The sequence below is a fragment of the Macrobrachium nipponense genome, chromosome 22, assembly GCF_015104395.2.
Source record: "Macrobrachium nipponense isolate FS-2020 chromosome 22, ASM1510439v2, whole genome shotgun sequence".
Lineage (NCBI taxonomy): Eukaryota > Metazoa > Arthropoda > Malacostraca > Decapoda > Palaemonidae > Macrobrachium > Macrobrachium nipponense.
Window position 1 is genome coordinate 53,032,459 of NC_087213.1, and position 64,175 is coordinate 53,096,633.

Genomic DNA, 64,175 nt, shown 5'->3' on the forward strand with positions numbered 1-64,175 from the left:
TGGATTACAAGATTTTTGTGTCAATGAACATGACCTTAGGTTTTAAAAACGAAAATTTACAATGGGTAAAAACTTCACGAAATCTATTAGTCATAGACCAGTATAAACGCTAGGTATCTTGTTTGAAATAACAAAAACATAACTGAAGAACTGTTTGAAGGTTTCCTCAAATACTTATGTGAGAACTCAGGGCGAAACTATTACTAGAATGTGACCTCATTAGATGTTATGATTGAACTATCTATTCATATTGAACTTAAATAGATGAAATTAGGACGACAAACCTTGAAAAGGGATTCACTTGATGTATCTGCTCTGACCACGAGAGTGAAACCTTCTTTTATGGCAGCTGGCAGGTCAACAAGGCCGTTAATTGGCTTATGAAAAGATGGTGTGATTAGGTATGCAATCAGTATTCCGGAATATAAAGATGTAAAAAGATAAAAAGGAAATTATAAAAAAATATGTAAATAGGCATCTATATAGACATGTACAATCCATCGGTTACTACCAATATATATATCCTATATATATATATATATATATATATATATATATATAGATTATTATATTATATATATATATGTAATATATATATATATATATATATATATATATATATATATATATATATATGTAATATCTATATATATATAATATATATATATAAATATATATATATATATATATATATATATTATATATATATATATTATATATATATATATTGTAATGGCTCTCTTTACCGTCACCAAAATAGACTATTCAATTTTCTCTTTAAGTATCCATATACCACTGATATGAAGTCCACAATAGGGTAGAATCATACACAACTCAATTTTCAATGTGCAAGGGTGAATTCAATGGGGGAGTAAACAAATACAACAAAAAACCATAAATTTAATACATAAATAAAAAGATAGAAGTTACAACCAAACCTCTTGAGTATAGGAAATAAATGAACTATCATAACACATTATAATAGCAACTCAAACCACGTATACAAAATTAAGATAGTAATACAACACACTCAAACCAAAATAAGGGGGCCCAGAAAGGAGGAGGTAATCGTGAAGGCAGAATATCCTGACGATTTACACTCTAATTTTCATATTAACCAAAACATGTTACTAACTACCTTCGTTAACAGCAATCCTTATTATTCTCCTCTAATAACTTAAAAATCCTCCACGTCTGGAGGAGCCGCCGCACCCGAGGTGATTAACTAACTCGGGACCCAGTCGACCACCCACAACAGAATCACAGCAGTAATCAATCAAATTCAAAAAGGCATTAAAACCTTACCATGGGATAACGAGATCCCCCTGCCCTTATAACTGAACCAGAGGTGGTGAGGTGAATTTCAGAAGACCTCCAGATAGGTCATCTGGAGAGATCTTCCAGTTTGAAGAAAGTGGCTATCCAAAATAAATCCTCAGGTTCTAAAGATGAGGAAAATTCACCAGCAGAGGCTGCAACCACCAAGAAGCAAGAGACGACAGTACTCTATCCATCTCTGAAGTAAGGAAAAAATCTTCTGCAAGTGAAGTGACAAGGCCTAGAGAAGGACTGCCTGTTCTCCTCAGAGAAGCTAAGAAGTCACTCCCCTTATCCACAGGGGAGGGACCACAAACACAACCTCCTTAAAGATAAACATGAACGTTAATAACAAGCAAACAATTGCACTACTCGAGAGGAGGTCAAACAACAAGTGAAACTTTCAAAACTAGGTTTAACAAATTATATCAAAACAAGATTTAATTTATTTAATAATAATACTTAATGAAAAAGGATCATTATTTATTTAAATACACACACACACTATATATATATATATATATATATTATATATATCTATATATATATCTATATATATATCTATATATATATCTATATATATAATCTATATATATATCTATATATATATCTATATATATATCTATATATATAGATATAGATATAATATATATATATATATATATATATATATATATATATATATATATATATATATATATATATATATCACACATATCCACAGGTGAAAAATAATAGACAGGGTGTAGGTCCTGACCGTTTCGGCTTTATTTTCAAGCCATTGACAAAGGACTGATACATAGTATTAGAATTCACAAGTATATAAACTACAGAGACAGTACTGACGAACATGCACACAACCATTTGAGACTGCAGATCCACCCACAGAACAGGTGTCAAGGTAGGAGTGGCTTTCAAAAATCATTTGGCTAAAATTTACAATAAATTCTCAAGGGATTAGGGTACCTAACAGATAACCAGTCCACACCTGACAGGTGTCAGGGAGGCGGGGTTGGACATCTCATTACTACTATTGCCCCCTTACTGTGTTTACAAATATAATAATCCTAGTTCCGTACATTTCTAATGCCTAACCTTAAAATTTCTTTAAACAGTTTACAAATTTTTTTTCTTTTGAATATTAAAGGATCAAGTTTATACATTCCTTGACTGATGTTCATATTATTAATGTAACTTTCTTTCATAAAACTAGATTCAATGATATTCCTTTCCATTGCATTATTAGAACACACAAGCTTTTTTGCCCCTTCCCAGTTAATAGCATGATTGTTCTCACTAACATGTACAAAAATACCACTATTTCCCTGTGCATATCTCACACATTGTTTATGTTTGTTCTATTCTTTTTTCTAGTGCTTTTCCCCGTTTGACCAATATAAAAGTTGTCACAAGACTTGCACGGAATTTTATATACACATCCTTTAACATTGTCAGGGGAGTTCTTAATAAGTACCTGTTTCATTGTTTTAGTAATATTCAATCAATTACCTTCATTTTGCAACAAACGGGAAGTCTCTAGTATAATATTTCGATTTATGGTGAATTTTTGAAAAGAGCTTTTTTTTATGTCTGTGCGTTACGAATTCATGCATCATTTTGTGATATTTTCTCTGTGTTGCCTTAATCGTTTTACAATGTGTTATATACCAAAATGATCGCAATTTAGTGTACAATACAACGAAAAAAAATTAACTCGTTAGCTTTAACCGTTTTGCTCACAGCGCAATTTGTATACAATTATATATGAAATTTTTTTCGTGCTGTCATATATCCCAATATTTATTTATGATATTTTTTTTCATTTCTGATTGTTGCACACTAAACTTCAAGCAATGTCAAAAAAAGGAGCCAAAAATTAACTTTTAATCTTGAAAACTAAGCTTGCTGTGATTTTTGAAAAAAAAAAAAAAATCCGCTTCGGCGCTCACTCGCGAACGCCGCCGGCATACGGGAGAAGACTTTTAAAATACCGCTTCGGCGTTTAAGGGTTAAGTAGTTCTACATTCGTGTAGACTTTAATTTTTCTCTCTAGTAAGGGCTTTTCCATATTCCTTGAGAATGGGCCACAATTAAGGCCTGAGAGTACTTAAGTTTTAGTAAAATACTATATTAATACTCACAAGTAAACAATTTATACTCAGTAATCTTGTGGGTTTCCTTTTTCAATGTAAGGAATTTTAAGAGAATGGAAATTTGACAAACAAAATGGACATATAGCTTCAATCAATCTGTATTGCTTGAGTCCTATAACAAAGGCTAATACAAAATTATGGTTGTGAAAAACACTGAACATGACAATTGTGTATAACTACATAGTATTTAGATAGGTGCTTATGAAACCAGCTGATTTTAATAAAGAAAACTCATAATTATATAATTAGAAAAAGCTTGGTGTTTTACTATTTAGCAATGATTTTGACCAAAGATCAGCTCATATGAGGGGAGAAATTTAGCCATTTAAGTTAAATGTAAAGAAATAAAATCAAAACCTGACTAACATTGAAAGCAAAAGCAATTCAATCCAGCTCTTATTTCTATGTATCTACCCTTTTAAGGTGCATCTGGTTGCAAGGTCAAATTGCTAATTGTATACATCTAAATATCCAGTATTAAAAGTGAAATACCTTACAAAGCACTTAATTACATTACACGGGGTAATTCCATTGTAATTCCATTGTCAAGTGGGTCTTTAACAACCGATGAATTCTCTAACTACCACCATAGTTGTCATGAACTTGTGTGAATACCTCACTATTCTGCGAATGATCATCGTGGAGTTTACTTTTATAAAAATGAAAATACAATTGATGATTTCTTCTTGATGTCAAATTTGTTAGGTCACATGTGGAGGGAAATTTTAAATATTGAACGAGATATTTGAAACAGTTAGTTTGACTTCAATAACTTTTTTCACACCCTCACTAATATCGATGTGTCGCCGTCCACGAAGACAACGAAGACAGCAATATTGGTGAAGGTGTGAAATTGACACTAAATGATCATTACTGTTATTATACGATTTTTCTATATATTTAACAACTTAATTCACTGGTAATGTAAATTATAATTCTTATATCATTAATATCATTAACACATTGTCTACAGTAGTGATTAGAAAATATGAGCATTGGCATCCAATATCTCTACCATTCACATCCGTCGTTACAAGACAAACAGGCTTCATTGCTGTTACCAGACCATTTCCATGTAACATAAGGGGATGGGGTAAAGGAACACTTTAAGGCAACTGTATGTAGTACGTATAATAAGCTCACAATGGTCCAGTTAGAGAGCTACTAAAGAGGAATGAAGTGGTCTTCGGACAGCTTATAAACTTTCTGAAAAACATATCAATGTTCTTATAGGTATGCAACGAATGAAAGTTAAACTTGCCGTGCAACTGCTGTCCAAAAGTACTTATAAATCTTTTGATCACTTCGACAACCAAGTATATTTGAAGAGAAGGGCTGGAAAATTACAAGCCATTTCATTCGGCTTGTTGACAGATAGTTTGATCCGTTTTATTCTCGACTGCCAACAGATAGAAAATCAAGAAATGCTTACGTGACTAAACCTGTAAATGCAAGACAATCTTTCAAGACATGAATAGAACCGCTAACGAAATGAAAGTGAAGAAAAGTACAATGCTCTATCCTTTGTCTAACTTGCTGAAAATGGCAAAATAAAAACTTGGCATGACGTATACTCTAAATTACAGACTAAATCAGGCTGGGTTGGGGCAATTTTTTGGTTGCAAAAGTCAAATGGGAGCGTACGGTCAGCAGTCAGCACCCATCACCAGTTGCATTTTGACATCGTCTCAGAGCCCACTATTAAGGAAAAGACAGCACACTTGTAAGCTCAAAGAGCAACGATTAAAACTGCAACAGGGAAAATGTAACATTCGCCTCATTTTCCCACGTCCCTGACAAGCAAGACGCATCATTCTTAGACGAAGGAAATTCCATTCAGAAAGGACCCAGTGTATCAGCAATTTTATTTTGCTTACCAGTATTTAATAAGGATGATCAAAGTGGTGACTTCAAAGACCAGTTAGTTGAAGAACAAACATGGGAAGATGCCATATGTAGGCGGGTTCGTTGCTCGCAAGTTTCCACAACTGGAACATAGGAGCAAAAGTAACAAAGGAAGATGACACAAAGATTGTTTGTATGGTGTTTTTACGTTGCATGGAACCATTGGTTATTCAGCAACGGGACCAACGGCTTTATACGCGACTTCCGAACCACGTCGAGAGTGAACTTCTATCACCAGAAATTCACATCTCTTACTCCTCAATGGAATGGCCGAGAATCGAATCCGCGACCACTATGGTGAGAAGCAAACACCAAACCAACCACGCCACTGAGGCGCTTGACACAAAGATTGGTGCCATAAGCTTTAGTGAAGGGAAACTAATGAAACCTAGTGTTTTTCTATCATTTGAAATGTATGGATAGGATGTTTGATTCTCGCCATGGGAGGAACATGTTTTAACAGCCTTAAAAGGAGCGATAATTAAATTAGCGGATATACTTATCAGTCACATCCAAATAACTTCAGAAGTCGAAACATTTTGTTCCATGCCATACAATTTTTAGAATTCGAAATTTGAACAAACACTAGTGGTTCCAGAAAAGCGGTGCATATATTGAAAAAGTTAGCACTATAGCTATGTGCAAAATATGATTTTATGGAGATCTGTTTGTGTAATTTAGACATATATTTATATTATTGTTTAGAATGTTCTTTAGAACTCTCATGATTATTGATTATATTAAGATATAGTTTTCATTCTGACTATTAATTTCCTTCGGAATCAATAGTATTTAATAACTGATAAAAATTAGAAAGCAAAGGTAAGTTTTCTCTAGTTTCAATGTTATTTGGCGAAAATGTTCTAATGATCTCTATGATTATTCTTCTTAACATAGAATGAAGAACCTACACCTGACTATTAATTTAATTATCAAATAGCTTAGAGTATTTAAAAAAAAAAATAAAGTAAAAGCATATTGTTATAGTTTAAGGGGCCTGACAGCGGTTATTGTGACGTCACGCACCTAGCCGTTTAATCCTGCACCAGAGTTCAAGCTGCGCATGACATTCTCTAGAACTTGGTTCAACTAGACAGTCTCACTCGGCACATCGAGCACTGGCTCATTCAAGACTTTTCATTTTTTCTGTATTGCATTTGATTGTTTTCATATCTTATCATTACGTTCAATTTATTGTGATATCACATTTTATTTTTTGTGTGAATTGGTACTGCTTTTACATGCATATTATAGTAAAGATTATACTACCTCTTCTCTCCTCAACAATATCTCTACACACGATAAAATCATTCATTCATTCCTAAAAAATATAAACGCTACCACCCTCTACCTCAAGTTAGCTGTGTATCACCGCAATGACTTATGATTTTGTTAATCATTGGTGATAAATTTTACTATGAATAGCTTTGCTATTTCATTTACTATTTTAATATTGTTCAACTAGACAGTCTCACTCGGCGCACTGGACACTGGCTCAATCAACTTTTTTTTTGTATTGCATTTGATTGTTTTCATACTTTATCATTACCTTAAATTTTTTTATAAATTCCCTTTTTTTATAAATTCCCTTATGTGAATTGTTATTGCTTTACATACAGTAATATTTTAATTCTTCTTCTCTCCTCAACATATCCAACCTCCCTCGTCTAGTTTCAAGTCAGTTGGGCATGACTTCACCGCGGTTATGTACGATTTTATACATCTTTTACGTTGAATGTTATATTGAAAGCTAAATTTTATATTATATGGTCTATACTTTTAATGTACTTTGTCGAATATTATCATTAAACTATATATTGTAAATGTAAAAATAAATTTTAACTTTTAAGACCCAGTGGCCATCAAATACAAGTATAAACAAGATAATCAGTCAGTTCGAAGTAAAAGCATTTGTTCGACAAAATTCTCTCGAAAATTTTGTTCTAAAATCTAAGTTCGACATATGAAACGTTCGACAAACTAGGCACCACTGTAGACTTTTAATCAGGGGAAATATAACTTCACAAATGGGTCACTGTTGAATTACTAAATGACCTTTCACCTTATAAGTATGCTGACCTCACTGTACATATCAGATGCTGTAAGTATTTTTCGTATTTAAGGATAAAGGGTATATCCCATTTTGATCTTATAATTTTCATAACCACAAAATGTCAAAAGGAACCCATCTTATACTTATTACTCTGATTTCCAAGAAAGAACTAGTCCCTACTCAGTTCAATAGTGTTTAAACTAATCAGATACCCAGGTCAAAACTTCCATAGCCTCTCAAAATACTAGAAGGAAATTCAAATTATACAAGAGCTTTAAACACATTCATGTATTGCGGAATTCATAAAATTACATCTGTATGGACCAAAAACAATACTGTATTCTTAAAACTATTTTAAATATAAATAAAATCTAACCTCTTCATTTATAATTTTATCTGTAAAACAGCAAATTGCATAAAGTTTAACTATAAAACTGCAAATTGCTTCCATGTAAAACTTAAAATCCAAGACAAAATAAGTATTCGATGGCAGCGACCATGGATTACTCCAGGCTGGGCAGTTGCATTACGCAGGTATGGGAATTACCAACTCTGATTCATCTCTAATTTCTGATGCACTTTCACTAGATTCGTCTCCAATTTCCGGGGCACTTTTACTGAAAAGAAAATATATCCGAGTTTGTGGATGCATTACAAAATTACATATTTTGGAACTTGGAAATTAATTTAAAATACAATAAAATATAGAATTCAGGCCAGAGACCACGCGCACTGATGTATGAAGTCATTCTGAACCAGAAAAAAAACCTTGCAGTTGCATTACAAGGAAGAGAATGTGAACGAAGGTACTGTGAAAGGAACTAAGGAGTTGCATGGGCCAAACGGACACTGCAAAGAATCTTGATTAATGCCTACAATGCACCACATGAGGTGCACTTGACCAGCACTACCCTCTTTAAGGGAGGGAAAAGGGATTTTGACGTAGGAAAAATCTATTTCTGGGCGAGGAAGCCGTGTCGCCCAGTGAAATATGTCTGCTTTAGCACTATTTCTAGTAAAATATTGCTATAATACCAGAGAACTGCTAAATTGGACATGTCAGAAGCCTCTGACTCGCTCACCTATATAAAAGGTGTCGGTATAAAACTGGGGCGAGTGTTAAACACTACCACAGCAACCCCTCCAATTAGCCTTTTCCTCATCAAAAGACCCTAAATACGGGGAGCCGACCCATAGGTCACACCTAGCTACCCCGTTGAAGGCGGCTGTGACGTCATACTTTTCGATAGCCATTCCGTGTTCGCACGTTCGAATATTACTATTTGTTCTTTTATTTTTATTCTGGTTACGGATCGTCATCTACCTTTTCACACCAAGTTTAAGTACTGGTTCCGCCCTTTTTCAATATTTAGGGAGTGAATTTGCCTATCGTTTTGCCTTTATTTAGGATTTTATTAGGCTCACTTTTAAATAGGGGGCGGGCGGCAAGTCGCCTTTACGGCTTACCCTTGAATTGTACCGATTTACGCTTGAATTGTACCGACTTCGAGTAGTCTTCCTCTCTGCTTGTAACATGTGATATTTCAGTACATGTATGTATGTATATATTATATATATATATGTATGTATATATTTATTTATTTATTCTTGGGTGGCAGTTTTTAGTCGATCCGATTTCCATTTATGTCTTGTTATTTTCATTATTTTCACGTTTTTCACGGGGGTCTTCTTTCGAGCAAGTTTCTTTGTTTCGTGCTTCGCCGTTTATCCACCGTCCTAGTTTCATTCAAGAATTTTCCCTTTTTCTTTTCGTCAGCTTGCCGTTTCTTATCGTTTTGTCAGTAAGCAAGTAGTTTTTCCCCTTTTGCGCCCACTGTTATCGAGTGGCCTTCATTGCGGTTTTATATTTTACGACAGTTTATTTTCATTTCCCCCGTGTTAAAGCATGATTTTCTTTTAGCTTTAAGTTTGGTGCAAGGTCAGAGCATGCCTGACGGGTCCACGTTCCCTTCGTTCCACCCTGGTGATTTTTGGAGGGTAGTGAACTTCGCTCCGTTTGTCAGCGGGATGTTGACTGTAGAAGGTTGTGGTACACAGACTCGAGGATTTTGAGTTATTTCCCGAAAGGTTATGGCCACCATTTATAGCTTATGTTAGGCTTATGGAGGCAGCTTCGATTAGAAAGGACAAGGTCTCCAAGGGGACTGTTATCCTATCTAGCAATCAGGCTCATCAAGTATAGATATGGAGCCTAGAAGTGGATCTGCTCAAATACTAAGGTAACAACATGACGGGAACTCCTTACCTTTTACATCAAAGGTAGCAGGATTTACCCTTCAGGCAGTGACTCGGGAAGAGCCCCAGCTTAGCGAGACAGATTCCACATCATTGCTACCCCCAAGGTAGAGAGAGTTTGTGGGAAGTTTGCTGGCTACATTCTCGGCAGGCAAGCTTAAGCCAAACTGTGCAATCAACTTGTTTAGTGAGCGCCTCTGTCAGACGCACTGATCCAAGCCGGATTTGATGCTAGGACACGTCTTGCAAGGTCTCTTAACTCTCTAGTGATGACGGAGGCGGCGGTTCTGGAGTATGCTCATGAACCGCTGTATAAGGTCATTGCGGAGTAGTTACTTTTAAGCATGCAATGTGCCTCGTACGGCTTTGCGGTTACTAAGAGAAATGGCAACTCTCAAATTAGGTACCTAAAGACAGCTCAAATGTACAAAAATTGAATTAGGTTTTATTCAGCTTGGATGTTTACCTAAACTGATAAATAAAGTTTTAAACAGCTCTTAATCTGCACCAGATTTTTACATTGAGCAAAACTACAACAAATCCACATTATTACAGTATTACAGGTTCGTTGGATTGAAAATACTTCACTGCCATTACTAAATTAATGAAATACTATAGCAAATAATTTTAGTTCATTATAATTTAACAGTTATAGTGGCATATCAAATTCTGCAGCACTTATTAAATCAACTTAACTTAAAAGTACTGCAGAACTTGTTAGATCAACTTATAAGCACTGCCCACTTATGAAATAAACTTATAAGTATGGCACTACTAATGAAATCAACTTTAAGTATGGCACCACTTATGAAATCAACTTATAAGTATGCCACCACTTATGAAATCAACTTATAAGTACTGGAGCATTATCAAATCAACTTATAAGTACCAAGAGTTCTTTTAATGAAATATGAAATGGTCAATACTCAGGTTATTCATGATTAGTCAACTTCAGAAAACCTTTAGTCAATTAAACTAAAATAACATCACTACCTCATACATTTCAGGACAGTGCTATTCAAGTCCAGTCGCCAGAGACTAAGTTACTGTAACCCTGACATAGTACTTACGGGCACTGCCACTCAAGGCAACATTTCCCTGGGGGCAACACCAAAGAGCAACCAGCAGACGGCCTTTGGCCAATTTCACACCGGTAGGGATTTGACACTATGCCCTCCGCAGTACAGGTGTGCTTCAGACAATCTTGTATCCAAGTTGATCCAATTTTGCACGTTCTTTGGAAATGGAAAGGTTTTAGTTGTGTTGGCACTAACAGCACTGTCAAGGTACCTCTAGAAAGACCACTGACCCTAGCCCATCTTCATCATCTTCAAAATTCCTAGAACTTTGATTTTTGAATTCTAAAAATATTATAGCTGCTGTATACAGCAAGGGTATATGATTAATTTTAGTTTCCGAATAACACACACCAAAATTTAGCTGCTTTATACAAGCATAGATAAGAGTAACTGATTTCTGAATTCTACAAAAAATTCATAGTTGCTTTATACAAGCATGGATAGATTATACATGGGGATAACTATTACTCTTAAGCATCATAAATTCCTTAAAAGGCTTGCTCCATTTTTTAATCAACTTCCAAGTCACTTTTACTTCATAAACTTTAAGGAGCTTTTCTTGAAGATCTCTACCTTAACTATGAACTATGTGAAAAAAAAAAAAAAAAAAACCTACTGTACAATCAATTTTTTCAAACATTTTTCAGAAACATCAGTTCCTATTTATATTGCCTGCCAATTTTCTCAAGAGAAAATCATTTAAGAGATTTATCTGATACTGTATGATACATTAGAAAATTAGTCTGATTACAGAAAAGATGCTATAGTACCCAGCGCTGTAGCATCTTTTCTGTAATCAGACTAATTTTCTAATGTATCGTACAGTATCTATAGTACTGAGCACTTTATACCAGCCCGAGAAGAGTCTACCTAAGACTCTGAGGTCTGGAAAAACTAAGCCCTATTGATAACAACAACCACCCAGTGCTGTAAACCCACAAATTCCTTACCCAGTATTGCTTTCAGCTGTGGCGGCTGTAGAAGTGACTGCACTAGTGACTTCAGGGCATGTATAAGTAGGGCAGCACTCAAGCGGAGGAATCTCATTGGCTGCACAGTTACCACTTGGAGGGCCTGCGCAGAGGACCACTAAACAGTTGGGGCTGAAATAAGAAACTATTTATTGAGCATATAAATCTCCCACTGCAAGAGAAAGCCTCAAATAAGGATTTCCCAATTACATTAACCTATCCTGAATTGCAGTTTCCTTAACATACAATAAACTACACCCTAAGACATGAGGATTAAGGTACTGTAACTTGAGATCAGTAATCAGTGAGGATGATGCTAAAGTCAGTCATTCTCAAATACTCCACCTGCACATGCCCAAATTTCTTCAAAGCATACCTGCACATGCCCGAACTTCACTCAAACTTCCCACAAAATTTAATGTTTCCAAAGTGATCTGCCAGAAATGTAAAGACCACTGGAGAGAGAGAGAGAGAGAGAGAGAGAGAGAGAGAGAGAGAGAGAGAGAGAGAGAGAGAGAGAGAGAGAGAGAGAGAGAGAGAGAGAGAGAGAGAGAGCGCTATCAGCAGAAAGTCCTGAAGAGTATCTACCACAGGTTAAGTGGTACCCGCAATTTACAAACTCATAAATCAGCATTATTTTCCATATCCCAATCACTCTCTCTCCAATTGCCACAAAACATCTACTGTACTTTGTAACAATTAAATATCCACCAAGTCAAGTATATTAAAATTTCATAGTACTGATCATCTCCTTAGGCACGAAGATACGGTAATTCAGTTGTATTCCACATAGGAAAATAAAAATGGAATATGTCTGAAAATGCCCAACAGTTTCATCCTCCAATGGATGAAACCGTTGGGCATTTTCAGACATGCCATTTTCATTTTCCTATGTGGAATACAACTGAATTACAATTCATTTCAAATGATTAAATCAATTGTAGTACTTACCCACAAATCCACTCAGGACAACACTTCCCTGGAACTATGCCAACGATACAGTTAGAATGAGGTGGATTCCCAAGAGCACGGACTGACGAACAGACAATCGGGGCTTCAATGATGTTCCCTTCCTCCACACATTGGAAGGAGGTGCAACCCTTTTCCCACTTGCTTCCTACTGCACGCAAGGTTCCATTGCCATCCTTGCAGCTTTCGTGAAAAGAGAGATCCCTTTATCAAGCAATTCTAGTTATGATACAAATTGCACTTCTGATTTTTAATAGTAATTCCTCAAAATTTAGTTTTATAGAGTAAGGTTATCATTATGTACTTCAGGTTATGTTGTACAAATATGCCTATAAAATTACTAAGGTTAGGTTGTACAAATATGCCTATAAAATTACTAAAAATAGACTTTCCCCCCCCCCCCCCCCCCCCCCCCCCCGAGTTGTTAGGTTACATATTATGTAGCATTAACCCAGTGGGAATGCGCTGCTTAAATTGGTAAAAATCTCAAGTCAAAATCAGGGTTTTCAGTGGTAATTCAACTATTATACCTACTCCCTGGTCTATTATATTCAATAATATTAAATCAACCATTCCATGTGTAAAGTATAGCTTTAAAAGGGAAGGAAGGGGCAAATTTTCAACAAAAGTTCAAGCCTTGCAAGAAAGCTAGCTAAAATGCAAAATAGTCTCTCCAACTCAATGCACCTTCCATACACTCAGTATTTCAAGAAAATACAGCTGATCAAACAACTTCCGAGACACCACTTCAAAAACACCTTGCCCTTACCCTGTACGATTTGTAGGACACGTGTAATCTGGACAACACTGCAGAGCAGGAAGGTCATTTGCAACACAGTCTTTACTAGGAGGGCCTGCGCAGAACAGAAGGGCACAATCTGGGCTAGAATAGGTGGAAAATAATTTGTGTAATTAAAGTTTTACTGTCGACTACAGAGGGTTCCAGATACTGTTGAATTATCAGATTCAACAGAACAGACCAATTAAAGAGACCAGGTACTCTTGAAACAAATTTTTCAATATTCTGCATTGTAATGCTTGGAAATTAATTAAAAATCCACAATGGAACTTAATTTTGCGCTTGTTATATTCAAGCTAAGTATGAGTAATAATTCCAAATAGTACCTGCAACCACTATTAGAACACATTTTAAATATTTGCTATTAAAATCAGTTTTAAAAATTAAAATATTTTATAATTGTACTACACACTTAAAACACATTCGAAATGAAATAGGACACTAACCCACAAATCCAAGCAGGACAACATCTCTTCGGAGGAATACCAATGATGCAGTTGGAATGTTTTGGTTTGCCAAGATCACCGATTGAAGGGCAAGTGACCGACACCTCTATGATCTTCCCTTCTTCTACACACTTGAATGAAGTGCAACCCTTCTCCCACGTGCTTCCAACTGCTCTTCTGTTCCCATCTGCATCCACACACCTTTTAGGAAGAAAGAATATAGTTACTTTAACAAGCAAGAGCTTTTCTCCAATTACATATTCCTCTTGAGGTACCCCCAGCCTAAATCATTTAACAGGGGATGAGAAGTAATTTGGAAACTAGAAAAAAAAATTTCCCCACGAAATTCACAACTTCAAAAGACAACTACCCTTATGTTACTTTTGATTACCAAACCTTGTATGTATAGCAATCCTTTTCACGATTGTAAAAATAGGTTAATTTACCTTTCCTCATCCTTTCTTACTGATGGCAAAACTGGAAAATCCTATGGATATTATATTAGGTTACTGGGGAAGAGTAAGACATCCAAAAAGCTCAAGGAGAAACCATTACCCTTTAATGTTTCCAGGACAAGTATACGTAGCGCAACACTGCAGAGGTGGAATGGGATTTGCAATACAGTCTGGTTGAGGAGGACCAGCACAGCGCACAAGAGCACAGTTAGTACTGAAATAAAATGCAGGTTATTACAGCTTATCCAACAGGCATTTCATTAACTCTCATGCTCAAGGCACTTTAAAACTGATACAGAAATATTCTTAATATGCCACACGACTTAAACGCTCAAGTGAATATTGAAAAAAAATTTTAAAAAAGAATTTATACTTAGTGGTCACAAACTTTACAAATACAAGATGAAAAAATAGGTGTACGGTATCATTCACTTTCCACAAACAAGGCATTGCAGCAAATTATTAAGTGTTCCTACAGAACAACATCCATTACAAAATCTGCACAATTTTGTTATAATTAGCTTTTAATCTGAAAACTGCTCTTCAGTTATATTTTACACAAATGAATACTTAGCTAGTATCTAAAACGTCAAATAGTAGGCTTCACCATTGTTCTTAAAACAGATTTTGTGTGGTTAATCTCGTGAACCTTAAGATAAGCATGCCAAAGTGGCAACCAAATTGGCTATTAGGCATTATATGACTAATTTCAAGACCAATGAACAAGATAAATCCACAAGCAAACCGTTAAAACCAAAAGTAAGCATACTTACCCACACACCCACTCAGGGCAGCACTTCCCAGGAACGACATTAACAATGCAGTTGTTATGCGGGGGATTGCCAAGGGGATGACCGGTGCAGTTCACAGGAGCTTCCGTGATTTTTCCATCTGTGCACCTGAAGGATGTACAGCCTCTCTCCCACGTACTGCCATTTTCACGGCTAATACCATTTGCATCTACACAGCTTTCGATGACAAACATTAAAATTTGGTGAATAAAACATTTCAGTAAAATTAAAAGTGAACTTTTTAAAAATCTTTCTTGCCACTTTTTTTTTCAAGATTCATTATGAAATTCCACTTTATTTTAACAGATTGGTACAGCTAATCAAGTAACTCAAGTGTGCTTCCCCAAAAAAATGTGGAACAGTAATGATTGTCAGCAGAGTAGACCAGCTAAAGCAAGAATGCTTTCTTATAACTGTCCTGTACCAAGAGCAAGGACATATACTGAACAAGGATGATTGGTTCTTACCTCTGACTTCACATTCTCTAAATGTACCAGCATCACATGGTTCCTCCTCCTAATATTGCACTAACAACAAGGGTATTATCTGGCCACCCAGTGCCTCACCCCATGTTAGATTTTCATGGTGGATCAACAACACCAATGTAATTTTGAAATGAGAAGTTACTTTTCAATGGAAAGAAAATTCTGAAGAATGGTTCTGTGAACCATAATGACTTTCAGATCACCCACACAAATGTCCTCTGGTTCTGTGAACCATGATAACTTTTAGAACGCCCGCACAAATGTCCTCTTAACCTTATGCATTATTTTGCTTTTGTACAATACATTCAATATGTATCAGAGAACAAACTAACAATCAGAAATTTTTCTTTAACACTATTAAATCCTTGAAAGCAATGACTTTCGTGTACTACTACTACTAATACTACACAAATAGCTTAAAATTACTTACCCACAACTCACGACAGGACAACACTGACCCTCTTTAAAGACAAGCTTACAAGTTCCATTTAGTGGGGGTGGGCGTGCACAGTCTTTCACAATGGTAGTGATGCCATTTGTAGTACAGGTGTTGATTATGCAAGGTGTACCCCAGGTTTCATTAATTGCTCGACGAATTCCTTTATCATCGACACACCTAAAGACATTCCTATGAAGATTAACTGGCAGATCAACTAGTAGCTTTCTATATCCATAAGTCACTTATCAATTGGCAACTTCACCCCTAAATATCAATTATAACTGCACCCATTAAGGCACTTTTATCAACAGGCAACTGCACCCATCAAGGCACTTTTATCAACAGGCAACTGCACCCATCAAGGCACTTTTATCAACAGGCAACTGCACCCATCAAGGCACTTTTATCAACAGGCAACTGCACCCATCAAGGCACTTTTATCAACAGGCAACTGCACCCATTAAGGCCCTTTTATCAACTGGCAACTGCACCCATTAAGGCACTTTTATCAACAGGCAACTGCACCCATTAAGTCACTTTTATCAACTGGCAACTGCACCCATTAAGTCACTTATCAATTGGCAACTTCAATCATGTCCAACATTAATAAAATTCTTAGCGAGTTCTAGTTTACAGTTGTACCCGGCATGACACCTACAATATGATATCAGTCCACCTAAACCACAAGTACAACAGCACCATTTACCTGTTCATCCATCATTTTGTCAGTACCCATTCAACCACCATTCTTGAGGCTATTTATACAGATGAAAATATGCTTTTTCTTAGGCAATCTAATTACTATTTCAATATCTATTTGACTTTTGTTACCTAAATAAAGAACATACTTCATCTGTTAAAAAATTTATATAAAAAAAACCATACCTCCCATATAGTATTATACAGTAAAGCTTAAAAAAAACTTTCGAAACTTTTCTAAGAGGACTTGGAACATTTCATCATCTATAATTATTCTCAGGGATGAGGAGTGTCCAATAACTTAATACATGCTATTCTGGTAAGGCATTTTAGTATTTCCAAAGTATGTTTTCATACTGCCTCTACCGAGGACTAGCTACTCATAGAGCCCTTTTTAATTATACTTTATTATCAATACACCTGCAAGGAGCAAAATCTGTTAATGGTTGCAGTACTAATCTTCCATTGTAAAGGATTTATATGGCTATTCATTACGTAATTTAGTTTATGAATTTGCATTCTGTTTAGTAGCAGACTAACATGCACCACTAAACACCCACAGCAAGACCACTTAAACTCAAGTCTTTTCTTATAAAGTTTGCCCATTGGTGTATGAAGCAACCAAAGCTTAAAACTTTGATCATGCTACCCAGATTCTGCAGAGTTATCAACATACTTTCACACAACACAATGTCCGAGTGTAGCAGTATATAATGTACTACACAATTGCCATGAGGGATGTTCAAAAACATGCAGCTGCAATTGTAAACTAAATAGTTAGAGGTGCAGCAAATCTAAGTGCGTTAAGTGCTGGCTAACATTTAAAAACAAACAATTACTGTTGAAAACTTTTACTTGACTAACCCTGTCTCCTTTAGCTTCAAAATGTGTACGAATTTTGTAAAATATTTTGAAAAATTATATTGTGAAAAATAGCAGAACTCCCATGAATACAGTACTTTACTGTAAATACATTCTGACATTTCAAGACTAACCAAGACCAGTAACTACAATACATTAATATAATGCTCGAACTCAAGACTATTTTAGTTCCTTCCAAAAATTGCCCGATACGTACTTTTAAACAAGAGAACAAAGATCTGAATTATTTACATCTAGACCTTTTCAACCTTCAGGGACCAGGAAAATCAATTTTTCATTTTTTGTGGTTACCACATTATGTAACCAAGGTATTGACAGACATTCTGCAAATTGGTCAGTCTGATAACTACAGTACTCTCTATCATAGAATGGAACATACAGCACATGGACAAGATAGAAAACTCACCCACATCTTACTACTGGGCAACACTTCCCCTCTGGTGTGAACAGCTCACATGAACTATTCAGGAGAGGCAACGGAGCACAGTCCTCAATTCTAGTGATTACTCCCTGGGCAGTGCACGTGTGTACAATACATGGACCTCCCCACTCTTCATGCAGCTTCCTTCCTACTCCTTTGCTATCAATGCAGCTAGAAATTAAGTTAAAACAGAGGATACAAAACAGCATGGTGCCTGATCCAAAGGGAAGATCAGGTGTTCACTCCGAGGGTTACTAGCCAATTGCCCAACAATGTTCTCACTGCTCATTGACAAGAAATCAAGTTCATTCTAAGTTCCAGCAACCTTTTAGCATATGATCCCCATCAATTTAACGTATAAAATTATTACATTACTTTTTATAATGAAATCCTCGATTCTTCTGGTGAGTGAAGTAAAAATTTTACTTCAAAACTTGAAACTTGCCCAAGATTGATTAGATGATATAGCAGGTAAAACCATCAAAATCTTATTCAACTTACCCACAACTGACAACAGGGCAACATTTCCCACTAGGTGTGAAAAGCTCGCAAGAACCATTCAACACCGGTGGACGTGCACAGTCTATAATGCTGGTCAGTATTCCTCGAGGTGAACAGCTGTGAAAAATGCACGGGCCTCCCCACTCCTCATTAATTTCTCGACGCTTCCCGTCATTGTCGACACAGCTGCATAGCAAAATGTCCAAATTTTTAACTGAAGTCTACTCAAGTCTACCAAAGGTATTTCACAGAAGCAATCCGCGGTGGCCTAGACTATGGCAATTGAAGTTTTCCTATGTTATTTTACCCACTGAACAAAAATTTAAAGTAATATTTATTCGGACGACTGTAATTAACCCCCAAGGGCCAGTACTAAACACGGCGACTCTACCGCCGACCGAAATTGGCGGAAGAACACCAAAACCAACATGGCAGCGATACCAAAACAACAACAAACAAAGTAGGGAGCGACTACATATCGGCGACGATCAATTTATGTGTGCTGTCAGTAAGGCCGTGGCGGAACGGCACTTTGCACCTTATCTGCATATTTTAAGATTCTTGGCAAGCACGGCATGTACTGGTAAGAGGTAATGTTGAGCTGCGCGCGCTAGCCACAGGGGTAACAGTAAGGCTACTTACTGTGGCGGATCACACCTAAAGGCGTTCCTGTTGTAGCCGATCCGACAAATAGCTCCACAACACTCGCAGTTTTTTTGTTTTAGAATTAAATTATGTCTGAGCATATTCAATTAAAACTTCTTTACCACCACTAGACAAATAATGATAAAATTCACCGTAACCCACATTGCACTGCAAACAATCGGTAGGAAATCGAAGGTCTCTGTCAAAATTAATGCCAGAAGGGCCAGCCACTGCCTCTGCCATAGCTACAGGAAGACAGAATGCCGGTTTTTGCTTCATTATTCAAGTATTCAGTCAAACAAGGATACCAGTGGACACTGGACAGGTAACTTTATTACTCCGCTGAAATGCTAGTGAAACTTAGTTTTCGACTAAAGTCATTCGTAATTGGTTATGAAACCCATGACGTCATAACGATGTCACACCTCTCAGCCAATAATGAGTAACTGGAACTGCTTTTGTTTGCGTAAGAAAGTAAGTTAGAGGGCTCATTAAAAGTAAACATTACCGTAGAGGAAACACCTCTCCCGACTTAGGAAAAATTCGAGGTAAATACTTATCAAGCTCATTTAATTCCACCCCGTTCAATCTCTCATATAATGACTATACTTTTTATATTGCTTTTCACATGCTCTTTCCATGTAGGTAATTATTTTAATATCCAGTGCAGAGTGCTTCTGAAGTATTACCTTTAGTACTGGCCCCTGGGGGTTAATTACAGTCGTCCGAATAAATATTACTTAAAATTCTTGTTCAGTAGGTAAATCTGCATAGAAAAACCGCAACTGCCATAGTCTGGGCCGCCGCGGATAGGTACCCTAGATCTACCCTACTAAATTCCAAGACAGTGGTCTCCCCGTATTCGCAGACTCCCGGGAATAGTTATAACCCGCAAATACTTGGAACCCCCATAAAAATGCTTAAAACCCATTTTGTTAGATAATATTAAAGAAAAATGCTCTAACAATTTTTATTCCAATTTTTTTAATAGTTTTATCACAAAAAGGGCATTTTATGATTAAATTTATTTAAAAAAAAACTGGAATTTGTGTATTTCTCATAGAAAAATACCACGAATAGGCTAATTTTCCGTGAATAATGCGGGGAAATTTTCTCCCAGAGAGAAATTCGCGAATGCGCGAGTCCGCGAATCCGGAGAACGCGAATACAGGGGGTCCACTGTAGTATATACTTTCATCAACTTAGCAACATTTCTTTAAGTACACCTAAGCTACCAATATACTTACAATTGGTCTGAACACTTCCATGTGGGGCAGCAGGGACCTGGAATTTCCTCACAGGACGGATTTGGTTGCGGCTCACAAGCTACTGGAGCCGGCTTGCAGTCAACCACTTGTCCAGCAGTACATTCACAGTGAGAGCACCTTGTTGGCATCCATGTCTCGCCTGCTGAACGCACTATCCCAGACTCATCAACGCAGCTTGTGTCATAACAGTCCTCACATGGCATTCCTTCAGTGTACAAGGATTTACGATAAATGGTTAAGAATAAAGCTTCTGACAACAAAGATTTAGGCTAAATGGTTTAGAATAAAGCCTCTGACAAGGATTTAGGCTAAATGATTTAGGTAAAGCCTGACAACAAAGATTTAGGTTTAAATGTTTTAGAATAAAGCCTCTGACAGTTTATTTAGGCCTAACACGATTTAGTAATAAAGCCTCTGACAACAAAGATTTAGGTTAAATGGTTTAGAATAAAGCCTCTGACAACAAAGATTTAGGCTTAAACTGGTTTCGAATAAAGCCCTGACAACAAGATTTAGGTTGAAATGGTTAGAATTAAAGCCTCTGACACAAGATTTTAGGTTAAAATGGTTTTTAGAATAAAGCCTCTTACACAAGATTTAGGTTAAATTGGTTTAGAATAAAGCCTCTGACAACAAAGGATTTAGGCTAAACGGTTTTTAGCTAAGCCTCTGACAACAAAGATTTCGGCTAAACTGTTTAGAATAAGCCTCTGACAACAAGATTTAAGGCTAAACGGTTTATAATCAAGCTCTGACAACAAGGATTTAGGCTAAACGGTGTAGAATAAAGCCTCTGCAACAAGGATTTAAGGCTAAAACGGTTTAGAATAAAGCCTCTTGACAACAAGGATGTAGGCCTAAACGTGTTTAGATAAGCTCTGAACAAGGATTTTAGGCCCCCCCTTTTAAATGGTTTAGATAAAGCCTCTGGACAAGGATTTTAGGTTAAAGGGTTTAGAATAAAGCCTCTGACACAAAGAATTTAGCCTAAATGGTTTAGAATTAAAAGCCTCTGACAACAAAGATTTGGCTAAACGGTTTCGAATTTAAAGGCTCTGCAAACAAAGATTTTTAGGGCTAACGGTTTAAGAATAAAGCCTCTGGCACCAAAGATTTAGGCCTAAACGGTTTAGAATTTAAAGGCCTCTGAAACAACAAAGAATTTTAGGGCTAAATGGTTAGAAGAAAAGCCTCTGACAACAAAGATTTAGGCCTAAAATGGTTTAGAAATAAAGCCCTCTGGACAAACAAGATTTAAGGATAACTGGTTAAGGCCTAAACGGTTTTAGAATAAAAAGCCTCGACAACAAAGATTTAGGGCTAAATGGTTTAGAATAAGCCCGTCGGACACAAAGATTTTAGGCTAAACGGTTTTTAAGAATAAGCCGCTGACAACAAAGATTTAGGCTAAATGGTTTAGAATAAAGCCTCTGACAACAAGATTTAGGCTAAAGGTTAGAATAAAGCCTCTGACAACAAAGATTTAGGATAAATGGTTTAGGCTAAACGGTTTAGAATAAAGCCTCGGACAACAAAGATTTAGGCTAAATGGTTTAGAATAAAGCTCTGACAACAAAGATTAGGTGCTAAACGGTTTTAGAATAACCGAAATTTCAAAAGGCCTCTGACAACAAAGATTTAGGCTAAATGGTTTAGAATAAAGCCTCTGACAACAAGGATTTAGGCTAAATGTTTTAGAATAAAGCCTCTGCCAACAAGGATTTAGGCTAAACGGTTTAGAATAAAGCCTCTGCCAACAAGGATTTAGGCTAAACTGTTTAGAATAAAGCCTCTGACAACAATGATTTAGGCTAAATGGTTTAGAATAAAGCCTCTGACAACAATGATTTAGGCTAAAAGTTTTAGAATAAAGCTTTTGACAACAATGATTTAAGCTAAAAGTTTTAGAATAAAGCTGACAAGATTTAGGCTAAATGGTTTAGAATAAAACATCTGACAACAGTCTTTTGACTGTGTCTAACTGCACAGTACAGTATCCTTGTCAAATTTACCAGTTTCTCAAAGATTACCATGGGAAGCAAGCCTCATATACACAGTTCACTAGAGTATTCAGGAAACTGGACCAATCAAAATCATACAGACATTCCAAACGACAGACTACTCTAAAGCTAGCTAGCTGACATAGAAGTTAAATTGTGCTTTTATAATTTCAAAGAGGCTTACTGCATACAAAACAGCATAGACAAGATAATTCACAAAAGATGATAGGCAGGCAGGTATTTCTTAGTGCACTTTGAAGTACCTTGCCATAGCTCCCATTGTGGAGATTAGGATGAGTGAACTGAAGTGTATTTGCTATACTTGACAACCACTTACTTATTTTGACAGTTCATTATTCAAACAGTTTTACCAATAAACCCATTATACTTTCCAGTCTATTTCATAACCTTTCTTATAAATGGCATCACTGCAAATTTCTTCAAGAGTTTGACATGGAGAATTCAAATAAAAAAGAATATAATCTTATCAGCCAAAATATTTACTGATGTGGTTTGATGAAAGCGAATACAGATTTTAGATCAATGGCCAAGCACTGGGACCTCTGAGGTGATTCAGTGCTGTAACTGAAATTGACAATAAAAAGTTTTTGGTGGTTAACAAGAGGATAAAACCTCTCACACTACGAACCAATTGCTAGGAGAGGGTGGAACGTTAGAAGAGAATATGAAAGGGGGTACAGTGAAAGGAGTAAAGAGGATGAAAGTTAGGACACTGCAAAAAAGCTCAAGGAATGCCTACAGTGCAGTAATGAGGTTTACCGATGGCACCACCTACCTATGGAAGGCTATTTCAAGTAGCATTTGAGAAGCAAGGCACAAGCCCAATGAAATTATGAAAAATCTAAGGGGACAGGGGCTAACGGGTACCAACAGAGGCCTTTTGTTCAGTACACAGTGGAAAACTCTTCTACCTCACCTTTACAGTCTTTGGGTGTCGTCCGTACGTGAACTATCACAGCAGCTGGTGGATTTCTACTTTCATCAACAGCGCAAACAAGATTCACGCAGGATTCTTCAATGCCAAATACAACACTCCCAGGTTTGTGTTTAGTTGCATTGAAACAGCATACTGCAGAAATTAGAAAAATATAAAAATGTTAAACTTAGCTTTATAGCATTTAAATATACAGCTTACTTTTGTAAATAACTTACCCGTTATTTCTTCCACTGAACCTCATATATTCCTCCAAGTCATTCCTACAAACATAAGCTGTATTCAGCACAATGCCACTAATTTAGGTCAAAATAGGTCATAAATGCCACAAAATATTACCAGCTTCAACAGAAAATGTAATGCAGGGAGGAGAGTTACTACCCAAAATACTAAAAACAAAAATACTTCCAAGGTTCGACAGAAGACAGAACATAGAATATAGGCCAAAGGCCCAGCACTGGGACATATGAGATCATTCAGTGTTGAAACAGAATATCGTTATAGTTATTATTGTTCCAATTATTATTATTCAAAAGATGAACCATACCTACTTGGAGGTAGCCCACAGGGGCCCTGGACTTGAAATTCAAGCTTCCAAAGAATATGGTGTGCATTTGATAGTAGCAGCAGCAAGAAGGTTTGAAAGTTTTAAAGGAGGAAAACCTCAGTTTTACTACGAAACAATTGTTACAGAGATGGAAAGTCAGATGGAAGAAGGAATATGAACCGAGATACAGCAAAAGGAATGAAAGGGTTTGGAACCAAGGGATGCTGCAAAGACCCTAATTAAGTTATGTATAGAGTGCACTAAGAGAGGCACACTGATGGCACTAGCCCCCCTAGAGTGGATAGGATACTATGTTGGGTTAGGTTAGGTTGGTTGGTTTGTTTGTATGGTGTTTTTACGTTGCATGGAACCAGTGGTTATTCAGCAACGGGACCAACGGCTTTACATGACTTCCGACCCACGTCGAGAGTACATTCATTATGTTGTGTTAGGGCACAGCACTCAAAATTTGTGACTATTCCTTTAGAGTGTTAAAAAAAAATAAACTGATCATTGATATATATACAATGTTTTTCAAGACTACCCACCTCATGGTTTATGCACTTTCAACCATTTTCGTTAAAGCAATTAAATTCTTTTTTAGGATGCCAATGTACACTGAGGGGTCATATAATCTGGCCTAGGCTACCCCTTAACTCTAGTATACCTCCACTTATGAATACAACCTGACCTAACCCATTTTTACCCAACCTAACCTATAGCGCCATGACCTTGCCTGGGATAGTAGGCTGGGGGAGGGGGAGATTTCCATTCTATCCTCCTATCTTTTGGTCCACTTGCCAAAAAAAAATATATATTTTCCGCTGGGGTCCATTTGGCACAGCTATACATTTCAGTATGGTTTGATTTATGACAATTAAAACTGCCGCCACTAGTACATCTAAGATACAGAACCATACATACATAGGTGTACCTAGGTACCCTTCACACACATACTATTTAAGGGGGCTGGCCGGAACCCCTATATATGGTGGTATAGGGCGAAAAATGCAGTCATGAAAAAATTCATGGAGCTTCATATGGCAATTGAGAATACGTATACGAAATATTTCGTCAAAATTCCTCTTACTTTCGTAGTTACAGGGTAATTAGTAAACATAACTCAATAAGCCTAAAACATTCATCCGTACAAGAAAATGCAATTTTTCTTCTGTTATCGTAAATTTTAATAATTATTGGCAAAGAAATTGTGAGAAATGGCATCTGTAGAGATTCTGTGACTCGCAGAAGCGAGTTACTGCGAGTATCTGGTTCAATCATGAATCAGTTGGACCATAGACTTCAAGTAGATTACACGTTCGAGTTTCACCTAGTGACATTCGCTTGCATTTACGTATGTTTATTTATGTTTCGGCAAGAAGTTCATCATGCCAATGAGGAAGACAAGGAAAACATCTCGCTAACATACAGACGAAGAAAAATCGCTCAAGTATTATTACAGAATATCATAATATACGCGTAGTTAGTGAAGAGAGAGGGGAGGGTCGCCTAGTAACGCCCCTTCTTGCCTGACAGCACACGTCACACTGTGCCCAAGGCTACGATCTTTGAGCAAAGAGATCTTCATTTATGATAAATAACAGTTTTGGTTTTTTAATACCCAAAATGGAATATGGAATTCATAATAATCATGATTTATTAAATTGTCTTTGTAAAAAGAGTACACCTTCGAGTTTCACCTCTGACATTCTCTTGCATTTACGTTTGTTTATCTTTGTTTCGGCAAGAATGTCATCATGCCAAAGAGGAAAATACAAGGAAAACATCTCGCGCTAACATACAGAAGAAAATTCGCTGTAATAAGCCGAGTTAGTGAAGGGGAGAGAGGGGGTTACGTAGGAAGGAGTGCCCCATCTTGCCTCAAGCAGTGCCCCAGGCTACAATATATGAGCAAAGGGATCATTATTTAGGATTAAATTATGATAAATAAAATAGTTTTGGTTTATTAATACACAAAAAAGAAATATACATTCATAATAATCATTATTTATTAACTTTGTCTTTATAGAAATACGAAGGAAAACTTTGAATGCTCGTATCTCAAAACTATACTTATTGACCTTCAAAATCTATCTTCTCACTTAGTTTTAAAGCTATAACATTGGAATTTGGTATATAACTCAGAAAGACATTATAGTTATAACATTGGAATTTGGTATATAACTCAGAAAGACATTATAGAACAATCAAAGAGCCCTTTTTTCCAATTTTTGTTTAGTCTTTTTTTTTATAAATTTTTTTCTCGTGATTTATAGGGTTTATTTTTTTACCATATTGAAAAATTCATACCTAGCAAAAAAATGACTTAGAAAAAAAAAACTCCATTTGATTGGAGGTCTACATCAGGTCTATATATGGTAGTAATCCCAGGTCTTAATATTAAATATCAAGGAAGGAGATAGAATTTGAAAAATGGTTATTTTCGGGATAAATTGCCCTGGCGTCACAAAACCAAAGGTCAGAGGCGAAAATCATATGCGGTTTGGAGATGTCCCAAGTCACCTTATTAAGTGGTATGAATGTCAAAGTCCTGTCGTTAAAAAACGGCATTAGCCAGCCGGCCCCCTTAAGGATATATAAAAAAACATTGTTTTGCACTAATATTGATGATCATCAATACACTAAAACAGGCTAGATACCTAAATTTTTAAAATCTGGTCAATGTACCTGGCGAGGAATTAAAAATGGTAGATCCAAGCCGTTGTACCGCGGCGAACTAGACTATGCCAGGCAACTTTTTCCTATACGTACAGTTTTACCTCCTGAACAAGAATTTAAAGTAACATTTTTTCGGCTGGCTGTAATTAAGCTGTAATTTGCCTTTGAACTCTAATCATACTGTAAGGGGGACGGATGGGAATGCAGGGTCCTGGTTGGGGTAAAACACTTGGGCGAATTATGCCGTTCAACTATATCCTACGGTAAGGGGGACCGATGGGAATGCGGGGTTTTGGGTGGGGTGAAACACTTTGGGGAAGGTTTTGCTGTGTTATTGTGTCATTTCCTCTTATGACATTTGAAACCCGAAATAAAAGCTGAAATAAAGCGATAAATAAACCGATAATGGAGCCGTTAGATACCCCAAATCCACCGATTACTACTGCTATTACGACGCAGAATCCTACTACGACGCAGAATCCTACTACGCACGCGCCAATCGTAGGGCGCATGCGCCGTGATATAAGTGAGCTTTTGTTTCGCACACAAACTTCCTAGAGATAAATGATGGGGGTTTAGGTGGGGGGTACATGTACTTAACCAATCATGTTGCATTATTAACCCTACATTGCAGCTGGAGGTTTTGGGGGATTCATGCATTGTTACATATATTCCCTTTCCTCATTTGTTTTGTAATTGTGTAATATTTCAAGCTTCTATTTCAGTTCTATATATCATAGTATTGTATAATATGTGCACTGACTTTTTCTCTCTTCATAAAGTTGCCCTATATATCTTACAATATTACGTGGTAGATCTAGGGTACCTATCCGCGGCAGCCCAGACTATGGCAGTTGCGGTTTTTCTATGCAGTTTTACCTATTGAACAAGAATTTTAAGTAATATTTATTCGGAGGACTGTAATTAACCCCCAGGGGCCAGTACTAAACACTGCGAAATACATTGGACGCCCCAATCCCTAGTGGATGTCGTATCCGTGGTCAAGTTTCTTGCAGGGTAATTCTAAAGAGTTCCGCACGGACTGCAAGGAATGTAACCGCGGCTATGAGATCCACTAGGGATTGGGGCATCCAATGTATTTCGCCGTGTTTAGTACTGGCCCCTGGCGGTTAATTACAGTCGTCCAAATAAATATTACTTTGAATTCTTGTTCATTAGGTAAAATAATATAGGAAAATGTCAATTGCCAGTCTAGGCTACCGTGGATTGCTTCTGTAGAAATACCTATTACGTTACAATTGACGGCATGCCCCTGAAAGTCTCCTGAGGGGTGGGACTAGGAGGTTTTAGGACATTTCAAGACCTTTCTGTCAATGACGTGAAAATTGATGGCATTACACTTACATTTTAGACATTCCAAAATTCACATGCATTTTTTCTCCCTTCTTTTTTCTATATTCACCTTTACTTGCCTTTCTGATCCATAAATTCTTGGATAACATTTTACTTTTTATATTTACTTTCATATTATATCATCTTTCTCAAGTGGGGTATGGGTCGGTCCCCCGATCTTGGTCATACATTTTACTAGGTTAGGTAAGAAACCTAACCTATATGTTATACTTCTAAGACTGTTTTTATGTAAGGGGGAGTAGGGGGGGGTGTAGGGGGGGCGGAGGTCCCCCCGGTCAGGTAACATGTTCTATCCGGCCCCCCCCAGTAAGGTAACATGTTCTACTAGGTTAGGTTGGTTAGGTTGGTATCCTAACTTATGTTACACTTCTTAGATTCTTCTTACGTGGGGGGGGTACGGGGGGGGAGGAGCACCCCGGTCAGGTAACATGTTCTACTAGGTTAGGTTGGTTAGGTTAGTATCCTAACCTATATGTTACACTTCTAAGACAGTCTTTATGTAAGGGCGGGTACGGGGGCCCCCGGTCAGGTACTATGTTCTACTAGGTTAGGTTAGGTTAGTATCTTAACCTAAATGTTACACTTCTAAGACTGTCTTTGTGTAAGGGGGGTCAGGTAGCATTTTCTACTAGGTTAGGTTAGGTTGGTAAGGTTAGTATCCTAACCTATATGTTACACTTCTAAGACTGCCTTAATGTAAGGGGGGGTAAGGGCCCCCGTCAGGTAACATGTTCTACTAGATTAGGTAGGTTGGTTAGGTTAGTATCCTAACCTATATGTTACACTTCTAAGACTGTCATTGTGTAAGGGGGGGGTATGGCCAGTCAGGTAACATGTTCTATTAGGTTAGGTAGTTTAGGTTGGTTACACACTTCTAAGACTGCCTTTATGTAAGGGGGGTACAGGGGTGGGGGCAGAGCCCCCCTGGTCAGGTAAAATGTTTTACTAGGTTAAGTTAGGTTAGTATCCTAACCTAGTATATAATATATACTACTATATACACGCATTCATTTTTTTCTTAAACTTATTTACCCTGCCCCCATCCTCCCTACCCTGTTTCGCGCAACCCGACAACCCCTCCACAAATTTTCTCCTGAAAATGCTTGCCAGGCCGTGTACTATTTCATTTCAGTAATCAACCGACCACGATGGCCGAATCATTCTCTGGCCCATCCCACTCCTCCAGGCCTCTACTCTAACCAGTACTTGTGTTAACAATTTCCTTAGTTATAAGGACTTTTCAGTCAATTACTCAGGGCAGTATGAAAGGTGTGAAATGTACAGTCAAAATCACGACGTTTTAAGAAAACAGGCCTTTTGCCCTTGTGTCGAATGCTCGACTTACATAGGAAGATGTTTATGTTACATTTAAGGTAAAGTTCTTAATCTTTATGTACATTAGTTATATCAATGGTTTTGGTGTTCCTAAGGTTTAGTGCTCTTGATGTTGATGATAATTATTGGGAATTGTTATTTCACATCATATGCTAGCGTGGCTTTACCAACTCGTACCTGTGCCTTCCTCTCCCTGTAAACACCAACCCCCCCTCCCCTGTAAAGGACCTAAGGCTCCCTTTTGGTTACCAACTTACCACGTATCCCACAGGACAGGACCCACACCCACTACTAGCATTCAAATATGGCGGTTTAAGTTTCTTGGCCCAGAACCAAAACTTCGAAGATTGTTCAGTCGAAGTAGACTATGGCAGTAGACGTTTTCCGATGTTATTTTGCTTACTTTACAAGATTTTAAGGTAATATTTTGCCGGTCGACTGTAACTAATCTGTTTTTACCTTTGAACTGTACATTGGTACATCGCACCCCTTGTACAGTGATGCTCAAATCTCATGCGACATGACTCCATAGGATTTCGTTCAAAATTCACTAACTGGCAACCTAGCATGCTCCATATTTATCTATTATTTCAATGCGGAAACGCGATTATTGCATACAATATGGACATAATATGTTTCATAAGAGTGAAATCTGTCATATATTTCAAAACTGTAAGAAAATGTCACGTATATCAAATTTCAGAAAAAACTCTTTCGAAACATTTTCAAAACTTTCGTTCACACATTGCTGAAGCATTTGACCAAAATGAAGTCGTCATCAAGCATCAGTTCAAATAAATAAAAGAAACATGAAAAAAAATTGTCATAACATTAATAATACTTCCAAAGCCAACATAAAATTTGAAATAGTCATATTTGATTGCTTTTACACGTCAATGCTGAAAAAATTTAAATATGTATATACAAAAGTAGAATGCACCCACCGATATCAACGTGTGAGGGGAGTATATGTGACGTATTTATCATTAGTGTCTGTGCAACAACAACCACCCAGTGTAACATAAGTAGGTCTACACTGAGTAACGACAATGAAATTATCTTGAAAACACTTACTTTATGTGTGTTAGAGGACTATTTGGATTTTCATACATAATTAATTGTTATCATTCTTAAATATTTAAAAAAATTGTGGCATACTAGCAAATATTCGCCTATGCAATTATTCGTTTTTCAAAGCCGAGATATTGTTCCTAGGCCTAGGTGTTAGATTTCTTTAGTTTACAATTGACAGTCACATCTCTCTATTAACAATTTCTGGCCGGAAAGCAAATGAGGTTATCAACCCATTCTTGTTCTTCAAGTTACCTAATGAAAGAATAGATTATACACCAAAAGCAAGTAGGACTTTTAAGAAAACAATATTTTAAACCAGTTGAAAAACAAGTGTTCCATACGCCTTGATATTAATACTTATATTTCGATTACTAGTCATCTTCTCCATATAATCAAAATCATCATCTTTTATTCCTCAAAAAACAGGTAATCTCTACAAATAGAAACATCAGTAACATTACATCTCATAAGGCTTAGATTATTCTTTTAGGCCTATAAATCATTTTACAACATATAGGCAGCTTAAACGTAGCCTAAAACTTCAACATTCAAAGAAAACTGGTTGTAATTCATATTCCTATTGTATTCGTCAGATTCCTACTTTGAAAATTTTATGACTGTTGAGCTTAGGTCTACTGTCATAATGCAGCAGACGTAGTTATGTTGATCGGTCCGAAGAGCATGTTAAGTGTGCTTTCGTTGATGGTACCGCTAACCTTATCACACCGCACTTTGAACTTAGCAGCGTAAAAAAAGAAAATCAGTTCAAATCACACAGATTACGAATTATACCATTGCATAAAATTGATCATATTTATATAGCCATAAGGAAAATAGGGCTAGCTGTGAATTCACAAACTTTTCGACATGTATTACATTAGAAAAAAAAAGTATAACACTACTTGGCAACATCACGTTGAGTCTGAGAATCTGGACGATACAAAAAGAATCATGTCGCATGAGATTTGAGCACCACTGTGCCTTCATGTTGTTTCAAAGGTAAATTAAGCTTTAATTACCGTCGGCCGAATAAATTAAATTCTTGTTCAGCAGGTAAAATAACATTGGGAAACGTCAACTGCCATGGTCTACTGTACCGCGGAATGCGGGCTTACAATTATACCTTAAAAATTATTGGAAGTAGCCTATGTTAGCCTATTAAACTTTTCATCTGGCATACCTAAATAAGAGATCCTTTGCATAACAAAAAATAAAAATATATGTATATTCTAATATAATCTAGACAAGATACTGCATGTCAATAGAGAAAATTTATCAAAATTTCGAATTAGGAGGTTACTATTGGTCTTTAAAATTATAACAACAATAATATAATAATATGCTGGAAATAAACCCTCTTTTAAACAAGTTTTATTAAAAGTAATTGCTGCCTCAACTGCGTTATTAATAATAATAGGTAATAATAATAGGTAACTTACCCGGGTCATCTAATGGAATCAACTGTGCCAAGGCAATTAACTTTGGTAAAAATAAACACAAGAAAACAAAACTGCTCAAGTTTGCAGAAGACATCTTGAGGATCACATGTAATAGCTGTTCACAACTTCACACCAGACAGAAATTAACTTCCAAAGTTCCAATGAACTATGGGACAAAAACACTTTCTCCAGTTCGGAACGCCAAGTGAGACACTGCAAAGCACGTTTTCCCTAATACAAGGAAGGGAAATCCTCGATCACCAGCGCTCGGATTTAGCAGAAATTATAACTAAATCAGATATATTTTCTCATTCTTCAATATAAGCCTTATTTCCGACGGAAAAAAGAAAAATAGTAATAATCGCGATGTTCGGAGCTTCGAACTGTTCCAGTTCGTGAGCTCGGACGGAAACACGTTCACGAGGATACTGGAAAAAGGGAGTGAAATATTTTATATATAAATACCACAGACATTGGCGTCATTGGAAGCCCATTTCTTAACTTCCTTCCGGTCAGTTACCTTGAATTCATTACAAAAGCAAGCAGAAAATATCTTTCTAAAGTAGATAAAATCTTTCATCTTTACACATAAGATACTGAAGACTTTTCGACATGAAGAGATGTACGATAAAAAATACGTGAGAACGAGGCGTCTTGGTTAAATAAACTTGTTTGATATTGCTTACAGTGAGCCGCAATTTCATTTAGGTCTCCAAGGTTGAACCAAGATGAGGTATGATTCAATAATCACGAGATCATTCATACTAGGAAAACAATCAAGAAATAGTTTGTTTGTTTTTTGTTTTTTCTTTTCTTTTCTTTTCTTTTAATGAGGCTTCAGGTTTGAAAAAGTAACACTTTAGACTAGTCACACAGATCAGATTCGCTCCCAGGAGAGTTCGTCTTGTAGACTTTCAGGTCTAAGGAATGAAAGACAGAATAGACTACGCTTCCAAGATATTTATTTCAGCCTAGAACGATAAGAATTAAAAAAAAAAAAAAAAAAAAAAAAGTCATTTTTGTATTCGTTTGTTTCATCGATTCGTGACGTTATAAACCTAGGTCTACTACTATAGGAGATTCACACCAACCGTGCATTTGATGTCTAAGCCAGTCCCTTACGACGCTCCTGATTGGCTGTTGATAAGCCAATGACAGGGCTGGAAGTTCTCTCTCTCGAGAGAGAGAGAGAGTTCACATGGGTAGGATCTATGTTCCACCTCTCCTGAAGGATACGTCTTTCAGGAGAGGGGGAACATACATCCTGCCTATGTGAACTCTCGAGAGAGACTGAGAGTTTCCAGCCCTGTGACTGGCTTATCAACAGCCAATCAGGAGCATCATAAGGGACTGGCCTAGACATCAAATGCACGGTTGATGTGAATCTACTATAGCCTTTGTAAACAACCGAACGTCTTATACCTGTCAATGACTTCCGAGACATTGACTTATTAGTCCACCCTAATGGTCATACGCCGGCCTGATCTTCATTTCCGTTTTCTTGAGGGAATAATAGTTACCATGCCAAGAACTCCATTCAATACCGTCGGCGTAGGACTCGTGTTGTCCGGAGAGATAAAGGCCATTCAAATTGCAGTGATGACATGCGTTGTACCACCAAGCGCCTGAGTACCTGTATATCAGTCAACAAGATATTTTGGTTTGTATGTACACTCGGCAAGGAAAGTTAAGATACAGTTTTTTTAAATCTTCGGACATATATTGTTCAATAATGCCACACCTGGCAACTCTTGAAAGGGGGCGGAGCTTAAAAAATATAGCGTTTGTTTGCTTTCTAGATTTCCATCAACTTTACACCATAAAGATTCTGTTAGGTCCTATAATCATTTATACTTGGATGTAGAAACAGGCTCTATATTATTCGTTAATGTTGGTTTGGTAACGTCAGTTCAGGGTAGAATATCGATCATCCTTTTTTAAAACCTACTGTGAAGCCTTATTTATAAGTAATGTTTGACACTAAACTGACGTAAAATTCATACGTAATTAAAGATGGATCTTAAACAAGGAGAGAAAGGGTTTTAAAATTTGGGCAGTACTTGTGGAAATCGTAAGGAACATTACAGTAAAGAATGAAATATTATGACGATAGAGAGAGCGCGCAAGCATAGGCCTATCGATAGAGATACTAAAATTCAATATTTTTACTTTGAGAGATTAAGTGATGATCTTTTTTTCAAATGTTTCAAAAGTGAGAGAGAGAGAGAGAAACTTGGACGAGAGGAAGAGAGAGAGAGAGAGAGAGAGCGCGCAAGCATAGGCCTATCTATAGAGATACTTAATTCATTATATTTACTTTGAGAGATTGAGTGATAATATTTTTTCAAATGTGTTTTAAAAGTGGGGGGAGAGAGAGAGAGAGAGGAGCAAGATCTGCTCATGTGAAAGCTTAGGCCTATTTATAACTACTAAATTTCATTATATTTTTGGGGGGAAGATTGAGTGGTAATTCATATATTTTTAAAGTATGTTTTAGAAGTGGAGAGAGAGAGAGAGAGAGAGAGAGAATTATAGTACTGGTGACGGACTTATGACGGGGGAAAGGCAGAAGAAAATATAATGAATTAAGTATCTCTATCGATAGGCCCATGCTTGCGCGATATGATATGACTGCCAAGATCGTGCTGCACTATGCTAGATAAAATTTGCAGGATCATAATATTCAAGTTAATTCTCTAAGAAATTCATACCCTAATCTTGATTACATTCGACAGTTGCCGTAGCATTCAAAAATTGTAAAAAGACGTAGAAAATTTTTGGCACAGGGTGCGGTCATTCTTGCTCTCTTGATATAGTCTTAACTTTTGAAAATCGGGTTTCATCCACAAATCATTCACGAAAAAAGCTGTGTTAAGTAAAAATATTTATTACCACAAATAACTCAATATGTATTGCACAGGCAATTAAAGTTTTATATCGTGGGAGATCTTTCAGCCTCGTGGCAAAGAAATGCAGTCGTGTAGGGCTGTAGGCTGCTACGAACTGCTTTGTAATGGGAGCATATAGCCAGAAAATCTTTGAGCTGACATGCTACTTTAACCTTGATTTAGATTTATGTTTAAAGGCAGTAGCTTTGTAAACAGCAATTAGCATTCGATCCATGTCAACGTCAAAGTAATCAAAGTGTGAAATCCGTTACGTTAGCCAGTATTCAGTGACGCGCTTTCCCGCTTGAAGTTCTAGGGCTCCTCCTCACATCATAGAAAACGCTCTTGTGGATGCAACTAGATTTGTTCAACCTACCTTAGCCGTCGCAACATTGAGTGCCATTGATGTCAGCTAACTTTAATCGCTTTGGAATGCAAACATAAGTTTGTAGAAACTAAAATAATTGCATTCACCACTTACGATGATGCAATATATCCCCGTTCATGAAGCAAAACGAGTAAATATTGTCGTCGTGATACACAGTACTAAAATCAGAAATTCACATTCTATCTACCAGATCTCTATGAACGAATCCATCTGAGAAATTCCAATTACTTCGAACATATATCGTGTTTTTAAGTATCTGAACGGTTTTGTTTTGCAGTTTTAGCTTATATGATATAATTTGCAGTATATTTTCATATTCTAGAGTAAATTTAGCGATATTATGTCTCTTCAGTAAAAACAAATGGGAAATTGGATGAACGAAAGCTAATGAAAACTGTATCTTCAGTTTTCTTGTCGAGTGTACATATATATATATATATATATATATATATATAGTATATATATATATATATATATATGTATAACAGAATCACGAAAGTTAGGAACGTGATAAATCCATAAATAAAGATAAATGCCACGAAGGAAAAATAAACGAAGGAGTCTGCGAGATCTTTCGGCTGAAAAGCCCTTTACTGAAGCAGCTGCTTCAGTAAAGGGCTTTTCAGCCGAAAGATCTCGCAGACTCCTTCGTTTATTTTTCCTTCGTGGCATTTATCTTTATATATATATATATATATATATATATATATATATATATATATATATATATATATGAAGATAAAAGGCCCATAGATCACTATTTTAACGTTGCAACCATATATTTCGAGCACTTCCTTCTGTGCTCCTGATCACTGGTAAAATATGGACATCGGATGTCTTAAAATATGTAGGTGTGGCAGTAAGTCTCTGTTGGTGACCCAGGAAGGGTTGAAATTCAACTATTCCCTGGTGATTTTTGGCCTCATTAACTTTTGTCTGACGACTCGCCCGGTGGTCGGATGTTCTTGGACACCTTTTTTGAATTTCATAGTCGGAACAGAATGGGAAAAGGACGGGATATTGCCGTTGCTAGACGTAATAATCATAAGAGAGCAGAATATATATGCGTTTACAGTATACAAGAATCCCACTTACGCTGTTTCACATATTCATTTCCTAAATTACTACGATGTATCCATAAAGATCATGGTCGGGTGCAACCTATTCCTCAAATGGGCACTACGTAGATAAAAATTCAACAGATCCGCCAGCACCTAATGCAACTGCTTTACCCACCATACATTATCGAGAAGGCTATAAATAAAGCGAATACAATATACTATAGAGGTCCCACTCACAATAGGCAAACAGACTTCAGCAATAAAATAAAAATTCCATGTGATGAAAACATCTTAAAAGCCACAGAACACCTCAGGTCTAATAATCCTTTTATTTTCCATTATCCCAAATTCATCGTTAACGTGTACCTAAATAAAAGAGGAGAAGAAGCCAGCGTTTACAAGATACTGTGTAGCAATTGTAATGAGATGAGATTTACGTTGGGGAAACTGGTAGATCCATCTCGCAAGATTAGCAGAACACAAAAGATCAGTGTGATATGCATCAGAGAACTCGGGGATTTTCCTACATATTAGGGACAAAGGCCAATTAACTGGAGTGGGGTAGAGCTGATTTTCAAAAGTAGCTGTCCGTACAAAAGGAAAATACTGGAATCTGCTATCATCAATCAAACCAACAATATGAACCTGTCTGGAGCACATTGGAAATCGGATGACATCGACGAACTAATCCTTAGGCCGCTCCTCAGGCAGGTGTCCAAGAACATTCGACCGCCGGACGAGTCGCCAGCCGGAGTTAATGAGGCCAAAAATCACCAGGAAATAGTTGAATTTCCACCCTTCCTGGGGACTCACCAACAGAGACTTACTGCCACACTGCTCGAAATATATGGTTGTAACGTTAAAATAATGTTTTAGGGGCCTCCTTTTATCTTCATATTATACTGATGTACTAAAGTAAAAAGACATTCATATATATATATATATATATATATAATATTATATATGTGTGTGTGTGTGTGTGTGTGTGTGTGTATGTGTATGTGTGTGTGTGTGTGTGTGTGTGTGTGTGTGTGTGTGGGGGGGGAATTATGTTCACATTTTTTTTAATGACAGATACAAATTCAAACCAGTGACCACTTCTTTATCCTGTATCTTACCTCTCAGCACAATCATCCTTGGTACTATTATCAAGATCTCTGTCTTTGGTCGAGAAGTAATGCCCGTTATGATACGCGAAAGAGTCCCCGGCATCGCCCGAGTACCCGTTGACCTCCATCAGGTAATCCGAGTTCCTGTCGTATACGTAGAAGAAGTTGTAGAGGGCGTGACGTTCTTCGCCCTCGAAGTCGTGCAAGTTGAACAAGAGCTCGTTATAGGCTTGGTCCGTCAGCGCGTGGATGTGGTCCAGGCCCAGCCAGAATTCCCCGCTGAGGTTCCCAAAGCCCAGGGCGTACTCCATCCAAGTGAGGTAGAAGTCCTTCCTTGGTTGGATGTCGTCCCTTCTCTGGATGACAGTCCAACCACCTCCCATGGTGTCCATGTCGCATAATACCTGCGTGGAGAGAGTGAGTGGCGTGCGCTGTTAAAATCTTGTCATTTAAGGTAAGAATAAAGGGACAACTCCTAGTTTATTTGTGGCTTTTATAAAAGTAACAGAAGAAAAAGATATCAAATAGGAGTATATTGGCTCCAATAAAAGAAGCCACATCTCCTCCTACTAAAATACAGAAGAAGCAATAACATGTTAACGATGGGAGGGTAAAGAAGGTGGCCGTGTGAATATATGTTTTCAATACAATTTATAGGCTAAACAGTTCAGAAAATTGTGTATACAATGCAGTACAGGTAAAATACCGAGTAAAATAACGAGAGAATAAGAAATCTGCAGTGTTTTGTCAAACATTGATTTTAATTGTTCGAGGGGCTGGTACTAAATTACGACGTCCCTCAGATCTCCCGCCATGTTTAGTACTCCGGGGATTTAAGTAAACACTTGGACAAAAGACGGCGAATTTCGGTAATTTTCACAGATTATCTCACCTACACTGCATTATATGCATTCTTTTCTATATTGCTGAACCAAATTAATCAACTATACAACAAAATACCGCCCGAAGTGAAGATCATATAAGAAGAAAGCAAATTCAAAAAGCTAAAAACCCTCCCATTCTGCAGGAGTATACGATACTGATGAGAAAATACTAAAAGACAACTAACGTAAAATAATATATGAAGCAACTTATTTAGAAAACGTATAAGGGTCCGCCAGAGAGGTAATAATCCATGTGGAGGACTGTAGCTACATAAACCGTCCCCCCCAACCCACCCACCCCCAAAAATTAGACTAAAAACGTCATATTCATGAGGCCGCCTCTTTTTACATTTACCAAGGTGAGTCCCAAACCTGCACGGGATGCTCAGGGAAGCTGTCGTAAGGGTGGATCGTGTAGACACCACTGAGGGTGACTCCCTGATGCAGAAGTTCGAGGCAATTCCGGGCAAAGACCTCTTCAGACGAAGAGACACCTTGCCCTTGGCTAGGGACGGAGGAGGAGAGAGCCGGGTGTCGTACCACCAGCAGGAGCACAAGGCCCGCTAGAAATGTCGCTGACGACAGGGCCATCCTGAAATGAGAGAGTTTCGCTGGAATTAACACATCTAAAGAACTTGGGTGAAATCTGCGAGTGGAATTACAAAGCACTATTCAGATTTGAAAATAAATCGCCAATGGATGTAACGGTCATTTCTTATTCAAATCCTAAGTTCCAGGATACGATCTTCATACACTAGTTTTCAGTACTAATGATAAAAAAAAATAAACTATTTTTTACGCTTTAAATTTTGCACATCAGTTAAGCGTTTTTTAAGAATTATTTACATGACAGAGATTCCTGCCATTTGCAGGAAACCTAAGCAACACAGACCCCCCCTCCCCTCCAAAAAGTAGAGGGAAATCTCCTTACAATGTGTGTGTATATATATTATATATATAGATATATATATATATACATGCATATATATAAAGAGAGAGAGAGAGACCAGAACCATAACACAAGAGTGGATGGTCGAGCTGGCTGACATCAATGCAAATATAGGTGATGGAAAAGGAGTAGCTGGCGGGTTTGAGAATATGTGGTCTGAGAAGGACATAGCTGCTTGGAATTCATAACTGAGGTGATCTGCTAATTTGGAGAGGATGGATGACAAAAGATAGGACCTGGAAAGGATATAGAGATATACCTACTGATATATCTAAGACTGGTAAAAATGTTCTGTTACAACGGCAGAATTCCATTTAATAGATGGATATCGTGTGTGTTGTATGCGTGTACGACTTATCTACAAACAAAATGAAAATTATTCTCCTCTATCATATAGCAAGAAACGTCCATTTAAAGAACGAAAATGTGTAATGAGTGTAACAACCTTGGAACCTCAGGACGAGTAGTGGTAATTTAACAGTTCTCAGTAATATGACCCAACAAACTCTACCAATGGCCGCTGTTTACTGTATAATTATATACCTTGCATCGAAACGGTGACTAAAAAATTATCAAATAATGATTCTCGTTATTTCTTCTTCTTTATCTTCTGAGTATTTTTTATAATGGGTGGAAGATATCGTGCAACGCAGTTATACGATATTTCCATGAAAAAATAAAAAAATAAACATCCTCTTCTTTTTAGTAAATAGGTTGCATGAAATAACGAGTGCATGCGTATGTATACTTAGCCGTTCCAACGGCTAATTTTCAATGGCGTTCAGACTACGTTGTCTTTGTCTTCAGTAACCAAACAGACATATTTATTTGAGAAACTCGACGCATTCTGGATATTATAAACTTCGTTAGGATTTGACAATTCACGTTTATATCTTCCTCTTCTTGTTATCCAAGCGTCATGAATCTACTTGGTAGGCGATCTATACACTGTTTATCGCTAGAATATAATTAATGGTACTTTATTCCAATTACTACATTTTCCCTGTGTTATTAATATATGTTATTATGTTCATGTTTTCACGACCAGCATAGCCAATCATGCGCCGAAGTCTTATTCCAGAAGGCCAATGATATGTTGTATATGTTATAGACTTCTTTGAACGATACTGGTAGCTCTCTTAATTACAAAGATAAGTAGGCTTATCCTGTTTGAGCCTCTGGGTTCATCGCCGTCACACTGTAGCATTTAGCCTATCGATATAAGACTCGTCAGGTGTTGAATTGCAGTTTTATTGGCAGATAAAAAAAACTCATTTTTATTTGCATCGGCAGTAGACATCCATGCACGTATATGCACATATGAACAAACTGGCATTTGGCGTTTATTATCTTTGGAAGGTTTACTTAGGGGAAACTCATTTAGAATCCGGTCCCTAGTTTTTCTTTACATTATTCAATATTTTGTGATGATAGTTACAAGTTCTCTCTATTAATTTACAGACTATCGTACGTGTTTTACGTAGACACGAAGATAGTACTTTAGGCCTAAGGATAAAAATTGCTCTATACAGTACGATGATAACCTGTTGGAGACGGCATTTTCTACTGACAGACTCGTAAACAAAGTTGACTTTTTTTTCTCTCTTTTTTTTTATTCTTAAAGGTACAAAGTATGAAAAAAACTTCTCAAAATTTTATAAACCAGAATAATGTATGTTAAGATTGCAAGGTTACCCAGCAAACTCTCAATATTTTGTGCATCCACCGTGATAAGATAAAGACTTGGAATGCTGGGAAAACCTGCCTGCGTTGCAACTTGTTTCTTAAGACTTCTGTGTGGGGGGGAGGGGGGCCGTGTTCACACGACGCATGCAGACTTCTCCCAGCCTTCAAAGCTGTATCATAAACCAACCTGGGACCATGGTTGCCGTTTTGAGGAATTTCGTCTATTAGTGTGGCTTTCTGGTGACATCTGGCAACCCTCCGTGGCTTTTCCGACCACAGGCCACGGCACTGAAGAAAAAAATTCTTCACTTTGCCTCTTTATGTTTTATTATGAAAATAAAGATATAAAACATATCCTGCTTATTTATACAAATGAAAATCCTTTATTTTTCTTTGTCAAAAAATACTTTATATTTAGCTAGTGACGTGTAGTTTTCTAACATCACGGGAAATAATTATACATCGGAAAATATGCATTCTAACCATTAAATCGTAAATAAAGTAAAAAAATAAGATGAACTGCCTATGGTAACACTGCTGAAAGCCAATGTTGTGAAGAAAAAACGGCATCACTGCGGCTGGGACATGACCATGCCTGTGAGGCTAAGGCCCCACCGAATCCGTCGCGGCGCGTCGCGTGCGTCCAACACGGCTATCCATCTACAAGCGTCTCCGTCTTCTGCGCGTGTGGCCCAACCAGACAAACAAGTGACAGTTATAATGCTGAGGTCACACATTCACGTATCACGACGGCGTATGCCCACATATGTGGATCGTGGGCATCATCGCGGTGAAATGACCTGGAATAGCTGGTAAACAGGACATGGGCTAACGGACGTAAAGCCAGCACCGTAAATTGCGCCGCAAATGTATGCGCAAAGAAACCAAGGTCGGACGTCTACTTGGAACTTACGCCGATAGTGTAATGTTCTATGTACGGCAACTTCACGTCGTGACCACACCCACCATTGTGGGGCTGTAGGGTACAAAATGGCCGGCCTGTAAACAGAGCAGACTGTAAAGTGATGGAACATGTATGAGAGAATGTAAAAATATTGCATTCTGAAAATCTAGGTTGTAAATTCACTTTAGTAGAATTCTGCATGTACTGTAAAATATTGTATATTTTCAACAAATAAAAAAAAATTTAAGTCAGACATTATAATATACATACCATTGGCAGTCGCAACATCTTGGGCTTCTTCTGACAGACGATGTGGGCCTTGAGGAAGTAGAATATGTTCTATATCCACTTCTCCCTGTCCGTCAATCGTCTTCCGTGTTGCTGTCATCACTCTGTATCTCATCCAACTTCGACTCCTGTAGGTGGAAGATGACATTTCCTCGACCTGAGTGTCTGCAGGAGTGGCTGTAGGAGTCTTCTCCGGGCCGAAAGAAGGTCCTGCAAGAAGATGTGACGTTGATGGTCCCTTCCTTGGTCGTTTTAGGAGGTTCAGCATCTTGAAGGGCGTTGTGGAGAGTACTTGGAGGAAACTGCTGGTCTAGGGAGACGGAAACAACAGCTGACCTGAGGGCGCCAACCTGACCTTTTATACCACGTTACAGCGTTGCGATGTCGTACAGGGTTGTAAATGTGCGAATCGGTTTCCCCGTAGGGTACAGCGCAATTAGGAGGCCCACGTGCTTTGCGGCGGAAAGAAAACAACGACGGCAAACAATGCAGGTGACCCTAGCGCCTACCCTGCAGTAGTCACCGTGGGTCCCACGTGTGCAATGCCTGGAGCTACGTCAGGTGACATTTGGCGTGACCACCCACGACTTGTTTTGAACATTTCAAAACTGGAGCGGGCTACGGCGCCCTAGTGGGCGGAGCTTAGCGCCCAGACAACCCGTCACTGTACATCTACGATTTTACGTATGTTTTACGTTACATTTATGGTTTACTGACGTAATCTGTTGCCAACTACCAATTTCCGCTCATGCGTGGGCATGTGTGCGTTGATACGTGAATGATTGACCTTAGCATAAGACGGACAATTCAAACTTCAGCAGTACTTGCCGTTATGAAGGGAGCGCGCGAGGTTTTCCTCTGACTCGGTGCTGTCAACCAAATTAGAGGCGTTGAACAGTAGGAAAATCTGGACTTATGACATAACTTTAGATGACGAAAGAATGGAGAATATGCAAAACTCTTTCATAAGTTACGATAGCGTCCAGACAATTTTTTTTTTTAATATTGTCGGATACCGCCAAAAACCTTTGACTTAATTCACGAGGGCATCATATCTCGAATATCAAAATTTGATACCAATTACCGAAGATCCGTATCAACGTAAGAAACTTGTAGTAACTCTGAGGGAAGGATTACTGATTTCGAAATTAAAGTTGCACTTTATTTTATTTAATACAAAAATTAAGATACGTAGAATTGTGTGTGAACTGAACACTTTGATACAGGAACTTCTGATATTTACATAAATGTATCCATTAGAATATAATAAAAAAAATGCAGGTTGCTGTAGATCTACCACAATTTCTTCCTTCATGTGGACCCCAGCTCAGAGACACACGTCCACGTGCGGCTAAAAACAAAATATTTTGTTCCTTGCATGTCCAGTCCGGTAACGCATCTGACGCCACGCACGCTCATGCGCCGTGTGGGGCCACTCATGTTTGAACTGTGACAGTTGATCGAAATGCACAAAACGCGTAGCCGTGTTGGACCCATGCAACACGCCGCGATGGATTCGGTGGGGCCTTATGCTAAGGTCACACATTCATGTATCAATGCACGCACGCCCATGCATGAGCAGAAATTGTTAGTTGGCAACAGCTTACGTCAGTAAACCGTAAATGTACCGCAAAACATACATAAAATCGTAGACGTACGGTGACGGGTCGTCCGGGCTCTAAGCTCCGCCCACTAGGGTGCCGTAGCCCGCTCCAGTTTTGAAACGTTCAAAACAAGTCGTGGGTGGTCACGCCAAATGTCACCTGACATAGCTCCAGGCATTGCACGTGGGACCCACGGTGACTACTGCAGGGTAAGCGCTAGGGTCACCTGCATTGTTTGCCGTCGTTATTTTCTTTCCGCCGCGAAGGACGTGGGCCTCCTAATTGCGCTGTAGCCTACGGGGAAACCGATTCGCACATTTACAACCCTGTACGACATCGCAACGCTGCAGCGTGGTATAAAAGGTCAGGTCGGCGTTCAATGCAACAACAACAACCCTCAGGTCAGCTGTTGTTTCCATCTCCCGAGACCAGCAGTTTCCTCCAAGTACTCTCCACAACGCCCTTCAAGATGCCGAACCTCCTAAAACGACCAAGGAAGGGACCATCAACGTCACATCTTCTTGCAGGACCTTCTTTCGGCCCGGAGAAGACTCCTACAGCCACTCCTGCAGACACTCAGGTCGAGGAAATGTCATCTTCCACCTACAGGAGTCGGAGTTGGACGAGATACAGAGTGATGACAGCGACACTGGAGACGACTGACGGACAGGGAGAAGTGGATATTGAACATATTCTACTTCCTCAAGGCCCACATCGTCCGTCAGAAGAAGCCCAAGATGTTGCGACTGCCAATGGTATGTATATTATAATGTCTGACTTAAATTCTTTTTATTTGTTGAAAATATACAATATTTTACAGTACATGCAGAATTCTACCAAAGTGAATTTACAACCTGGATTTTCAGAATGCAATATTTTTACATTCTCTCATACATGTTCCATCACTTTACAGTCTGCTCTGTTTACAGGCCGGCCATTTTGTACCCTACAGCCCCACAACAGTGGGCGTGGTCACGACGTGAAGGTGACATACATAGAACATTACACTATCGGCGGAAGTTCCAGGTAGACGTCTGACCTTGGTTTCTTTGCACATACATTTGCGGCGCAATTTACGGTGCTGGCTTTACGTCCATTAGCCCGTGTCCTGTTTACTAGCTGTTTAAGGTCATTTCGCCGCGATGATGCCCACGATCCACATACGTGGGCAGATGCCGTTGTGATACGTGAATGTGTGACCCCAGCATTAGCCTGAGAGCAGTAACAGATGGATGGACATAATATGGAGATGGTTGAGTTTACTGGCTAACTGCACATTTGATTTGCGTAATTCTGGTCTATTTATTGTTATACAATTTTGAGAAGTTATTGTACTTGGTTGAATTAGTTTTCACTAAAACTTAGTACACATCATTAACTGTCCACTTTCCTCAAGTTTCGGTGGAAATAAACGAATCTTTTCTTCCTTAATTTCGTAACCTCAATGCCTCTTATAAAGCCAGTTATTTTTACCTTGTTCGATATTGGCTTGCATAGGTCAGCATTAGATGATCCATTGCAAGGATTAGTCCCTTTCTTTCAAACTGTATGACATTCTTCTAATAGAATAGATGATAGAATATTAAGGTCAAGCGCTGGGATCTACGAGGTCATTCAGTAAAATGGACTGAAAGGTGTAACAGGAGGATAACCTAGTTGCACAATGAATCAATTATTAGGAGAGGGTGAAAAGTAAGATGGAAGAGAATATGAACAGAGGTACAGTAAAAGGAACAAAAGGGGTTACTGCTAGGGGGCCAGAGGCACACTTGCAAAGAACCTTAATACCTACAGTGCACTGCATATGGTCCACTGACAGCACTACCCAAAGGGGAGTTTCAACTTTTGCAGTCCTAATTAGAGAGCTAAGGTTGTGCTGCTGAGTGAGATCATGAAAGAAACTGTACCTACCTAAGGACTTATCTGGAGCACCCACCTCAAAACTCAGCAAGTTTAACCTAGCTTAACTCTTTCTGAGTGAATATGATGGAAATAGTTCAATCCCAATGCGAAGTGGCCGTTTATTTATGTTGCATGAGTGATTGTGCGATTGTGCATTGATTTCTTATAACAATAATAATAACAACAATGGAATGGAATTTGTATTTCATATGAAAACAAAAGCAAGGCACTGTATTGCAGTCAAGAGACATTAACAATGATTCTTACAAGTTCTCAGAATACACTTTACATACTTATACTGATCACAAAATTCAGAATACACTTTGCATACGATACTAATCACAAATACTCAGAATAGGTACACTTTATGTACAGTACCGATCACAAATACATACGTACTCAGAATACTGGACACTTTACGCACAATGACCACAAATATTCATATTACACTTTTCACTTTCTGCACAATACTGATCATGGCATTCTGTATACTTACACAGAGTTAGGATTGTGCATGACTTTTTTTTTAATTCTCAAAAATCCTATTGTTATAAAGAATACTATGTCCTTCAAGTCAAGTTGTTTGCTCACAGTATTGCACATTATGTATATTATCTTACCACATGTAAGACTCAATTTATAATAATTTCTTCAAACAAAAAACTTGTAGAACTATCCACTTACATAAGTAACCTTAGTAATAATATCACAAAATAGATTCACACCAACAAGTGCAACCTATATTACAGTACTCAGTGCTATTTTTGTGCATATACAGGATACTAACAGAATCCTACTGGAATATATACCTGGATTTCTGACATCCTATCTGCAAATGTTGCAGAACTCAATCAGTGATGTCCTGAGATACAGGATGTCTACTCCCACACAAGAGCCATCAATTCCACTGTGGTTATAAGGTTTTCTAGACCACTGCACCTTCGTCACTTCATTGTTCTTCCTTGTGTGTGGTTAAGGGAGTGGTTCTTGGCCATAAAAAGGCCAGTTTTAAATGAAAAATTCTATTTTTACTCTTCCTACAAGAGACTAGGTCATGTAGAGGTCTTGGTCTTGTTTCATGTGTCTCATACACTTGTTAGGAGAGAGGATTGACTGACTTACCTTTGAGGGAGTGCTGTCCATCCTTATTTATTCTTCTTCAGTGGTCTGGATATGCTACTTAGTAATGCTATCGATAATACTCTTGCTGCTGTTTAATTCTGCAATTCCATAAAACCTGAACTTAAGAGCCCTTCCATACAAGCTGCACAACTCTTTCGCAAGCACCTGACATGGCTTACCATTGTACTATATAATCACTGAAAATCATACATGATAATGCTTCACATGCAAACACGTTTCAACGGATCTCCACTCCCAATCTTTCTTCTAATATTAACCCAATGTTTGCATGGATCTGTTTTGCTTTGCAGTCAGACAGAGGCTGAAAGAAACTTTTGTATCTCATCCTGTATGTAAAGCTCCTTCGCCCATTTCTTGGATGCACATAAGTACCTAATAACTTATAATCGACGAGCAAGTCTTGCGCAACATTGACAATAATGGTACCAACAGAATCAAGATCAAGAGTGACTCTGCAGTCTCCTGGACCTGTTGATGGCACCTCAGTTTCTCCACTGGATGGCTGATCTTTACTTGTTTCTTCCTTACATTGCCAAAAGCTAAGGTCATAAACATACTCTATGGGAAAAAAACTGCTTTGTGAATAAGTAATGCAATGGCAATCAGCAATAACATCATGTCCATAGGCCCAAAATTCATTTCTTTCAATGTCCAAACCAAATTCTGCTAACTGCTCAAGTCTATAGCATACATGGACAATTCATCCATACATTCTGAGTGTGATGACTCTGAGGGGTTAGAATCAGCAACAGGCAAAGAATACGAACCACAAATTATATCTTCCCAAACAAGGGTTTTACTGTACGAATGAAAAGATTTACTAAGGTTTCTTATTTCTAATGTAATGTTTTCCGAAAATATAGTTTCAAAATCAAAATATTTATTCTTATACATAATTAATAAATAAGTGCCTATTGAGAATGGTGACTTTTATAAAATGTGTAGAGTGTACATATATATGAGTTTACCAGCCTGTGTTAACAAGAATCTACTGTAATGTTGTAATACATTCCTAAATTCTGTGTTTTCATTCACTAATAAATAATCCTTAAATTGTGTCAACACAGTTCTAGATAATTGTTTGTGAATAAGAGAACAAAGCTGACCAGGAACTGTGTTCAAATCTGAACAAACTTTTCTTTGTATCCGAGCACATATAAATTACGGTTGATTCATGCACCGTCCGTCATAAAGCATTACATTTTCTGTAGAGTTTTACTTGTAGACTTTAGGTCTAAAGAATGTCACACAGATCAGATTTCGCTCCCAGGAGGTTTCGTCTTGTAGACTTACACGTCTAAAGAATGAAAGACTGAATAGACTACGCTTCCAAGATATTTATTTCAGCCTAGAACGACAAGAATTTAAACAAAAAAGAACCTTTTTTCATTCGTTTGATGTCTAAGCCAGTCCCTTACGATGCTCCTGATTGGCTGCTGATAAGCCAATGACAGGGCTGGAAGCTCTCTCTCGAGAGTGTTCACATGGGTAGGATCTATGTTCCACCTCTCCTGAGTCCACCCTCATGGTCATACGCCGGCCTGATCTTCATTTCCGTTTTCTTGAGGGAATAATTGTACCCATGCCAAGAACTCCATTCAATACCGTCGGCGAAGGACTCGTGTTGTCCGGAGAGATAAAGGCCATTCAAATTGCAGTGATGACATGTGTCGTACCACCAAGCGCCTGAGTACCTGTATATCAGTCAACAAGATATTTTGGTTTGTATATATATATATATATATATATATATATATATATATATATATATATATATATATGTATATATATATATATATATATATATATATATATATATATATATATTAAAAGAAGAAATTAATGTGTCTGTGAATTACGTTGTATCAGCTTTCCTGGCTTGGAGACAGAAAGACCTAGGGATAGCCTTCTTTGAAACGAAAGAATTTGATAAGCATGCACTTGTGAGGCCGATACCTGCTCAATCAGTTGCTATGGGGATCTTGGGGTGTGGCGGATGCATACATCCATTTGTGCGTGCATGATGGGTCCAACCGCTCGAGACACTTAAGAGAAAGCACACATTCTTTTGAGATAAGGAGGAAGAGGGTTCGAAGAACATCAAGTGCTGGTACAGACCCATCAAAAAGGTATGGCACATATTTAAATGACTTAGAAAGAGTTGCCTTTGAAAAGAGAGAAGTGTGAAGTGTATACATTTATTTAAAATTGTGTGGTGGGGAATATAATGGATATGTCTCTTTGCTTCAGATGGGTCCCTTGTCATTATTCTAGAGATGGGATTCTCTAAGTTTGATTATCGAAATGTAGAGATTGACAATTTGAGAGTTTGGGGTGATTACTTAGACTAATTCAGGAGAGTAGAATGACAATTTACAGTTCTTTTGTGGGTCAGACTGAATTCTTAAATATGACCTTTTTTAATCACTTTGTTCCATTTTATGTTCATCTGGTTTGGGAAATAAATAGTATTTTTTTGTATTTACGTGAACTCATTAGCATAGTTTGATATTGCTTACAGAGAGAGGCTGGCCCGCTACTAAAAGTTAAGAGTTGCCACTTATGTAGTTTTGATAGGGGGGTTAATATATATACATATATATATATATATATATATATATATATATCATATATATATATGATATATATATATATATATGTTATATATATATCATATATATATTATATATATGTAATCTATATTATATATATAATATCATAACTGTATATATATATATATAATATATCTATATATTATAATAATCTATATATATATATGTATATTATATATATATATCATATATATATATATATATTATATATATACATATATATATATATATATACTATATATATATATATATATCTGTTATATATATATATAATTATATATTATATCTATATATATATAAAAGATAAAAAAGGCTCATAGAACACTATTTTAACGTTACAACCATATATTTCAGGCACTTCCTTCTGTGCTCCTGATCACTGGTAAAATATGGACATAGGATGTCTTACAAGAGTATATATACTAAATTTCATAGTCGGAACAGAATGAGAAAAGGACGGGAAATTAATTGCCGTTCCTTGACGTACTAATCATAAGAGAGCAGAGAATAGATATGTGTTCACAGTATACAGGAAACCCACTTTCGCTGTTTCACATATTCATTTCCTAAATTACTACGATGTATCCATAAAGATCATGGTCGGGTGCAACCTATTCCTCAGGGGGCTTAGAATATGTTCAAATGGGTACTACGTAGATAAAAAAATTCAACACGATCCGCCAACACCTAATGCAACTGCTTTACCCACCATACATTATCGAGAAGGCTATAAATAAAGCGAATACAATATACTATAGAGGTCCCACTCACAATAGACAAACAGACTTCAGCAATAAAATAAAAATTCCATACGATGAAAACATCCTAAAAGCCACAGAACACCTCAGGTCTAATAATCCTTTTATTTCCCATTATCCCTAATCCATCATAACGTGGTCCTAAATAAAAGAGAAGAAGCCGGAGTTTACAAGATACTGTGTAGCAATTATAATGAGATTTACGTTGGGGAAACCGGTAGATCCATCTCGCAAGATTAGCAGAACACAAAAGATCAGTGTAATATGCATCAGAGAACTCGAGGATTTTCCTACATATTAGGGACAAAGGCCAATTACTATTAACTGGAGTGGGGTAGAGCTGATTTTCAAAAGTAGCAGTCCCCTCAAGCAGGTGTCCAAGAACATCCGACCACCGGACGAGTCGCCAGACAGGAATAAATGAGGCCAGAAATCACAAGGGAATAGTTTAATTTCCACCCTTCCTGGGTCACCAACAAGGACTTCCTGCTACACCTACATATATTTTTGTATATATACTCTTGTAAGACATCCTATGTCCATATTTTACCAGTGACCAGGAGCACAGAGGGAAGTGCTCGAAATATATGGTTGCAACGTTAAAATAATGTTTAATGGGCCTTTTATCTTCATATTATACTATTGTACTACAATAAACAGACATTCATATATATATATATATATATATATATATATATATATATATATATATATATATATATATGGAATTATGTTCACATTAATTTTTTTTTAATAATAGGTAGTACAAATCACACAAGTGACCACTTCTTTATCCTGCATCTTACCTCACAGCACAATTATACCCAGCAATATTATCAAGATCTCTGTCTTTGGTCGAGAAGTAATTCCCGTTATGAAGCGTGAAAGAGTCCCCGGCATTGCCCGAGTACCCGTTGACCTCCATCAGGTAATCCGAGCTCCTGTCGTAAACGTAGAAGAAGTTGTAGAGGGCGTGACGTTCTTCGCCCTCGAAGTCGTGCAAGTTGAACAAGAGCTCGTTATAGGCTTGGTCCGTCAGCGCGTGGATGTGGTCCAGGCCCAGCCAGAATTCCCCGCTGAGGTTCCCAAAGCCCAGGGCATACTCCATCCAAGTGAGGTAGAAGTCCTTCCTGGGTTGGATGTCGTCCCTTCTCTGGATGACAGTCCATCCGCCTCCCATGGTGTCCATGTCGCATAATACCTGCGTCGAGAGAGTGAGTGACGTGCGCTGTTAAAATCCTGTCATTTAAGGGAAGAATAAAGGGACGACGCCTAGTTTATTTGTGACTTTTATAAAAGTAACAGAAGAAGAAGACAACAAATGGGAGGTACATTGGCTCCAATAAAAGAAGCCAGATCTCCTACTAAAATACAGAAGAAGAAATATCATGTTAACGATGGGAGGTTAAAGGTGGCCGTATGAATATCACAAATTTTGATTAATTTGTATTTTTCCTAGCTATACTTACCCCGAACTACTTTATTAGGAGAATCCTGCATGTCAATCCGGTACCGACCAGAAAAAACTGGTTATTCCCTCCCAACCCCCAGCCAGTTATGCCCCAGGGTCGAAGACCATGACCTCTGACCTGCAGTCCTTTCCACGCCCCTAGAGCTCCTGCCTTCAGATACGCGGGAATGGAAGGGTGGGCATAAAAATTTTGTAGTTCGGGGTAAGTATAGCTAGGAAAAATACAAATTACGCCGTATACTTACCCCGAACTACTTTATTAGAAGACTTAATCCTTAGGAGGCGGGAGTATCTAGGGAAGGATGAGTCCCTACAAGGAAGAGGTCATCCTCCTTCAGGAAGGAAAGAGGAGGGGGAAAAAGGAGGGAGACTTGCTCCGCCGGATTAGGGTGGAGGTGCGGATCCCCTCTCCGTACGGAGGCAATCCTGACTGATGGGTAGGGGAGGGAATAAAACTCTATGAGCATAATGCAGTGGTCTGTAAAAATGACTATTCTTCTCATAGACTCACCTGAAGACAGGAATTTTAACGATTACGTCGAAGGCCCAGCAGGGAAAGGGGGGAGAGGAGCAGGTAGGGTATGGAGGATGGACACACCCCATACACACACTCGCATTCCTACGACGCATACCCCGCCCCAGGCTAGGCTAGCGCCTCTGTTGGCCTGCCACCACCAGCCCTATCTTAAAGGCGTCAAGGGACCTCCTCACTCCATCCTTGAGGTAATGGGTCATAAAGGTAGACTGTCTCGTCCACACCCCTGCCTGTAGGATCTGACCAACGGCCAGATTCATGGAGAAAGACAAGGAGGTGCCTATACCCCTTAAGTCATGGGGCTTCATGCCTTGCAGGTGGACCAGCCCTGCTCCCTCATAGGCCCTCCTGTTGGTCTCCCTCAACCAGAAGGAGATGGTGTTCTTCCCGACCATCCTCTTCTCACGCCCAGCAGAGACAAAGAGGTTTTGAACACTGGAGTGGAGTCCTTCTGTTCTGCTGAGATACTTCCTCACCGCCCTGACTGGGCCGTGGAGCAGGCCCTTGGGATCCTCGGACTCCGGAAGGGCTGGAATGGAGAACTCCCCGAACCGCTCGTCTACCACCGATGGGTTCTGTGTCTTGGCTACAAAGGATGATACGAATTTGTAGGTTGGTTCTCTCCAATCCCCTTGAGAGGGACACATGGAAGGTGAGGCAATGAAGCTCCCCCACCCTCTTGGAGGATACTAAAATCAAGAGGAAGACCGTCTTGAGGGTGAGCTCTCGGTCTGTGAAATCCTTAAGCGGTTCGAAGGGGCCTTTTCCAGAGCAGACAGGATCCTGGCCACGTCCCAGCGAGGTACTGACAGGGACCTGTGGGGGCAGGTCTGTTCACATCCCTCTTTGATAAAAGACCTGGCTCCAGGCCGCCCTGACCCCTTTGATAGCTGCGATGGAGAGCCCCTTGTCCTCCCTCCTATGGACTGGGAATTCCGTGACGTGGGCAATCTTGATTCGTAGGGGGTCCAAGTTCTGTCCCTTGCACCAGGCCCCAGAGGACCTGCCTTGGCCCTCCGAAGGGGGGGAAATGCGTAGAGGTCTAGCCCATCCCAGTGGTGCTGGAACACGTCTTCCCATACGACTGCCGGGTCCGGGACTGGGGAGCAGAACACCAGGAACTTGCGGTTCAGCTGCATTGCAAACAAGTCCGTGGAGGGGGTGATCCCACCCCCAATCAACTCGCCCGCTACTGCTGGGTTTAGGGACCATCCGCCCCTAGGACCTGGCCTTGCCTGCTGCATCCATCGGCAATTATGTTCCTTTTTTCCAGAATGAACCTCTCTGACAGGGAGATCCCGGCATTCTCCCCCCACTCTAGAATGGTGTCCACTAGAGCACACAGGGGTCACGATCTCAGTACCCCCTGCTTTTTGCCATAAGCAACAACAGATGCGTTGTCACACATAACTGCCACACTCTTGTTCCACTGGCTGATTTCAAAGACAAGGAGCACTTTGAGGATGGCCAGGAGCAACAGGCTGTTGATATGGAGTTCGCGGTCCCGTTCCGACCACTCCCCCCCCTTATTTCTGTCTGTAGGTGGGCTCCCCAGCCCTCCCTTGATGTGTCCGTGAATAAGAGCATCTCTGGATGGACGTCCGACAGCGTGACCTCCCGCCGGAGGTTCGCATCATCTAGCCACCAACGAAGGGCCTCCGCCATCAGCTAAAAGGGAGCTATCATCTCTTATGGGGTCTTCCCATCCAAGGCCCACCTGTCCTTCACGTTCCACTGGACAGGCCTCATCTTCAGGCTTCCCTGGGTTACTAGCTTTTCCAGGGCGACGATGTGGCCTATAAGCCTCTGCCACTCTCAAGCTGGTCGGGGCGTGTCTGTCAGGAAGGGGGTCGCTACACCCTTGAAGTTGGAAATTCGTTCCTCCGACGGGAACGCCCGGGCTCTTACTGTATCTAGATCCATTCCCAAGTACACCATCCTGTTGGTGGTCTCCAGGTGCGACTTTTCCCAGTTCAGGACGATACCTAGACGAGCGCAGATGTTCAGGAGTTCGTCCCTATGCTCCCTCAAGAGAACCTTTGAGGAGGAAAGGGGTAGCCAATCATCCAGGTACCGCAGGAGACGCATGCCCTTTTTGTGGGGCCAGGTGGACACGAGGGAGAATAACCTTGTGAATACCTGCAGCGCCTTGGATAGGCTGAATCAGAAGGTCCTGAACTGGTACGTCAATCCCTCTCACCTTACACGGAGGTATTTCCTTCTGGAGGAGTATACTGGGATCTGTAAGTATACATCCTTGAGGTTCCCTTCCCTCAAGGCCGCCAGCAGAGAGCGAGGGGTCCGGGGGCTGAACGCACCGCTGTCCGGCTCCCCTGTCATGAAAGGTTTATGTCTCGGAAGAGGATCCAGTAACCGTCCCTGAGGACCTGGACAGTCCAAGAATCAGCCCGAGAACCTTCCCGACCCACCAATGATTGGAGAGGCACCCCCCACCCGAGGCGTCAAGTCAGGTAGGAGGCCTCGCTCGCCTCCTACTTCTTCCTGGAGAAGCGGCCGCCTTTACCTCTGCGAGAGGGCACGGACATGGCTCTAAAAGAGGAGCCATTCTGGGTCCTTGTCTTGGCTTCTGTGACTCGATACTTCGTCTTGGCACCGTCACCTCCCGAGGATGACGCCCTGTAGAAGACGGAGTCCTAGTTTGCCTTCATCCCTCGTTCGATGGCTTCTTCTACCAGGCAATCCGGGGAAAGGGATTTGCCCGTGTCTGGAGCATTCCAGAGGGCCTTCGCCTCCCTGTCCAGGAAGCCCCATGGGAGGCGAGCGAGAACCGGTTCTCCCCACCTCAGGACCCAGTCCTTCCATTGGGTCACCAGTTGGGTGGTCAGGAATGATTCATCATTGCCGCCCTTCAAGCCCGAGCAGGTCCCACCACGGGGATGGGGTGTACTCCGGAATGGCTGGATGCCTCACTCCGGAGGCTACCAGCAGAAACGGGAGCCTTGCTGGAAGCGAAGTCGGAGGCCGTACCAGCAGAGCCATCAGGAGTCCAACTGGCAGGCAGAGTGTGCAGGGGATCGGTCCGTCCGACAGGGAGAGCGGAGCAGCCTGTCTGACAGGGAGAGAGGAATGAGCCCCCCGACAGAGAGAGCGGAGCGGTCCATCCGACAGGGGGAGCAGAGCGGCCGTCCGACAGGGAAAGCGGAGCGGACTGTCCCACAGGGGGAGCTGAGCGGCCGTCCGACAAGGAGAGCGGAGCGGACCGTCCAACAGGGGAAGCGGAGCTGCCATCCAACAGGGAGAGCAGAGCGGGTCGTCCGACAAGGAGAGCGGAGCGGGCCGACCAACTGGGAGAGCAGAGCAGGCTGTCCAACAGGGAGAGTGGAGCGGTCAATCCAACAGGGAGCGGGCCGTCCGACAGGGAGAGCGGAGCGGGCTGTCCAACAGGGAGAGTAGAGCAGACCATCCGACAGGGAGATCGGAGCGGACCGTCCGACAGGGAGATCGGGCCAGGTCGTCCAACAGGGAGAGTGGACCGGGCCGTCCAACAGGGAGAGCGGAGCGTTCCATCCGACAGGGAGAGCGTAGCGTGCTGCCCGATTGGGAGTGTAGCGTGCTGCCCAACCGGGAGCGTAGCGTGCTGCCCGACCGGGAGAACGGAGCGGATCAGCCAACCAGGAGCGGACCGTCCGACCGGGTGAGCAGAGCGGACCAACCGATCGGGAAAGCGGAACGTACTGTCATCGACTAAGAGCCCGTCACGTCGGCTACCACATCTATCCCAACTTCTCCGTTCCCGTCCAAGACGGCGCCGTGCTCACACAACTCAACGGAGCACAACTCCTCTTCTCCGCCCTGCACCCCTTATTATGGGGGACTCCAACAGAGGAAGAGGTCTACGGGGCATCGGCGCACTCCGCTTGCGGGACCGTCATGGGAACCACAAGCACGGGCAAACATGGCGCGGACCGTAAGTCCATGGAGTGGGGTCGACCGTCCCGTCACGGTGGCCACCGCACCTACCCGAACCTCTCCAGTGGGCTATGATGGGGCGAGCAGTGTGTTGCATGAGGCGCTGGGGGACAGGGGGCCGAACCCACCCAACTCCACATAGGCCGTCGCCTCATTGCCTTATACCCCCTCCTATGGGGAACTTCATCTGAGGGAACCACGCCTGCCTGGGGAAGTCTGAACGGAGTGTGAGGGGCGCCAGTCCAGGACCAGGTCTGGCCCATTGAGGGACCTGTCAGCTCCCTCTGCCTCTGAGGGGCATCAATCCCCTCCAGGGAGATGACTAGGGGGCTTTGATGACTCGAAGAAAAACTCTGACAGAAGCCTTGGCTGGAAGAGCAGAGCCCTCCTCCCAAGAGCAGGACACTCCGCAATGTGACACTCCGCACTGGGACACTCCGCACCGGTACACTCCGCATCAAGAGGCAGCAACTTGGCGGCGCTCAGCGCCGTTACCAGCACTTCCAATAACAGTGCGCCCCCACATACCACCCCACATCCATCACTCATGAAGAAAGGCGGTATCGTCCGACGGCACATTCTGTGGGGGCAAAGAAAAGGACTCCTCGGGCCCCACCCTTGGCGGGAGCCCAGCAACGGACTCACCTAGGCCCCCCTCGCTGGGAGGAGTCAGGGAAAAGAATCTGACACTCCACTGGGGAGTCCTGAAGCGGAACCAGGAATGGTTAAGGGCCTCTCGGCCCCCAGTTCTTGCTTCTACTCCTCGGAACTTCCGAGGAAGACTTCTTGGAGGGGGATCAAGGCTTTCTCTTCCTCCTTGTCAATGCCAGATCCCATGACGTAAAAGGGGGGGGTCAAACGTAACTGGAGAGGGAAAAAGCCCCCCAAGCTCTGCACTCAGGACCAGGGCAACGCCGTAGAAAAGAAGCCTCCAACTTAAAACCGACACCAACACACACAAAGGGAAACGGGCCAGTAACGGACAACAAACAAGCGTGTGAACGTTACAGCGACCAGGAAAGGACTGCAGGTCAGAGGTCGTGGTCTTCGACGCTGGGGCATACCTGGCTGGGGGTCGGGAGGGAATAACCAGTTTTTTCTGGTCGGTACCGGATTGACATCCAGGATTCTCCTAATAAAGTAGTTCGGGGTAAGTATACGGCATCGGAAAAAAATGTTTTCAATACAATTTATAGGCTAAACAATTCAGAAAATTGTGTATATAATGCAGTACAGGTAAAATACAGAGTAAAATAACGAGATAATAAGAAATTTGCAGTGTTTTGTTAAATATATTGATTTTAATGTTCGAGGGTCTGGTACTAAATACGACATCCCTCAGAGCTCCCGCCATGTTTAGTACTATACCAGCAGTTCGAGGATTTAAGTAAACACTTGGACAAAAGACGGCGAATCTCGGTAATTTTCACAGATTATCTCACCTACACTGCATTATATGCATTCTTTTCTATATTACTGAACCAAATTAATCAACTATACAACAAAATACCGCCTGAAGTGAAGATCATACAAGAAGAAAGCAATAAGCTAAAGACCCTCCCATTCTGCAGGAGTATATGATACTATAATGAAAAAATACTAAAAGACAATTATTATAAAATAATATATGAAGCAACTTATTTAGAAAACGTACAAGGGTCCGCCAGAGAGATACTAATCCCTGTGGAGGACTGTAGCTACATAAACAACCCCCCCCCCAAAAAAAAAAAAAAAAAAAAAAAAAAAAAAACTAAAAACGTCATATTCATGAGGCCACCTCTTTTTACATTTACCAAGGTGAGTCCCAAACCTGCACGGGATGCTCAGGGAAGCTGTCGTAAGGGTGGATCGTGTAGACACCACTGAGGGTGACTCCCTGATGCAGAAGTTCGAGGCAATTCCGGGCAAAGACCTCTTCAGACGAAGAGACACCTTGCCCTTGGCTAGGGACGGAGGAGGAGAGAGCCGGGTGTCGTACCACCAGCAGGAACACAAGGCCCGCTAGAAATGTCGCTGACGACAGGGCCATCCTGAAATGAGAGAGTTTCGCTGGAATTAACACATCTAAAGAACTTGGGTGAAATCAGCGAGTGGAATTACAAAGTACTATTCAGATTTGAAAATAAATCGCCAATGGATGTAATAGCCATTTCTTATTCAAACCCCAAGTTCCAGGATACGATCTTCATATAGTTTTCAGTACTAATGATAAAATTAAAAAAATTGACACTTTAAATGTTACACATCAGTTGTTTTTTAAGAAGTATTTACATGACAGAGATTCCTACCATTTGCAGGAAACCTAAGCAACACAGATCCCGACCCCCTTCCCCTCCAAAAAAGCAGAGGGAAATCTTACTCACAATGTATATATATGTAATCGAGAGAGAGAGAGAGCCCAGAGCCATAACACAAGACAGCCATCAATGCAAATGTAGGTGATGAAAAATAGGGAGTAGCTGACGTGTTTTAGAATAAATGGTCTGAGGACATAGCTGCTTGGAATTCATAACCGAGGTGATCTGCTAATTTGGAGAGGATGGTGAGCCTTCTGCAATGGCATAATATACCGAGGAATTTTTCTTTACGGAGCGCATCCATGATCATGCAGATAGGACACGGACATAGAGAGATACCTACTGATATATCCAAGACCGGTAAAAATGTTCTGTTACAACAGAACTCCATCTAATAGATGGATGTCGTGTGTGTTGTATGCGTGTACGACTTATCTACAAACAAAATGAAAGTGATTCTCCTCTATCATATAGCAAGAAACGTCCATTTTAAGAACGAAAATGTGTAATGAGTATAACAAACCTTGGAACCTCAGGACGAGTAGTAGGTAATTTAACAGTTCTCAGTAATATGGCCCAACAAACTCTACCAATGGCCGCTGTTTACTGTATAATTATATACCTTGCTTCGAAACGGTGACTAAAAAATTATCTGATAATGATTCTCGATATTTTTTCTTCTTTATCTTCTGAGTATTTTTCTAATGGGTGGAAGAGGATCGTGCAACGCAGTTATACGATATTTCCATGAAAAAAAAAAACTTCGTCTTCTTTTTAGTAAATAGGTTGCATGAAATAACGAGTGCATGTGTATGTACTATACTTAGCCGTTCCAACGGCTAATTTTCAATGGCGTTCAGACTACGTTGTCTTTGTCTTCAGTAACCAAACAGACATATTTATTTGAGAAACTCAACGCATTCTGGATATCTGAAATGGTATAAACTTCATTAGGATTTGACGATTCACGTTTTTATCTTCCTGTTCTTGTTATCCAAGCGTCTTGAATCTACTTGGTATGCGATCTATACGTTGTTTATGGCTAGAATATAATTAATGGTACTTTATTCCAATTATATACTACATTTTCCCTGTGTTATTAATATAATATATGCTATTAACATGTTTTCACGACCAGCATAGCCAATTACGCGCCGAAGTCCTATTCCAGAAGTCCAATGATATATTGTTTAAGTTATAGACTTCTTTGAACGATACTGGTAGCTCATTTAATAACAAAGATAAGTAGGCATATCCTGTGTGAGCCTCTGGGTTCATCGCCGTCACACTGTAGCATTTAGCCTATCGATATAGGATTCGTCAGGTGTTGAATTGCAGTTTTATTGGCAGATAAAAGAACTCATTTTTATTTGCATCGGCAGTGGACATCCATGCACGCATATGCATATATGAACAAACTGGCATCTGGCGTTTATCATCTTTGGAAGGTTTACTTAAGCTAGCCATATATAATATATAACCCCCCCAGAAAATGAGTTCATAGGACATCAGACGAACGTACTTTACAAGCTTGCGAACTTCAAGCCTCAAACTTAAAAAGTGCTTGTGATACACCTAAAAAGTACCCGTTTTCGTGTACACTTTTAGGTTTGTGCAAGCCTTAAATATGCTTGAAATAAACCTTAATAAAAGCCTTGAAAGAGCTTCAAAAAACCATGGTATAGACCTTCAAAAAGCCCATACAGAACCTTAAATAGGCTTTATAAATGCCTCATAATTACCTATCAAGTGCTTTTAACATACTTTGTAAAATCCTGTACAGAACCTTAAATAGGCTTTATTAATGCCTCATAATTACCTTTTAACTGCTTTATACAAACGTTGTAAGGATATTAAACAATCCTTATAGAGGCCCTGAAAATGTGTTTACAAGGTTTACATGAACTTTGCAATAGCTTTGAATAATAATTTTCTAGACCATAAAATGAAAGTTCATATACCTTACAAAAATAACAGGAGAATGAAAGTTTTAATCTTGCTTATCATTTATTTTGCACTGACATGTTCCAGTGAGGACTAACACTGTACAAGTAAATAGTCAAATAAAGTGGCCTCTGTTTTGTATATAAATAACCTACACATGCACTCGATTGATTCTTACCTCAGTAATAACCTCATTCCATAAAAAAATTACAGTAAAAAAAGTACATATAAAGTATGTATGCACATACATACATCACACATGAGACTTGTGCTAATGGACAACTATTTTTATAAAACATACATACACAAAATAGTCTGTACCATACTGAAGATTGCAACCACTTCGAATGATACAAAGAAAAGATGAAAGATTCAAATATATCACATCCCACCAAGCGCATGTACCATTTGTTTTGGTTTTATTTCGATATTTCTTTTGGTAACAGATATATGCACGTACAAACACTGAAAATATTCATGAAATAAACCTTATAAAATATGCCAATATATATATATATATATATATATATATATATATATATATATATATATATATATATATATATCTATATATATATCAAACATAATTTGGACGCGCACACTTCCAGCTCCCTTCCTATGTGGAGTCATTGATTTCTTCCTCATAATTTTCACTGAAGCTGTAATAGCTGCCAAAAACTGACTGTGGTACAGTTCCACCTTTTCAACCAGATGCCATGACACAATTCAGCCATGCCTCAACCTCCACAAACAATTCAAGTCGCATCCTGAAAAAGTGATATATATATATGTAGTTTTCCCTCTCTCTCACATTAGGTATCGTATGTGTTACTGTAGCCTAGTGTTTTTGAACTGATTTTGCAAATCTTTAATTAAAGTTAATTGCACCTTATTAGTAACAACTGATTAACAAAAAATAATATACATAAATATACCAGGACAATATAGGGTAGGGCTATGAAATTTCACAAGATATAATAAATTAACTGTTCTGGTAACTCACTACTCAGTCAGTCCATTATGTACTGTAATAAGATAATGAACTTGCAGACCCTGAAAAAAATATGAAGCTATACCTCATTCATTTTATCCTGAACCGTGCCAAAGGGAATAGCCCAGGTGAGTTTGTAAGCCAAACAGTGCTTTATCATATTTCATAAAAATGTAAAGGTAATATTATCACAGCATTGAAACCTACAATGAGTTTAAAAAAAATTATTTGGGACTAGAACCAATCCCTTTCTCAATATTTACCATGAATATCTGTTCCTCAAACAATTATTGCACTAACATCACCCATTACTTTTCTTTCAATGTTAGAGGTCCTCCAGCAAGGAAAGGGTAACTCTAGGGAATACTTCACGCCTTATTTTCTGTTTTCCACGAAAAAAAAACTTTGGGGTAATTCTTACTATTAGAACCACATGAGCTTATAAAATAGTAGATGTCTAGAATTAAGGAGAATAGTGTACAGAATGTGTAGCTAAGAGTCAGTAAGGGATGAAATGTCTAATAATGAAAATAGTGATGTTTAAAGTGGAGGTTAGGCTAAGCAATATAGGTTAGGCTATTACACACAATTTAGTGTCCAAATAATGCTTTAGACACAGAGGTTAGGTTAAGCATTATAGGGTAGGTTAGTGTAGAGAGAGAGAGAGAGAAAAAAAAACTACATTTTGTATACTACAGTAACCTATAATGCTTAACCTAACCTCTGGTCAATTAAGCATTACTTGGACTGGAGGCAACTTTAAACAAAATTATTTTTGTTATTTGATATTTCCTCACTTAATGACTAGCCTAGTATCTGTGCATTCTATATACTATTGGTAAGGGTTAATAATGCGGGATCCACTGACCATTAATGTAAATAAATACAACCTAACCTAATATTACTTAATCTAATCAACATAGCCCATGTTATCATTAAAATGCTGATTTATTGTACTAAGTCAGGCTATAGTTCTACATAAAGAAATTGAAGAGGATTCCACATTCTTTACCCTAATTAACCCTTAGGTATTCTCCTAAACTCAGATTGGTGAAAATTAAAGATTTTGAGATGTCTTCCGGAAATTCACAATTTCAGAATTATGTCATTTAAAAAGACAGCTTTCTGATGTTATTTTACATATTATTTTAAGAAATTCAAGTGGGGCAGAGCCTCCAGCACCTCAATTTTCAATTGGAAATTGAAAATTGTCCTCTGGTACCAGAACTTTCAATTTGTGGCACTCTGTCTTAACTTTAGGAGTAAACTTTTTTTATAAGCTTGCACAGCCTTAATAGCCTAGTAAGAATCACCAAGTTACCAACCATTTATTTGTTAATCTCTGCAAAAAAAAAAAAAAAAAAAATGGAAAAAAACCTTGTCAGTAAAATAGGAAGTACTAACCCTTTATTCTATAACCACCCAAATCGGGGGTTTAGGGTGCATTAGCCTAACCTAACCTCTACGTCAATCAAGCATTACCTAGATGGGGGGTTTGTACCCATACCCCCTTTAAAGGTGGGGGGCTTCTCCCTCACACCCCTTGACTTAATTACTTAGCCAGGGACGGCCGTAGGACGCCATAAATTAGGTAGGTAGCTAGCCTAGTACTAGCCTATGTAGTAGCCTATAGGTTTACTTAATTTTTGGCAGAGACCTTGTCACCTTGTACAGCCTACATTCTCGCCAATTTTAGTCCAGCCTAAAGGTTTGCTCACATTAAAACCCTTACAACAAAAGCAACTCTTCCTAGAGTCGTTGGTACTACCTAGCTATTTCAATTCCCCAAAGAAAATGCAGAATTACCTACTAGTAGGTATTCCCTAGTATGTAGACAGACTAACGTTACTTTTCTCTCATATTGCTATTGGGATATACTATAAAATGATAGTGAAAGATAATGGCATAAGCTGCTATCACTTACCTATGGGCACTGGCTTTCTCAAGTCGTCGTAGTGGTACCTATATCAGCTGGCATGCACTTGCATGAAAATTTAATTCAACCACTTTGTCAAACAAATTCACTTCGTGCGGCCCGCCAATTTATTTACGCTGCTGCAGAGACATCTGGTGGCGGCATTTGGTGACCATTTCCCACACAGTTCAAATTCTCGATCACAGATAAATTGCTGTATCATTTTGGGCTTATATAAACATATTTCAGTACTCTATATGTTGTCGTTTGCCCACCAAATGAGGACGAATGTTTAAAACAACAATTAATAAAGGAAGTCTTTAAGAAATGAAAAAACCTTTAATTTCCCTCGAAAGGTGAAAATGGGGTTTGTACATGTTTTTGTACATTATAATATTACGATTTTTGTGCATCATTATATTTCTGCATGTGACAGGTCTAAAATCAACGAGAAAACGCATAATTTACTGTGTATCGAGTTACATTATCATTGACGTCCTAAGTATGTGAAAAAAACGTTTGTTGGAAGTTTGTGAAACATTCACCTAAAAAGTGCCTTCATGAGCCTGAGATGAACAGCGTATTTGAAGCTCACGAACGTTCGCTTCCGGGGGGCATACACCTGCAGATTTGATCGCTCAGTTTCAGCAGATTTGATCGCAACGGACCAAATCTCCTAAATATCTGCCTGTGTATGGGGCGATAAAGATAAAACCTCGCACATCAAATCGCTCATTTTGATCTTCCATCATGTTGGAAGTTTTTACCCCCGTACAGATTTTATCGCTGAGTCTATGGATAAATGCGAGAGTTCTTTCCTTCCACAGGTTGAATAGTCATATACTGGTCTCGTAGGGCATGCCATAAAGCTCTGCAGGTTTCAGGTAGGATGTTTCCCAGAGACAGTGCAGAAATAGCAGTTGAAAATTTAAGATCCTCCAAAGACCTCCCAATTGCCAGGAATCTCAAGGTTGCTATT

The 64,175-nt window shown here is 39.1% G+C and overlaps 3 protein-coding genes across 3 annotated transcripts; all 3 read right to left on the reverse strand.

The window, feature by feature from the left end:
• Positions 1-7,701: 7,701 nt before the first annotated feature.
• On the reverse strand, positions 7,702-32,287 carry LOC135198640 (kielin/chordin-like protein). Its single transcript, XM_064226414.1, has 14 exons — positions 31,938-32,287; positions 23,472-23,624; positions 20,514-20,739; positions 18,622-18,807; positions 18,106-18,291; positions 16,110-16,295; positions 15,177-15,371; positions 14,504-14,617; positions 13,949-14,149; positions 13,473-13,586; positions 12,686-12,886; positions 11,714-11,866; positions 10,755-10,919; positions 7,702-8,045 (listed from the first exon to the last, which is right to left on the reverse strand). Exons 1-14 carry the CDS (start codon positions 32,029-32,031, stop codon positions 7,955-7,957), a joined length of 2,265 nt encoding a protein of 754 aa, XP_064082484.1. The 5' UTR covers positions 32,032-32,287; the 3' UTR covers positions 7,702-7,954.
• A 595-nt stretch (positions 32,288-32,882) lies between these two features.
• Positions 32,883-39,753, reverse strand: LOC135198641 (techylectin-5B-like). Its single transcript, XM_064226415.1, has 4 exons — positions 39,662-39,753; positions 38,640-38,859; positions 37,393-37,787; positions 32,883-33,570 (listed from the first exon to the last, which is right to left on the reverse strand). Exons 2-4 carry the CDS (start codon positions 38,856-38,858, stop codon positions 33,399-33,401), a joined length of 786 nt encoding a protein of 261 aa, XP_064082485.1. The 5' UTR covers position 38,859; positions 39,662-39,753; the 3' UTR covers positions 32,883-33,398.
• An 8,307-nt stretch (positions 39,754-48,060) lies between these two features.
• On the reverse strand, positions 48,061-58,079 carry LOC135198644 (ficolin-2-like; the record flags this gene model as incomplete). Its single annotated transcript, XM_064226425.1, is given in 3 exon segments — positions 48,061-48,437; positions 50,920-51,314; positions 57,860-58,079. Coding segments are annotated over 3 exon segments (813 nt in total). The 3' UTR covers positions 48,061-48,238.
• Positions 58,080-64,175: the final 6,096 nt, after the last annotated feature.

Excerpts from the sequence above, each read along its gene's own strand:
- LOC135198640 (XM_064226414.1), bottom strand. The coding sequence starts at position 32,031 with ATGTCTTCTGCAAACTTGAGCAGTTTTGTTTTCTTGTGTTTATTTTTA. Across the intron at positions 16,296-18,105 it reads TGCCCAGTAGTAAGATGTGG|GTGTGTCGATGATAAAGGAA; the intron begins GTGAGTTTTCTA and ends GAATGTCTTTAG. Across the intron at positions 15,372-16,109 it reads TGTCCTGTCGTGAGTTGTGG|CTGTGTAGATGCAAATGGTA; the intron begins GTAAGTAATTTT and ends TGTCATCGAAAG.
- LOC135198641 (XM_064226415.1), bottom strand. The coding sequence starts at position 38,858 with ATGGCCCTGTCGTCAGCGACATTTCTAGCGGGCCTTGTGCTCCTGCTG. Across the intron at positions 37,788-38,639 it reads TCCCTGAGCATCCCGTGCAG|GTATTATGCGACATGGACAC; the intron begins GTTTGGGACTCA and ends CTCTCCACGCAG. Across the intron at positions 33,571-37,392 it reads AAGGATGATTGTGCTGAGAG|GTACTCAGGCGCTTGGTGGT; the intron begins GTAAGATACAGG and ends ACTGATATACAG.